Consider the following 60,948-nt stretch of genomic DNA (forward strand, 5'->3'; position numbering starts at 1 on the left):
TTGTCTGTTGGGTGTGATAGCTATACTTGTACCATCGGCAAAAAGTACCAGCTTTGCATCTTCGTGAATACAGAATGGCAAGTCATTAACATATATTAAGAACAGCAGAGGACCCATGACCGAACCTTGCGGCACCCCATTCTTGATTGTTCCCCAGTTTGAGAAATCACCAGTTTTTTGCAAACTATGTGAACTGATTTTTTCAACTTTCTGCACTCTTCCAGTTAGGTATGATTTAAACCATTTGAGCACTGTCCCATTTATACCACAGTACCTGAGCTTATCTAGAAGTATTCCATGACTTACACAATCAAAAGCCTTTGATAGATCACAAAAAGTCCCAACGGGTGACTATTCAGAGCATTTAATATTTCATTTGTGAAAGTTTATATAGCATTTTCCGTTGAAAAACCCTTCTGAAAACCAAACTGACATTTTGTCATAACTTTAGTTTTACAAAGGTGTGTAGCTACTCTAAAATACATTACTTTTTCAAGAATTTTACATAAAGCAGTCAGAAGAGAGATTGGGTGGTAGTTGTTGACATCAGACGTGTCCCCTTTTTTATGCAGTGGTTTAACAATGGCATACTTCAGTCTATCTGGGAAAATACCCTGCTTCAGAGAGCTATTACATATGTGGCTAAGAATCCCACTTATTTCTTGGGAACAAGCTTTTATTATCCTGCTGGAAATGCCATCAATTCTATGTGAGCTTTTATTCTTGAGAGAGTTTATTATCTTCCTAATTTCAGAAGGAGAGGTGGGTGGAATTTCAGTTGTACCAAATGGTGTGGGTAAGGCCTCTTCCATTAACTGCCTTGCTTCTTCTAACGAACATTTATATCCTATTTTCTCTGCATTTAAAAAAATTATTCAAAATGTTTTCAACTTCCGGCTTGTTGTTTATCAAGTTTCCATTCGCTTTGATGGTGATGCTGTCATCCTGTACTCTTGGTTGCCCTGTCTCCCTTGTAATAATATTCCAAATTTTTTGATTTTGTTATCAGAGGTATTAATCTCAGACATGATGCACATGCTTCTGGACTTTTTAATAACCTTTCTTAATGTAGCAAAGTAGTTTTTATAGTATTTGGCTGTTTCTGGGTCATTACTCTTTCTTGTTGTTAGATACAGTTCCCTTTTGTGGTTACAAGATATTTTTATTCCTTTAGTAAGCCAAGGTTTTTTGCATGGTTTCTTATAATTAGATTTAATTACTTTCTTGGGGAAACAGTTTTCAAATTCTTTTACAAGTGTATCATGAATTAGTTATATTTTAAATTAGCATCGGGTTCCTTGTACACCTCATACCAGTCCAACTGCTGAAGATTTTCTCTGAAATTTCTAATTGTTGAGTCATTAATTGAAAGCACGACAATGGAGGGTAGTTTTGAATTACTGAATGGAGCTACGTCATATGATGTAACTAGCTGAGCATCGTGATCAGAAAGGCCATTCTCAACAGGACAAGAATATATGTTTTTAAACCTATCTTGATCTATAAAAGTGTTATCTGTCAATGTGCTGCTGTCCTTTACTACCCGAGTTGGAAAATTAATGACAGATGTCAAACTGAAAGAACTGAGCAAGACTTCCAGGTCATTCTTCCTATTACACTCTTTCAGTGAATCAACATTGAAGTCCCCACAAATAATAATTTGCTTTCCCCTAACTGACAGATAGCACAACAAGGCATCCAAGTTTTCCAGGAATAAATGAAAGTTTCCTGAAGGGGTCCTATATACTGTTACAATTATACAAGAGCCCTCCATCAGTTTAAGTTGACAGGCACATGCTTCTATATGTTGCTCTAGACAAAACTTTTTTGTATCTAAGCTTTCTACACAGTGATAACTTTTGACGTATATGGCAACTCCACCTCTCACCTTACTGTCTCTGCTCATATATGCAGCTAGTTTATAACCACTGATATTTACCTTTTCCATATCAGACACAATGTGATGCTCAGACAGGCATAGTATATCTATTACAGTATCAGATTCAATGTCATCTAAACAAACCAGGAGCTCATCTACTTTATTCTTCAATCCTGGAATATTTTGGTGAAAAATGGTAACATTATTTTTTACTTTACTTTTGTGAGAATCTACTTTTTTCTTTAATCCACCCATATTTTGGTTAAATATGGTAACATCATTATTTACTTTCCTGTTGTGAGAATTTTGTGAGTTTTGGACCTCTTTAGCACCTGCCTGCCTGAACTTCTCATTGGACACTGATATCAGTCAAAAAAAAAGAGGTACATCCAAGAGTACTAGTGTTCCCCCTTATGGATTTCGCTAACAACACTGCCAGTTTACCCTTCCCTTTCCTACTGAGGTGTAGGCCACACCTTGTGAAATCCCCCCTATCAATAGCCTCGACAGGAACCAATCCAATGTCTGACACAGTGGCCGCCCTACGCAACTGATCCAACTCCGTATTTACCCTCCTGACAGATTGGTTCAACTGAGGCTGATCATGCTGCACGAAAGCAGGCACCAGCCCAACATTGGTATGGGTCATTGCCGAGGCTATTTTCACCAGGTCACACTCAATACTGTAGCCCTGATCCCTATCACTACTGTTTCCCACTCCACCCACTATCATCACATGACCCTGCTTTGTGAAACCCTTGCACAATGAAACTATATCTGCTACCACCTGGCTAAGACTTGCACTTGGCTTGAAAAAGTTTGTGACCTGGTACCTGTCATCTAATTTTTCCTGAAAAATCTGGTCCACACCTATGGCAGCGAGAACTTGTTTAAGATGAAGTTCCTACATTTCCTGGGTATGGAAGAAAAGGAGAGTGTCAACCAAGTAGGTATAGAAAAATGGGACTTTGAACAGAATACTGTCAATGACTGCCGCCATGTTTCAGCTGTGTTCTTGAGCCATATAGCATATATTAAAATTGTATAAACTGAAATATGCCATAATCATTTTTTTGCGTACGTTCTCTGCACTTATCCATATCTGGAGGTAGGCCAGTCTAAAATGATGAAAACTGAGGCATCAGCGAGACAGTGGGTTAAGTATGTTCAGTATAGGCTAACTCTCAATGATAGTGTGGGTGTTAAGAGCTCTATAGTCTTGTACAGTCTTAATGTCCCTTCTTTCTTGGGCAGCAACTTAATGGGAGAAGCCCACAAACTATCAGAAGGTATCACAATCCCAGCCTGTAACAGTTCATCAACAGCTGCATTGACAGTGTGAAACTCGTCTGGTGGTGATCTACGCAGCATGTGACAGACAGGAGGGCCCAGGATGGTTGTAATCTTGTGGAATTTTCCACTGTGAACAGCACACTGAGTAACCCCTGAAGTTGCACAGAGGGTGTAGGAACATTCAAAGTTTCAGTGGGGGCACAAGAGCAGGAAGCACATTACTGACCTTGGTCATAGGCGGAGGCTGGGTGCACTCACATGCTGCCAAGGAGGACGCTGTTGTCATGCTGAGATGGAGTGGAGATGGTGTGCCAGAGTTGTCTGGAATGGGTGCGAGCGAAAGTTGCTTTTGAGAACCATCCATGTTGTATTGTGTGGCACTGAGTTCTGTCGACAACTGGCAGACTGCACGACATATAGTGAGATTTTCATCCCATACAGGTTATGACTCCAGTCTCATGTCGAAATAATGCAGTTGAAGTTGTTGCAGTTCGATGAGGGATGCAGTATATTCCTGTAAGTGGAGACATGCAGAATGTGCCATGGCACCAGAGTTGTAACTGATGATACCAGTAATTGAGTAGCTGTTTTCCTGCCAGATCAGAGTACCACAGGCCAGGTCTGTAGACAGTGATGGAAGAGCCATTTGCCGCGTGGAGCTGTATGACAAGAACAGCACTCAATGCTGAACGTAGATTGGAAGGTGAGGTACTCATTTCAGACCCCATATTGATCAGTAAATATTCTTGACTGATGTGACTGAAGATGTAGAGTCTGTTACCATGTGGTGACGGTGGTGTGTAAGGCATTTTTTTGATGTGGCATGGAGTATGGTGACTTGAATGGTCTCCGCGATCCACTGCACCTACTGAAGACCTGCGTCGGTTTTTGGGTAACCACAGGGTGGGCAGCAGTTCTGCACAGTGTCATAGAACTGCATGTGGAACCAGCAATAATGTACCTGTACCACCGTGTCAGCCCACAGGGAATGGGTCACCATCCCGTGGTGGAGCTGACATCACATTCAGTGGCATTCGGGTGAGCTCGGTTTGTCTCAACTGTAGCGAGGCAGGGGGCACAGCAAGGCTAATGTGAGCTCTGTTCAGAGGCGTTGTTGTCTGCAGTATTTATACAATGTAAATTTTGTAAAACTGTCTGCCAATTTTAATTTGCAATCCTTCAAGTCATCTTCATGCAAAATCGTCACAAATTTGAGTTGAGGCAAGAATCTGACATCCCAGAGGGTCTAGAGTATGGCTCAGCATCAGTTTTAAATCCAGTATTGTGCATAACCAGCGCCGACAAAGCTATGAAGGTGTCCCATACCCCTGATGTTTGCATAAACAATTTGTTGTAAATGTTGCTCTGGTGTCCAGGAGACGTGTGGTTCGAGAAGAGCAGTTTTCATGGTGAGGTATGAGGGGCGTTTGAAAAGTCCGTGCAAAAATAAAAACTACTTATGTGTTTGGGGCAAACCTTTTTTAATTTTCGACAGTCTCCTTTTAGACTTATACACTTCGTCCAACGTTGTTCTAATTTGTTGATCCCTTATGAAAATAGGAATTGTCCAAGTCTGCAAAATAGCTATTAGTTGCTGCAATCACCTCCTTGTTTGAGTAAAATCTTTGTCCCACTAGCCATTTCTTCGAATTGGGGAACAAATAGTAGTCTAAGGGAGCCAAGTCTGGAGAATAGGGGGGGATGTGAAACGTGTTGGAATCCTATTTCCATTAATTTTGTGACCACAACTGCTGAGGTGCGTGCTGGTGCACTGTCGTGATAGAAAAGGACTTTTTTGCGGTTTTCAAATGCTCCAATAACGATGAATAATATGCACCTGTAATAGTTTTACCCTTTTCCAGATAGTCGACGAAGATTATCCCTTGCGAATCCCAAAAGACGGTCGCCATAACCTTTCTGGCTGAAGGAATGGTCTTCGCCTTTTTTGGTGCAGATTCTCCCTTGGTAACCCATTGTTTAGATTGTTCTTTGGTCTCAGGAGTATAGTAATGTATCCATGTTCCATCCACAGTGGCGAAATGATGCTTAGAGTCCTGAGGATTCTTTCTGAACAGCTGCAAACCATCCTTGCAACACTTCACACGATTCCGTTTTTGGACAAGCGTGAGCAATCACGGAACCCATCTTGCAGATAGCTTTCTTATGTCCAAATGTTTATGCAAAATATTACGTACCCATTCATTCGAGATGCCCACAGCACTAGCAATCTCACGCACCTTAACTCTTCTGTCATCCATCACCATATCATGGATTTTATTAATGATTTCTGGAGTCCTAACCTCCACAGGGCATCCAAAATGTTCAGCATCACTTGTGCCCATATGGCCACTCCCAAAATTTAGAAACCACTTATAAACTGTTCTAATCGTAGGTGCAGAGTCACCGTAATGTTTATCAAGCTTCTCTTTAGTCTCCCGAGACGTTTTTCCTTTCATAAGGTAATGTTTAATCACCACACAAAATTCTTTTTCGTTCATATTTTGACAGTCACTCGTCTTCCTTGATTCACATGAATGCCAAACACAAAGAAATACACAAATGTGGCCAAAACTTGGTGTGTGCTCTTTCCAAAGATGCTACTAACTAAACATGACCTTGATATGCGCCGGTGGTGCCATCTCTCGGACTTTTCAAACGTCCCCTGTATTTACTATCAGTTGGGGCAAAAGAATAACATCACTTATCTGCTAGTTCACCACGGTGACTAAGTAATGTGACGAATTTGGCACTGGCACTTGATATATCGCATGTAGCAAGGATGCTCTTGACAGTTGCGTACCAGGCAGTGGGCTGATCCAAGCAAAATGGTGGCAGTTTAGTTTGATCACTGTAATTGGCGATGGTGTTGTCAGTGACAGTCACAGTCGCATGCATGGTAGGAACGTCTGAAAATTGTCCAACAGCTGAACCACATGGTGCAGCACAAATGGTTTGAACGATTTAGAATGCAGTATGACACACACAAACAACAGCGAACACTCATGAATGTGGCCATTCAAGTAGCTGATGTACAGCATTTTGCTGGCCTGCATAAGGAGTATGTTCATTTTTGATAAATACAGGTTTCTGTGAATCAACTGTGAAACACAGCATACTTCCATATGGAAGATGCTCTCCTGCCTTGAGATCTGTGATGTAAGGCAGTTGCGCAATGGCTGCATTATTGATGCGTAGTATCCAAATTTGGAGACAAAGTTACACAAAAATTATGCACATGCGGTCACTGCAGTTCACCAACATAGAATCTTACCCATGGATAAGATAAAGGAGACAATTAGTAATGACATGATGCTGGTTAGAAAACTTTATTTACTACAGGGTGTAAATAGAAAAGTACGCCACACTGCTCACCAGCCATAAGACAAACTAAGTACAGCTTACAAAGATATGGTTGTTGAGTTCGCAGTCTATGATCAGAGAGTTTCCTCTCCATGGCATCCCCACAAATATAATTCGGACACAACTTCCATCTGTTTTATTTTCTTCATTTTCCATAAATTAAATGTCCATTGTAAGGTAAACAACGGACAGACTTCGTTCCAGACAAAACCAATTTACAGTCCCACAGCTCATGCCAACTCCCAGCTCACTCCTCTATGACTTGACTCCATACTGCTTGTTATACAAAAATCAGTAGCTGCAGAGATACATGTTACTACTTCTTGTCACATGTTTTCAGAATAAATCATACAAATGAATAATGGCAATAATTTTTAATTATAATCACAATTTCAAATTATATTGAAAATAAATCTTGCATCACTTTTACGTATTAGTTCTATTTATGAGAAATTATGAGAATAGTTTTGGTTTTTTGACTTACAATTTGGCTTATGTTGGATCATGTCATAAACTGAATATCAGTATTGCATTCTACAATACCAACAAGAAATAGGAGCTCTGACCAGTTCTATTGCATGTAGTACCTTCTGTTTGGGCAGTTTATTGTGCATAATTGTGGTCCTGCCTTGGAGGAATTGTGTGCGCTATGGAAGAACAATGACCAAGACAACTGCAATGATGCCACAAGAATAGTGGAAGGAATTTTGGCTGTTTCTGTTACTCAAGTGAGAGTGAATGTCAGTCAATTAATTTCAAATAAAATTTTACTGATACAGCCCATTTGTCAGAAAATATTGTACAAGATATTGGTCAATATATTGATGTTACAGGAGGCGGCCTTTACATCATTTCTTGGAAGATTGAGATATGTGACTGTCCTTTTCAGCTTCCAGCACAGAAGAAGTTGCAGGAGATGAAATTTATATAAACTAAGGCATACATGGTTATTCTGACTTGCAATTTAAACATAGGTCAGAATTATTAATCAATAATGACAGGAAATTTATTTTCGAGTATAGCACATCACATAACCTACAGATAGGTAGAACACCATATCTTGGTAACCCAGTCGAAAACCACAACATTTCTGTGCTGATGAAACAAGAATTTGATGATTTAAAGGAAATTAATAGTTTTTATGGGAGTAGTTAGCAAACAGATAGTTGTTGTCCTTCACTTCCCCCCCCCCCCCCCCCCCCCCTCATAAACGATCAACAATTTATCCAGATTTTACTATGTTTGCCAAATACTTGACCTTGAACAGTGCTGTTTGATGTGTGTATCAAACTGTGTGTGAGTGTCAGAAATTTTGACTGACAGAAAATTTGAGACGGCAAACATTGCTTGTGTTGATGTTTTGCTGCATATGTTTACTGAAAAATAGTTTATTACAATTTCTCACTGTATTGTTAGTCTCCACAACTATGGAAATTACGAGGAAGGACAAAAACAAAATAGCACTGGCAATTACCAAAAATGTTAGAGGTGTAACTTCCTTCCCAGCCACGTATTAGCGCACGAAGAGGTTAAGAAGCAAATCAATATTCTATGCACAATACACACATAGGAGCACAATAAAATTATAAAGAAAATGAAGATGGGTTCCTCCATGGACGATGTAGGCTATGTTTCCACATTATAGTATTGTGATGAACTGTCATTAGAGGACCACTTAGAAGAGAATAAATTTTCACTTGTACCTTCTATTTCAATGTGGAGGCAAAGTAACACTAAACAAGTTATTAAAAGGTTCACTGTCAATTCAGAGAAAGTTGATGTATCATCATGTTCCGAGCATAATATTTCCTTCCACACATTATCACCTGTCTGTTTCTCCCTCATTTTAAATCATTCCATGGACCAGTGTCTTGTTTTCCTACCTTCTCCTTCTTCTTCTTCCTCCTCCTCACCGAGCGAGGTGGCGCAGTGGTTAGACACTGGACTCGCATTCGGGAGGACGACGGTTCAATCCCGCGTCCGGCCATCCTGATTTAGGTTTTCCGTGATTTCCCTAAATCGCTCCAGGCAAATGCCGGGATTGTTCCTTTCAAAGGGCACGTCCGACTTCCTTCCCTGTCCTTCCCTAATCCGATGAGACCGATGACCTCGCTGTCTGTTCTTCTTCCCCAAAAACAACCAATCAACCTCCTCCTCCTCCTCCTCCTCCGCACAGTACCACAGCCAAATGTCAGTAATGCTTTATATGCATTTGTATCCATTCCCACAAATGTCAAAACATAGCAAACACGAACAGCATGTGCTTTGAAGGTGAGGTTAAATTGACAAACCTGCATGGTAAGTGTACAGCCATGTTTGGCAAATCCTTGGCTGCATAGGAATGAATGTGAAAAATAAGTGTGATCATTTATAAGAGCATTTAGGCTATGGCCACACTGGATGCACCTCACTGGTGCCTAAGTATCTTGCGACTCACCAGGTGACTCAAGTCAGTCACTTGACGCAATGCTAGGTAAATGGTCATGTTTGTTCTTTCTGTCACGTTACCTAGTGGCATCAAAGATTATACTACCTAATAAACATTGCTGATTATGAAATTTTGTTCCTTCTCTACCATGGATGATAAAGCATTAATCTTTACCATAAAGAAGACATGTCAAGTTGCAGACAAGCACAAATTAAGACACGTACAGCTTTTGCCCACAACCTACACACACACACACACACACTACACACTACACACACTACACACAAAAAGCAAGCACACCTTGCACACACATGGCCGCCAACTCCAGCATCTCAGGCCAGAATGGACCATCGTGTGGGATGCAAGCAGCATTCTGAAGGGTGTGGGGGAGGGAAAGGGGAAAGGATAGTAGTGTACAGGTGAGGAGAGAGACAGACGCTGTCTGGTGGAGTGTGCAGGGACTCAACAATCAACAGACATAGTGTCAGGAGGTTGTGGGACAGGGAGGTGCGGGGAAAAACGGGTCAAAACAGGGGAGGAGCAGGGAAAGACGGACTGATGCATTGGCAGAGGGCTGCGAATAAACAGCGTTGTAGATGAGAATGGGGAGGAGATGATAGGACAGAGGAGGTGGAAACTGTTGGGTGGAGGGCGTGGGGACGGTTTGTTACCATAGGTAGATGCTGGGATAATTATGGGAGTAGAGAAAATTTTCTAAGGATAACACTCATCTGCACAGTTCAGAGAAGCTGGAGGTGGAAGGAAGGATCCAGACTGAAATCAAGTGTGTTATGTTCAGCTGCATGTTGTGCCACAGGGTGGTTTCCCTTGTTCTTGGCCATAGTTTGCCAATGGGCGTTCATCCTGGTGGACAGCTGGTTGGTAGACATATCAACATAAAATGCTGTGCAATGATTGCAGCAGAGCTTGTAAATGACAAGGCTGCTTTCACTAGTGGTGCAGCCCCTGATGGGGGTAGGATAAACCTGTGACAAGACTGGAATACGAAGTGCTAGGTGAGTGGATTGGGCAGGTCTGACGGAATACCACTTTAGAAGGGGTGGAAAGTATCTTACGTAGGATGTCCCTCATTTCAGGGCATGATGATAGATAATCAAAGTCCTGGTGAAGGATGTGGCCCAGCTGTTCCAGTCTGGGTTGGTAATGGGTGATGAAGGGGACACTCCTTTGTGGCTGGTTCTTGGGGGTGGTGGGAGGACTGGGAATGTGGAGGGAAACGGCATGGGAGATCTGCTCACAGACTAGGTCTCTCTATGAAGGCCTTGGTGAGACCCTCAGTATATTAAGCGATGAAGTTTTTGTCATTGCAGATATGCCAACCCCATGTAGTCAGGCTATATGAGAGGGATTTTTTGATGACAGCTGTCAAAATGCAGGTACTGTTGGGGGCTGGTAGGTTTAATGTGGACAGTGGTGCAGATGGAGCCATTAGAGAGGTGGTCAACATCCGGGAAGGTAGCACGCTGGGTTGAGGAGGACTATGTGAAGCAGATGGGGGAGAAGGTATTGAGATTGTGATGGAACGAAGGTAGGGTGTCTTGGCCCTGAGTCCAGATCATGAAGATATCATCAACGAACCTGAACCAGACAACAAGGGGTTTGATGTTTTGGGAGGCTAAGTAGGTCTCCTTTAGATGACCCATAAAAACGTTGGCTTAGGAAGGTGCCATGTGGGTACCATGGATTTGTGTATATACCTTTCTTCCAAATGGGACATAGTTGTGGGTTAGGATAAGGTTAGTAAGGTGTAAGAGGAATGAGGTAGTGGGTCTGGAGTCTGAAGGAGGTTGGGAAAGGTGGTGTTCAATAGCAAAAAGACCATGGGCATGAGGGTGGTTGTCTATGGAGGTGGTGTCAACAGTGACTAGTAGGTAACCAGGAGGTAAAGAGGTGGGGATGACGGAGAGTCAGTGAAGGAAGCGGTTGGTGTCTTTAATGTGGGAGGCTACTTTATGGGCAACTGGTTGGAGATGTTGGTCAAAGAGGGCCAAAATTCTTTCAATGGGGGTGCAATACCCAACCACATTTGGGGTTCCAGGATTGTTGGGTTTGTGGATTTCGGGGAACATGTATATGGTTGGCGTGCAGGGTGTCATAGGGGTTAGGAGAGAAATGGATTCAGGGGAGAGGTTTCGTGAAGGGCCTAAGGCTTTAAGCAGTGACTGGAGTTTTTGTTGGACTTCTGGAATCAGATCACTCTGGCAGAGTTTACAGTGGAGGAATCTGATAACTGGTGGAGGCCTTCTGCCAGGTAGTCATTGCGATTCATAACAACAGTTGTGGAACCTTTGTCTGCATGTAGGATAATTATGTCAGAATTTGTTTTGATGTTGTGTATGGCTGTTCTTTCTTCTACTGGAAGGTTGGTGTTCTGATGAACGGATCTTGGGAAGGATGGTGAGGCTAACTTGTAAGGAATTCCTGGAAGGTGACCATCAAAAATGGTTCAAATGGCTCTGAGCACTATGCGACTTAACTTCTGAGGTCATCAGTCGCCTAGAATTTAGAACTAGTTAAACCTAACTAACCTAAGGACATCACACACATCCATGCCCGAGGCAGGATTCGAACCTGCGACCGTAGCGGTCGCTCGGCTCCAGACTGTAGCACCCAGAACCGCACGGCCACTCCGGCCGGCGAAGGTGACCATCAAGTGGTTAGGTGGGAGGGGAGTGAGGATCATGGCTGTTGGTGCTATGAACTGTAAGAGGCAGGGTTCAAAGTTGGAATTAGGGTGGTTCTGGCTGGAGGGATTGGCAGCAAATAAGTGTTTCCATTGCAGGGATTGGGAGGAGGAGAGTAGGTCTTTGGCAAGTCCAGTATGGTTAACCCTGTGTTGCTACTGTGTTCGTTTGCACCACTGTTGCTACAAGGGGTCTCACAGACCCAACCTGCATATCAGTCTGATTTGTCAAGGGCGGGGAGCACAAAAGGGCTTCACATTCACATGTGTTGTCTAGATGAAGTAAAGAAACACATTTTGCTTTGGGTTTGAGTAAATTGTTATCCTTTATTACTACATAGGCAAATTAGACAATGATTCTAGCATTTACATACCATACAGGACACAATGGTTACACAATGTGACTGTCATGTGTCATAGCAGATGAAGTAGAACAATGAAAGCTACGAAAACAAAACTCAGGTAAGAACAGATGAGTAGTAAACATGTACAAAAACGATGTAAGTAAACGGCGAGCCTCCACAATGTCTTCTGAACGTACTGTTTCCACATGTCATTTTACCACACCAGGCCACTACATGCATTCTTTACAAATTAAGCTTGAGAGTTTTTTGAGACACACAAATTTAGAGCATTTGTAACAAATATATTGTGTTTTGCTATCTTCACACCCATAGCACCATCCTCTCTTAGGCACCGAACTCTGGTTCACACTCCCATCATCCTGCTGTTCGACCCCTGCCAGTCTGTTGACAGATCTTCTGTGAGGTTGATTGATATGCTGACGTGTGTGCTACAAACGTATTTGTGTTGGGACAAACAATACCATCATTGCTGCTCTGGATCCTATAGCCCCAACAAGTACTTACTTACTTGCTATGGTCGGTCTGACAGACCCAAACACACTACAAGCACTCCTAGACAGTGGACTTCTGCCATCACTTGACGAGCAAATCGCACAGCTGTGTAAGGTAGGAAGCTACAAGGAACATTGCTCGTGTGCAGTGTTGTGAGCCTAACGAAAACGAATCGCTCACACAAGTCAGGGTCCGGGAGACCCACCAGTAGCAATGCAGGGTAGTGTAGTGGTGTGACAACATACTGTCCCCATGCCCTCCACCCAAGAGTTTCTATCCCCTCTGTCCTATCATCTCCTTCCATTCTCATCTCCAACCCTGTTCATTTGCAGCCTTCTCCCAGTCTTTCCCCACTCCTCTCCTTTTCCCCCCCACCTCCCTGCCCCACAACCTCCTGATGCTGTGCCTGTCTTTCAATTGTGCCTGCCTGCAACTTCACATGTATTCTTTATGGTAAGTAGCAATTGCCTTTTCCTACATTGTTGATATTCCTACTTGGAGTTTCCATCGTCTGAAAGCATTAATATTGTCAGTTTTCAAAATGGAATGTTTGTGGAATGCAGCGCATGATCTTTACGAAAGGATTATGGTTCTAAAGATGATGTGGGAAGGTGCTGGAATGCAAACTGATAGCTCTGGTATTTTTAATTTTGTGATAAATTTAATCCTGAATACATTCCATCTAATGACTATCATGTTCTATAATGTTTTGATGCAGACAGTTTATCTGCCAGGGCATCGAACCACTTCTGCTGATGCCAAGGTCCCATTGAACTAAAAGTTGGTGCAAAATCTGTGTCAGTATCTTCCTGAGTTGTGGAAGTTTGTGTATGCTCCATTCACAAAGTTATGGAGAATACATACTGGTTTTGTAATTATTAAGGCACTAGTTACATCACTCTCAATTGCTTTTTTGCAACTCTCTCCACTTTGATTACATTATGCCAAGCACACATTCAACAGTTCAGCGATCTCTCCAAAGATTGTAGTTGTACACTTGACATTCGCCTGCTTTATTTCTTTGTTGATAGTCCTCAGGGTCAACGTCCTGCATTGTTATACTGGCTGAAAAATGGGAGGTGGAAGTTGAACATTGACTACTGTAAATGATGTAGCCGACAGTTGCGTTTCACATTTCTTTACTTTCACTGTTCACACCCCTTCAATATTACACAGTTATATAGCCAGTTCACTATTGGTAAATGTTGAAAACCCTCATCAATAGGTTGCAGGAAAACATCAGCATACTGCTACAATAGTTTGCTGTTTAACATCCATCAGCAGTAAAAACCTAACAACATAGTTTATCTAAAAACAAAGATGATGTGACTTACCAAACGAAAGCGCTGGCACGTCGATAGACACACAAACAAACACAAACATACACACAAAATTCAAGCTTTCGCAACAAACTGTTGCCTCATCAGGAAAGAGGGAAGGAGAGGGAAAGACGAAAGGATGTGGGTTTTAAGGGAGAGGGTAAGGAGTCATTCCAATCCCGGGAGCGGAAAGACTTACCTTAGGGGGAAAAAAGGACGGGTATACACTCGCACACACACACATATCCATCCACACATATACAGACACAAGCAGACATATTTAAAGACAAAGAGTTTGGGCAGAGATGTCAGTCGAGGCGGAAGTGCAGAGGCAAAGATGTTGTTGAATGACAGGTGAGGTATGAGTGGCGGCAACTTGAAATTAGTGGAGATTGAGGCCTGGTGGATAACGGGAAGAGAGGATATATTGAAGAGCAAGTTCCCATCTCCGGAGTTCAGATAGGTTGGTGTTGGTGGGAAGTGTCCAGATAACTCGGACGGTGTAACACTGTGCCAAGATGTGCTGGCCGTGCACCAAGGCATGTTTAGCCACAGGGTGATCCTCATTACCAACAAACACTGTCTGCCTGTGTCCATTCATGTGAATGGACAGTTTGTTGCTGGTCATTCCCACATAGAAAGCTTCACAGTGTATGCAGGTCAGTTGGTAAATCACGTGGGTGCTTTCACACGTGGCTCTGCCTTTGATCGTGTACACCTTCCGGGTTACAGGACTGGAGTATGTGGTGGTGGGAGTGTGCATGGGACAGGTTTTACACCGGGGGCGGTTACAAGGGTAGGAGCCAGAGGGTAGGGAAGGTGGTTTGGGGACTTCATAGGGATGAACTAAGAGGTTACGAAGGTTAGGTGGACGGCGGAAAGACACTCTTGGTGGAGTGGGGAGGATTTCATGAAGGATGGATCTCATTTCAGGGCAGGATTTGAGGAAGTCATATCCCTGCTGGAGAGCCACATTCAGAGTCTGATCCAGTCCCGGAAAGTAGCCTGTCACAAGTGGGGCACTTTTGTGTTTCTTCTGCGGGAGGTTCTGGGTTTGAGAGGAGTTAACAGTTCTTGCAGAATAATACGGTACATGAGACACTGTTTCTCAAATAAATTTGACAGACACTGTCATTGTTTTAACACATGGCCTATTTGTGGTACACTAATTGCACTGTTAAGTTGATGCATTGTTTCCAGAATGAGATTTTCACTCTGCAGCGGAGTGTGCGCTGATAAGAAACTTCCTGGCAGATTAAAACTATGTGCCGGACCGAGACTCGAACTCGGGATCTTTGCCTTTTGCAGGCAAGTGCCCTACCATCTGAGCTACCAAAGCACAACTCACGCCCCATCCCCACAGCTTTACTTCTGCCAATACCTCGTCTCCTACCTTCCAAACTTTACAGAAGCTCAAGTTTCGGTCCGGCACACAGTTTTAATCTGCCAGGAAGTTTGATACATTGTTGTTACTTGAAACAGTTCATAATTCCCCTCTCAAAATCGACTGTAGATTGACTGTTACGCCATTTTTAAAAAAAAAATAAACCTGATAATTATTTTGGAATTAATCAAGGGTTGGCTTTGCTAATATGTTTTCAAATAGAGCTAAATAAGTACTTTACAAATCCTAGTAGTTCTTCTTCCAAATGTTTATAATTAGTACAGAATTTATATTTGTTTATAAGTCAACAATAGAATCTAAGTCACGAAACAGTTACTGATTTCACCCTATAACAAAGGGAATTAACAAGGGATGGTCAAAATAAATTAAGAAATTAATTACATACAGAAAACTAAGCACAAAATTAGACCTGATGCTGTATTCCTTAAGACGGAGAGCCAACCTTTCTCTTTTATGGAAATGCAGATTATACTCATGCATGTTAATGGTAAATAGTCAAAAATGAAAATAAAATGAATTGAAGGAAGCAGATGGAAAAACAAGAGAAGAAGTAAGTAGATCCCAGCTTGCTTCGTCATGCACTCTTTTCCTGTCATCAGAATTTCTCTCGGGAAAGGTTTTCATCAAGCAGTACAATAGGAGATAAACATCATCCCAATTAAAACAAGGGGAGTTGTGATATTTGTTCCCAGAATGAGTCATTCCACGGCGGCTATCTGATTTGGTGAAGACTGCCAGTCTCGCTAGCGGGATGAAAGCAGAGCTCACCATCTGCAGCATTGTCGACAGGACTGACTGCGGACCTTTGGTACAGAGCCGAGTGGAGGGTCTGAATCAGAGACTGAGACGGTTCTGCGACCGTGTGGGCTGCAGATTCCTCGACTTGCGCCATAGGGTGGTTGGGTTTCGGGTTCCGCTGGATAGGTCAGGAGTCCACTACACGCAGCAATCGGCTACACGGGTAGCAGGGGTTGTGTGGCGTGGACTGGGCGGTTTTTTAGGTTAGATGGCCCCTTGGGCAAGTACAGAAAGGGCAACAGCCTCAAAGGGTGCAGAGCAAAGTCCGGACATGCGGGGACCAAGCAGCAATCTGTATTGTAACTGTAAACTGTCGAAGCTGCATTGGTAAAGTACCGGAACTTCAAGCGCTGATAGAAAGCACCGAAGCTGAAATCGTTATAGGTACAGAAAGCTGGCTGAAGCCAGAGATAAATTCTGCCGAAATTTTTAAAAAGGCACACGCGGTGTTTAGAATGGATAGATTGCATGCGACCGGTGGTGGCGTGTTTGTCGCTGTTAGTAGTAGTTTATCCAGTAGTGAAGTAGAAGAGGATAGTTCCTGTGAATTATTATGGGTGGAGGTTACACTCAACAACCGAGCTAGGTTAATAATTGGCTCCTTTTACCGACCTCCCGACTCAGTAGCATTAGTGGCAGAACAACTGAGAGAAAATTTGGAATACATTTCACATAAATTTTCTCAGCATGTTATAGTCTTAGGTGGAGATTTCAATTTACCAGATATAGACTGGGACACTCAGATATTTGGGACGGGTGGTAGGGACAGAGCATCGAGTGACGTTATACTGAGTGCACTATCCGAAAATTACCTCGAGCAATTAAACAGACAACCAACTCGTGGAGATAACATCTTGGACCTACTGATAACAAACAGACCCGAACTTTTCGACTCTGTAAGTGCAGAACAGGGAATCAGTGATCATAAGGCCGTTGCAGCATCTCTGAATATGGAAGTTAATAGGAATATAAAAAAAAGGGAGGAAGGTTTATCTGTTTAGCAAGAGTAATAGAAGGCAGATTTCAGACTACCTAACAGATCAAAACGAAAATTTCTGTTCCGACACTGAGAATGTTGAGTGTTTATGGAAAAAGTTCAAGGCAATCGTAAAATGCATTTTAGACAGGTACGAGCCGAGTAAAACTGTGAGGGACGGTAAAAACCCACCGTGGTTCAAAAACAAAGTTAGGAAACTACTGCAAAAGTAAAGAGAGCTTCACTGCAAGTTTAAACACAGCCAAAACCTCTCAGACAAACAGAAGCTAAACAATGTCAAAGTTAGCGTAAGGAGGGCTATGCGTGAAGCGTTCAGTGAATTCGAAAGTAAAATTCTATGTACCGACTTGACAGAAAATCCTAGGAAGTTCTGGTCTTACGTTAAATCAGTAAGTGGCTCGAAACAGCATATCCAGACACTCCAGGATGATGATGGCATTGGAACAGAGGATGACACGCGTAAAGCTGAAATACTAAACACCTTTTTCCAAAGCTGTTTCACAGAGGAAGACCGCACTGCAGTTCCTTCTGTAAATCCTCGCACAAACGAAAAAATGGCTGACATCGAAATAAGTGTCCAAGGAATAAAAAAGCAACTGGAATCACTCAATAGAGGAAAGTCCACTGGACCTGACGGGATACCAATTCGATTCTACACAGAGTACGCGAGAGAACTTGCCCCCCTTCTAACAGCCGTGTACCGCAAGTCTCTAGAGGAGCGGAAGGTTCCAAATGATTGGAAAAGAGCACAGGTAGTCCCAGTCTTCAAGAAGGGTCGTTGAGCAGATGCGCAAAACTATAGACCTATATTTCTGACGTCGATCTGTTGTAGAATTTTAGAACATGTTTTTTGCTCGAGTATCATGTCGTTTTTGGAAACCCAGAATCTACACTGTAGGAATCAACATGGATTCCGGAAACAGCGATCGTGTGAGACCCAACTCGCTTTATTTGTTCATGAGACCCAGAAAATATTAGATACAGGCTCCCAGGTAGATGCATTTTCCTTGACTTCCGGAAGGCGTTCGATACAGTTCCGCACTGTCGCCTGATAAACAAAGTAAGAGCCTACGGAATATCAGGTCAGCTGTGTGGCTGGATTGAAGAATTTTTAGCAAACAGAACACAGCATGTTGTTATCAATGGAGAGATGTCTACATACGTTAAAGTAACCTCTGGTGTGCCACAGGGGAGTGTTATGGGACCATTACTTTTCACAATATATATAAATGACCTCGTAGATAGTGTCGGAAGTTCCATGCGGCTTTTTGCGAATGATGCTGTAGTATACAGAGAAGTTGCAGCATTAGAAAACTGTAGCGAAATGCAGGAAGATCTGCAGCGGATAGGCACTTGGTGCAGGGAGTGGCAACTGACCCTTAACATAGACAAATGTAATGTATTGCGAATACATAGAAAGAAGGATCCTTTACTGTATGATTACATGATAGCGGAACAAACACTGGTAGCAGTTACTTCTGTAAAATATCTGGGAGTATGCGTGCGGAACGATTTGAAGTGGAATGATCATATAAAATTAATTGTTGGTAAGGTGGGTACCAGGTTGAGATTCATTGGGAGAGTCCTTAGAAAATGTAGTCCATCAACAAAGGAGGTGGCTTACAAAACATTCGTTCGACCTATACTTGAGTATTGCTCATCAGTGTGGGATCCATACCAGATCGGGTTGGCGGAAGAGATAGAGAAGATCCAAAGAAGAGCGGCGCGTTTCGTCACAGGGTTATTTGGTAACCGTGATAGCGTTACGGAGATGTTTGGCAAACTCAAGTGGCAGACTCTGCAAGAGAGGCGCTCTGCATCGCGGTGTAGCTTGCTCGCCAGGTTTCGAGAGGGTGCGTTTCTGGATGAGGTATCGAATATATTGCTTCCCCCTACGTATACCTCCCGAGGAGATCACGAATGTAAAATTAGAGAGATTCGAGCGCGCACGGAGGCTTTCAGACAGTCGTTCTTCCCGTGAACCATATGCGACTGGAACAGAAAAGGGAGGTAATGACAGTGGCACGTAAAGTGCCCTCCGCCACACACCGTTGGGTGGCTTGCGGAGTATAAATGTAGATTTAGATGATTGAGGTGATCCCAGTCTAGTAGTTGAAACCATGTTGAATTTCAGAAGTTGCTCGAGTTACATTTTTGCCCTTCTGTGATAATGTCAGTGGCAACAAGTTCACAGTTCAACTTTACAACAGCTTCAAGTAAAATGGAGAAGTATTGTTTGTAGTTGTAATACAAACATCCACTGTCACGTGGACTTTTTACCTCCAGGTTTCCCATTTATTGCACTGATGCAGTTCGGAAAATTCCATTTCACAAAAAAGTAGCTGGAAAGCTTTAACCAATGCTTGGTGGTAGGGGCTGGCAATCTTCCAATGAGTCCAAGAATATTTGATATGTCTCCTTTAGTATGCCAGCCACTGCTGAACACCACCATAAAAGTTTAATAAAGTAATGAGTTTGTATATTATGCTGCCTGGAAATTTGTTTTCTTGATGTGCATGTGTTCTGGAGTGGATGGATGCAGCGTATCTGCAGGTCGGGATGATGACAGCAATCTTTACATTTCATGGTACAAGTGTTTAGGCAGTTTATTCTAAGTCATCAAATCCTGCCTTGTAGATATGGTGTGTATCATGGAAAAAAAGCTGCTGTGACAAGTGCAATGTCTCTAGAACAGCAGAAACTGTTTTGGATGTCATTTCTTTTACATCAGCTGTTATTCAAGTGAGAATGAAAGTCGGAAGATTAATATCAAATGAAATTTTATTGATACAGCTCATTTGTCTGGAAATATTATGTGAGGTGTTTGAGTATTGAAACAAATTGGTCACTATATTGATGTTAAAGAAGACTGCCTCTAAATCATTTCTTGGAAGACAGATTTATGACAGAACTACTTAGCTTCCAGCATGGAAGAAGTTGCATAAAGAAATTCAAATCTATGTCAACTATAACATACACGATTATTTTGACTTGGCAACTCAACATATAGGATGTCAGAATCATTAATCAACAGGGACTGGAAATTTATTTATAAATGTATCATGTCAAATAACCTACAGACTGGGCAGAGCACCTCACTGTTACAGTGGATGCCAAGTTGTCAAAAATACCCTACCTTTCAATGAAATTTGAATAAATAAATAAATAACAAAGCTTGTTTTTGTAGTCGTCTTTTATTTATAATTCTGTTCTATCAAAATGAAGTTATGGTATTTTGTCCAAAGCATGATTTGATGCAGTTCTCATCATTAATCTGCCCTGTGCACATCCTTTATCTCTCTGAATAACTAAATCAACCTACATTGATTTGAATCTGTACCTGTATTCAACACTTTCTCTTCCCTTACAATTTTTAACCCTACACACCCCTTTATTACCAAATTTATACCTTGATGCATCAAAATGTGTCCTATTAACAGTCCATTCTATTAGCTATGCCATAAATTTCTAATTCTCCCCATGCAATACAATTGCACCTCAATAGTTATTCAATCTACCCATCTAATTTTAGCATTCTTCTGTAGCATGACATTTCGAAAGCTTCTGTTCTATTATTGTGTTACAATACATTGCTCACTTTTCACTTTTGTAGACAGCTACTCTCCAGACAAATAGCTCCAGAAAGAAAGCTTCAGTTTATAACTGATGCTAACAAAACTCTCTTTCTCACAAATGAATTCCTTGATGGTGCTAGCCTGCAGTTTATATCCCCTCACCTTCAACCATCATGTTCATTTTGCTTCCCAAACAACAAAATGATGTGCTACTTTTCCCCTCATCAACCATGGACTTCGCTGTTGGTGGTGAGGTTTGCGTGCCTCAGCGATACAGATGGCCACACTGTAGGTGCAACCACAATGGAGGGTTATCTGTTGAGAGGCCAGACAAATCCATGGTTCTTGAAGTGGGCAGCAGCCTTTTCAGTAGTTGCAGGGGCAATAGTCTGGATGATTGACTGAGCAGGCCTTGTAACGTCAGCCAAAATGGCCTTGCTGTGCTGGTACCATGAACGGCTGCAACGGGAACTACATATGTAATTTCTCTCAAGGACATGCAGCACTACTGCATTGTTAAATGATGGCAGTGTTCTTTTGGGTAAAATATTCCTGACAAAAAATAGTCCCCCATTCGGATCTCTGGGTGGGATTACTCGGGAGGACGTTATCACGAGAAACAAAACTGGTTTCTACGGATTGAAGTGTGGAATGTCAAATCTCTTAATTGGGCAGGTAGGTTAGAAAATCTAAAAAGGGAAATGGATGGGTTAAAGTTAAATACAGCGGGAATTTGGGAAGTTTGGTGGCAGGAGAAATAGGACTTCTGGTAAGGTGAATACAGGGTTATAAATACAAAAGATAATAGGGGTGATGCAGGACTAGGTTTAAAAAGGAATAAAAAATAGTAACACAGATAAGCTACTATAAACAGTATAGTGAACGCATTATTGTAGGCAAGATGGACACAAAGCTCACACCCATCACAATAGTACAAGTTCGTATGCCAATTAGCTCCACGGACGATAAAGAGATTGAAGAAATAGATGATGAGATAAAAGAAATTAGTCAAATAGTTAAGGGAGACGAAAATTTAATGGTCATGGGGGACTGGAATTCAACAGTAGGAAGAGAAAGAGAAGGAAAAGTAGAAGATGGGTACAGACGGGAGGAAAGGAATGAAAGAGGAAGTCCCCTGGCAGGGGGAACAGGGGGAATTTAAGGTTCAAATGGCTCTGAGCACTATGGGACTTAACGTCTGAGGTCATCAGTCCCCTAGAACTTAGAACTACTTAAACCTAACTAACCTAAGGACAACACACACACACATCCATGCCCGAGGCAGGATTCGAACCTGCGATCGTAGCGGTCGCGCAGTTCTAGACTGAAGTGCCTAGCACCGCTCGGCTACATCGGCCAGTGGAATTTAAGGTGATTGGACCTGGATAGACAGAGAACCAGACATTGCTGACAGTTTTGTAGGGAGCATTAGGGAAGCAGTGGTTGAGAAGGGAGTGAGACACGGTTGTAGCCCATCCCCAATGTTATTAAATCTGTATATCGAGCAAGCAGTAAAGGAAACAAAAGAAAAATCCAGAGCAGGAATTAAAGTCCAGGGGGAAAAAATAAAAACTTTGAGATTTGGCGAGGAAATTGTAATTCTGGCAGAGACAGCAAAGGACTTGGTAGAACAGTTGAACAGAATGAACAGTGTCTTGAAAGGAGGATATAAGATGAACACCAAAAAAGTAAAGTTACGACAATGGAATGTAGTCAAATTAAATTAGGTGGTGCTGAGGGAATTAGAGTAGGAAATGATAAACTTAAAGTAGTAGGTGAGTTTTGCTATTTGGACAGCAAAATAACTGATGATGGCCAAAGTAGAGAGGATATCAAATGTAGACTGGCAATGGCAAGAAAAGTGCTTCTGAAGAAGTGAAATTTGTTAATATCAAGTATGGATTAAAGTGTTGGGAAGTCTTTCTGAAAGTATTTGTATGGAGTGTAGCTACGCATGGAACGAAAAGAGAGAATAGAAGCTTTCAAAATGGGGTGCTACAGAAGATTGCTAAAGATTGAATGGGTGGATCATATAACTAATGAGGAGGTACTGAACAGAATTGGGGAGAAGAGAAATGTGTGGCACAACCTGACCAGAAGGAGGGATTGGTTGGTAGGACACATTCTGAGGAATCAAGGGATCACCAATTTAGGACTGGAATGAAGTGGGAGATGATTTGGGGGGGGGGGGGGGGGGGGGGTAAAAATCATAGAGGAAGACCAAGGGATGAATGAAGAAAACAGATTCAGAGGGCTGTAAGTTGCAGTATTTACTCAAGGATGAAGAGTATTGCACAGGATACAGCAGCATGGAGAGCTGCAGCAAACCAGACTTTGGACTGAAGACTGAAACAACAACAACAAATTACTACTTTCAGTGTTATTTCCAAATCTAATTTCTCAGCATTTAATTTGCCTTTGTTTTACTTAGGTTGATATTCATCTTTTAACACATTTCCCAAGACATTATGCATCACATATAACTGCCCTTGCAAGTCCTTCGTCACCTTAGAAAATTGAAATTCTCAAAGTTTATTTATTTTATTTGAACTTTACTTTTATTTTCTTGTGGGTGAGATCTATCTTTCCCGTAATCAAACGTGCTACTACAGCCCTGCCTTGTCCACTAGCAATTCTTGCTTAGCCATTTTGTACTTCATCTGTCTCTTATTCTGGACACCTGTATTCACTTCTGCCTTTCTTTTTTTTTTTTTTTTTTTTTTTTCAAACAATAGAAAATACAGGATGGAATGTAACAACATTAGCTGCCTGAGACTGCAGTTGCATGTGTGTGTGTGTGGGGGGGGGGGGGGGGGGGGGGGGGGCATGTTGTACCTATTGTTGACGATGGCCAATGGCCAAAAGCTTTAATTGTGAAAATCTTTTTGTTGTGCCTATCTGCGACTCAGCATCTCTACATTTTTATATTTGCTCTACAAAAATATGCAGTTTAATGGCTGCAGCATATCCAATCTCGCACACACAATTTTTGATACAATTTTACGTCAGCAGATAACCTGTTACCTCTATCTAGAGTAAAATCTCTGCATTACTGTGGTAAAAGGAATTTTTGGTGAGGTAACTTGCAAGCTTTTGAGAAATGTGGATGCACAAATACTTCCAGCAGGTTCATTGGGTTGCCCCTTTCATCTAGGCTAACAGCTCTTTGGGCCTCAGTTTCATACGAGCCTACTGTTCACACTCCTAATTTTTTGTTTTAACCATGGGTGGATGAAATGGGGAGCGAAGAACCATGTTAATGCTGACATAGCAAAGAGTCTTTTTGTATATATGGAATAGCAGGTAACCATGGGTGGATGAAATGGGGAGCGAAGAACCCTGTTAATGCTGACATAGCAAAGAGTCTTTTGTATATATGGAATGGCAGGTCTCAATTGTGCAGACATTCTGAAGAGAGACAAATCCTTTATAACTCAGTGGAAAAGCAACTGTCCATCCCAGCAGGAAATGTGGACATTGCCAAATGTCTTTCATCCTCAAATACACAATTTGGGCAAATGTTTTCACACAACAAAGAAGTGTTGACAGATCAACAACATAATGTCTCAGAAGAGAACTTTGAAGTTACAGTAATTCTTTATTTTGAAAAACTCTTAAAGTGTATGATCGTAGGTATTTTTCTTTGTCATCATCTTCGTCCACACTTCATGTACCTCTCCTTTGGCCTCCCCAGTCTTCTTCAGCCTATTTGATTATAATTTCTGACTGTCAGGTAGTCTGCGATTATTCATTCCGTCAATATGTTAACTCTATTTTCTTCTGGTTGTCTTCCATTTTATTTACCAAGAGGCTGGTATAGCCTGAAGAGGTCAGAGCTTTAAAACCTAAGGAAACACCCCTGCGATCTCTTAGCATATCTGCCATGAAATCGAACTCCTATGTCCACAATGGTGAGCACTGCAGGGCCCCCAGGAAATACACTCTGAATGGTGTGAAGCTAACAGGACAGGGTGAAAGGCATGTTCTTGGTGCCTAAAAACTGGGCACTCCAGCTGAGTGGGAACAAGCAGATCTGGAGGCCACGAGGTGGTAGCCCCAGCCCCACCATCAAACTCACCTTGCACAGTGCCTGTGATACAGGCGGGATATTTTCTCAGAGCAAGTTCTCAAACAAGCCTCTGAATTTTACAAGAAGCATACAGTAAGAAACAGTGACCATGCAATGGAATTAAACAATTTAACTGATTACACTTTATATAAATGTTTCCTTTTTTAGTCAATAATGTGTAATGTTCATCTCAATAAACATAATGTAAAACTTCCTGGCAGATTAAAACTGTGTGCCCGACCGAGACTCGAACTCGGGACCTTTGCCTTTCGCGGGCAAGTGCTCTACCAACTGAGCTACCGAAGCACGACTCACGCCCGGTACTCACAGCTTCTGTAAAGTTTGGAAGGTAGGAGACGAGGTACTGGCAGAAGTAAAGCTGTGAGTACCGGGCGTGAGTCGTGCTTCGGTAGCTCAGTTGGTAGAGCACTTGCCCGCGAAAGGCAAAGGTCCCGAGTTCGAGTCTCGGTCGGGCACACAGTTTTAATCTGCCAGGAAGTTTCATATCAGCGCACACTCCGCTGCAGAGTGAAAATCTCATTCTGAAAACATAATGTAATTTTTTATTCGCAACATAACTCTCTAAAACAATGAAATAAGACAAAACTAAAGAACATGTCATTCTTGAAAAATAAGCCAGAAGAAAATAACACCAAAACTTGGCAAAATCTAACACAGAAATTGGCAATAAAAGAAAATGATTTTCTCCTGTCTCTACGTACAAGCATAGAAAAGTTGTAGAAATTGTGTGATCGAGGTATTGAATTGCAAATAAAGTAAATAAATAAAAATGTGGTATCTTTGTCAACTACTTTGAGAAAGAACTTGATTGGTCTGAGAGAACTTCATGGGTCTGAAACACTGAACATTTCTGTTAAAGAATGTAACATAAATTTGGATGAAATGATCATCAGGCAGATCATGTAGTTTCTTTTTTGAGAATTACAATACTTTTTTGTATACTTTGTGGCCATATACACATTTTACATGTGTATCAGTAACTTTCTAGGTCTCTTACCAAGATGCACTGTCTTGTGCAAACTTAAATACATGCATATATTGTACCTGTCTTGACGTTTCATAACATTTTTTTAAAAACTACATTGTTTTCAGCCACCACATAGGTGTACATGTTGGATAATATGGGATATTCATATCTACATGTTTCCGATGTTAATATGATGAAATCATTACAAAATTCTCAATATTTTCATTTAACCTAACATCTTTTATGAATTTCAAACATGTACATCTTTTTTGTGTAAAATGCAGTCATGGACAGAGATTTTACACAATTACTCATTAGATGCTGCTATCTTGTTCATGATGACCTATTTGGCAAACGTAAGTAACAAACTGACTGCTATCTGAATGCATTTATTTTGTAACATAACCAATAATTGATGGATAATATTTTTCTCCATTCTACTGCACCTATGAATTTTAATCTAAGTCCAGTGTGCCACAGCAAAATAGGTTTATTTTTCATGTTTTTAATTAATTTTTTGTTTTTACAAAGACTGCAACACCATTGCAATTACTTGCACGAACATAGGTATGGAGAATGTAGAGCTACATCAGTTAATCTCCATATTTCTCCACTGTTTAGAAAACTGTACATCCAAATTTATTACTGAAACTCAAAATATTACAAAAATACAAATCTGAAAAATTATCTATAGATGAAACAATACACACACTGTGAAGTTAAATATGTACAGAATGGATTAGTTCATGTAACATTATCAAAAGCACTGTATTCAAATGCACAGATACCTATATTGCCCATTCAATAAAATCTTGCTATCAATGATGGCTAATTGTGTGATCTGTTAAGTGAAACACACACAGTTTATGCCCATACACCCCTCATCATAAGATCATCGTCATCCTCATCATCACCTGCTGCACCCTCTGTAAATCTGTCCATATCTTCACCCGTTTCATAATCAGCTCCCACAGCACATGCAAGCAGCGCTTGCACATTACGTTGCTCCCCCGCTCCAAATATATATCCATTTGCTTTGTCCACAGCATTTTTTACTTTGAGAATACTCTGCCTGTCTCCAATATTCATGGGTATGAATGAAACCAAACTGAAATCTTCAACTAATGAAACTATTGCAGCATTTAATTTTTTGTATCTGAAACAAAAATAATTTCTAGTTGTTTGTTTACAAAATGACATAAATAAAAAAAAAAAATACAAGTACAATCATCTTAGCAACTACTAATAGTTATGTGCACAGATGTGACCCATATAGCAACAAGGTGTGCTAATAAAGTTATTAGTAATTGTTTACTGTACAACAAAATCTGGCATTACAATGAATTAGTAGTCCTCAGGACGATGGATCCAGGCATCCTGCAGCTCTTCAAATAAATTTTATGACGCAATCAAATAAACAAACTACTACTGAATTATTAATCATAGATGAATTCTTACTTTTTTGTGAATGGATCTTCATCCAAACAGTCCAGTAAATACTTGAGATCAAGGACATCTGTGTAAAAATCCAACCCAAAATGTAACTTGCTGCTGTACTTTGAAAGAAGGTCTACTTTTGACAGAACATTGATATGTGGCAATGCTAGTTGCAACATTGCTGACAAGGAGAGCAGCAATGCTGAGATAAACTTCCCTATGAAGACAGAAAGTGAGGAAAGTTTAATATTTCACTGGCACAAATGGTCCCAGTCTCTTTCTTTTATACACAAGTTTGTTCTGCTCACCTGGATCATTACAGTAATGACAGTCTACGAGATGGACAGCACATAGATGAACACCATATTTCTCTAGCTTTTCTGTAATATTTTTCATTGAATTATGATGAGTGTATAATTCAACCTGAAAATAAGAACACTGTATTCTTTACTGAAACCAGAACAAAAAATTTTGCTGACAGGTGACAATAATCCAGGTTCATAATGTACAGGGTGTTCCAAGAGAAATGGGCAGCATTCAGGAATATGACAGGAACGATCGTGAAGCCCACGTTTACTAGACTTTTTTTGCTTTACATAATAATTCCTGTCATATCCCTGAATACTAACCATTCCTCTTGGGGCATAGCGTATTTGCTGGCAGTTGCCTTCCATTCAATAATGCAATAGCATGCAAATACACAGTAGTATCTATTTTACATAATTTCTCATATTTTGAACCATTCGATAAACACATCCACGGCGATGTGATGAATATGAGTTATCGGATGTTATTAGTACATCAATCCCCAGAAAATGATACAAAAGAGGTAATGGTGATACAGCAGGTGGCATGTCATTGTGAGGAGGTTATGTCTGCAACCAAGTCCAAGAGCTTGCCACACCACCAAGTCGGGTCTCTGGATGGCGGTCTCAAAGGCCCTGTGGTTCCCTCTGAAATAGAGGGCTGCTGCTGAATATACTGAATTGATGGAGCTATGCCCCTAAAACATCTCCTCCAATAGGAGCTAGTCATGAATATACTGAACGAGTGACATGCATGGCCACCTCCTGTACTGGGAGAGGGGGAAGGGGGGTGTAGCTACCAAACATATTGAATAGATGGCTCTGGATGGGAACCCAGGTGACAAAACTGTTGCAGAATATGTCTATGGCATACTCCTACTCCCCTCTTACACTGAGAGCAAGGAAGGTAATGCTAAAATTACAAGGGAGAAAAATAAGAAGGTGTTCACTGGCATTTTTCTTTCATCTGGAGGAACAAAGGGTCCCCAGCTGTGGTCCTTGTACTGCATGAAAATAATAACTGATATGAGGCTGTAATAAAAATGGCAGTGAAAACAGAGTCGAAGACTGTGCAAAAAGATATGTGAAATGTAATAGGGCAAAGAGCCCCAGGGATATATGCTTCTACAACAGCTGTAGCTATCGTTTAATGCAATATTCTGACTCATAAATCAGATCTTGTCATAGAAGGCATTTTCTTATACTTTAACATAGTAGTGTTAACAGTATGTGTTATCTGCCATGATCTGTGTCAGGGATTGTGTTAGCAATAATTAATGCAATAAATGTAATAAATATCGGAATCTGACAAGAAGGTGTTAAACCACAACTTCACAGTAGCACCTAGGCTGGTCTTCCTGTTTGGAGATACTTTTATGTCTGAACCTACTGATTTTGTTGGGACATGTGTTATATCTACATCTGTATACACATTCTGCAAGCCACCCTGTGGTGCATGGTGGATGGTACTTTGTACCACTAATAGTCATGCTTATCTCCATGGGCCTTAGGTATGTCGGTGGCAGGAGGATCATTCTACAGTCAACTTCAAATGCTACATCTCTAAATTTTCTCAACAGCACTTTATGAAAAGAAATCCTTCCAGGGATTCACATTTGAGTTCACGGAATATCTCCAAGCACTCGCAGGCTGACTGAACCTACCAGTAACAAATTAAGCAGCCTGCCTCTGAACTGCTTCAATGTCTTCCTTTAATGTGACCTGGTGGTGATCCCAAACACACTAGCAGCATACAAAAGAATGGGTCTCACTAGTGTTCTATATGCAATCTCCTTTACAGAGGAACCACATTTCCTTAAAATTCTTCCAACAAATCTGCTGATCATTCACCTTCCCTACTGCCGTCCTTATGAGCTCACTTGATTTCCTATCACTTTGCAGTGATACACCTACATATTTAATCAATATGACTTTGTCAAGCAGCACACTGCTAATCCCGTATTTGAGAATTACAGGACTGTTTTCTCTACTCATATGAATTAACTTACATTTTTCTACATTTAGAGTAAGCTGCCACTCATCACATGAACTAGAAATTTTGTCTAGATCATCTTGTATCCTCATACAGGCACTCAATGACAATGCCTTCCCATACAGTGTCATCAGCAAACAGCGTGATTCCTGCTCACCCTGTTTGTCAATTCATTTATGTATCTAGAGAATAAGAGCAGTCACATCACTCTTCCCTAGCACACGCCTGACAGTGCTTTATTTGACTGTCCCTCGTAGTGTGCTTTCTTGAGCACCATATATATCCATTTACATCCATACTCTACAGACTACTGCATGGACACAAGCCTATCTGGGACTCTTGGCATACAGATCATCTCAATCTCTTCATGATGGATAGCACCGGTGCAATTATTTTTGGAAACTAGTCCTCTGTTTCAACTAATTTACCATTTTCTTCTCCTCCTCCCCTCCTCTCTCTGACGACGACAATGATGATGATGATAAATCAACATCAAGTATCTAAAAGTAGCATGTTCTAATACATGAAGAGGATGTAGATAACTGATAAAATATTACCTCAGAGTGAGTAGGTGTTTGAATTACCCTTCCACAGAAATTACATTAAAATGTTGGGTTGAATCTCCATATCTTTAACTATTATGATCTAAGTCAAAATTTATTGTGACTTTCGTAACTGTCTAAATAAGTTCTCCATATAATTCTTTGAGCTCTTGACAGAATTTGTGAACCATGTACGACCAAAAGATATCTTCTTATTTCTCCTCTTTAATAACTGTGTTTTTGGTGCGATAAACTAAAATTTATGTCATCAGACTACGCGAAGAATATAGTTTTGCTTCACCTGCTGCAAGTAATCCACTCAACTAGTGATGTGAACAGATGCATGGTAAAGATTCCAGGCAAAATTCAACACGACACCTAGTGAATGGCAACATGTGATGTGCCAGTAGCACTGCTGCAGCATAAACACGTTCAAATACAAGTCTATAAATCTGCAGCCAAGACCATCACAGAATCAACACAATCTTTGGCTGAAACCTTCCACTCTGCTCCAAATCAAAGGACCCCAATCTACTCTGGGAATGATGCTACTAACTGTGAGCTGTTTTTGCACCCCATGAATGAGGCCAGCAGTCTTCACCAACTCTGCCAGCTGCCTGTACAAACTGAGGATGGCCTAGAACCCAAGTGACAGACGTCATCGGTGACGATGAGAGCCACAACCTGCAGACAGCTGCACCCAACATGCTCAACAGTTGCAGGCAGGGCCTCCCCCACATCTCTGATGAGGCCCCCAGGCAGAAATACCGAGTGCACATTCGTTTGCCGATCCTCCCATTTATGCAGAAAGCAGTGGCACAGATGTCTTTTTCAGCTCTGGGGGCTGGAAGTGTACACAGTTCCTCCACAAAGGCTGCCTCGGTTGATTTATGATGACATTTCCTAGAAAGCCAACATCACTATATATTCAAAGGAAGACAAAGGGGGCTCCTGTTCTGTAACAGTTGTATAACTGCACTGAGATGTCATACACTAAGGGGAAAGCATTTTAGTGTTGCCTAGAGACTACTGAAAGATGTACTGCACACAAGAGGAGCTTTGGTGGAGGGAGTTCTGATGTAGGTCTAATATTTACTAGGAAGAGCACATTATTCAAAGAAACTATTACCGACATATGCAAACCCAAATTTTTCGCCACACTCTTGAGACATCCGTACAACAATACATACAAAAAGATGTAATGGTGTTAGCAGCTTTAACCCTTTAACTGCTCTGGACGTGTTAAGTCGTGCACCTGTCCCTGTGTGCTCTGAACATGTTTATGCGTGCCACTGGTCCCTCTACCTGGTACTGTGAATGTGTGTACGAGTAGTCACGTTCAGAGTACCGGGCAGAAGGACTTGCGGCATGCGTAAACAAGTCCAGAGCACACAGGGACAGGTACAAAGGCGCATGTGTTAACACGTCCAGAGCAGTTAAAGGGTTAATTCTGCAAGAAGGTGACAACATCCAATAAAGTTTCATTGTAATTGAGTTGGGTATTGGAGGTTGAGGGTAGCAAAGATGAAAGAGAAACAGACTGGTCCGCAGTCTGATCTTGCGCCACCTGTATGGTAGGTAAGCTGTCCATATTAATAGATGTATCTACCACTGGTAGGTTATCTGTATTATTACATATTTTCTAAATATGTATATTTCATTTGACCTCCCTCTGTTTTCCCTCATTTCTCTTCTCTTCAGGATGTTTGGAGTCTTGCAAGGGTTTCCAAGACCTTATTTCTGGGTTGATAATAAATTGGGCTGCCCAATGACCTAGTATTTGAGTTTCTTGTTTCATTTGAGTAGAGCTAATTTGATAGTCTACCAGTTTGCAAAAGAGAGTGTGTAATGGCAAGTTCTCCTCTCCTGTGATGCCAATCAGGATCCAAAGTCTCTTGCTGTACCAGCAGATGGGTATCTGCTGCTGACATATGGGCCTCGCAGGCTGTTTCTGGATCAAGGTAAGAGGTATGCCTATTATAGTGGTTGTGAAGCTTGGTGCGACTGGAACTGGAGAAAGCCATCCATATTTTTGATGTCCTCTAACATAAGTAAGGCAATCCAGTATTTGCTGAAAATTAGACCTGAACAATTTGGGCACTGGTGTGGTTGTCGACAGGGAAATGGCATTTGGGTGCTCATGACATTACTTCAGATAGGTCTTGAGGTACACCAGGTAGCCGTATGGCGAAATCGGTACAAAAGCCCACATGTGTGATTGAATCTACACAGTAATTCCACTTCTCTGTACTACAACTTTCATCTTCTCAGGAAGGGTGTTCCCTTATAACGTCAATATTAAAGTTGGTGTGACCATCCAGTTACACTTAGGTCTTTTCTGAATGCGGTGAACATAATGACATTTCCCAACGCTCTTAGTTTGCCTGGAATTTTTCATCTGTTTGGATTAGTAAATCTCGGTGAAAAAGAGATCTTCTGGGTCCTGTTTGGACTTATGTTGGGAGTGATTTTAATTCTCCCTATGGTAAAACAAGCATAGGCTTGTAACTGTATTTCAGTGGCTGCCTTAATCATTATATGGGGTGTATCATAATTAATGGTGTAAATGCATACAGTTGAAACTACACAATACTAGAAGCAAAAATGTCTCAGTAAACATAGGGTCGAAAATGCATACCTTAAGAGCTACGAGCACTTTTTCTCTGCAAGCTCTTTGCTTTCCATATTTTGGGAAGCGACAATATGGACCAAAACAAGAAAAAAAGTCCAATAAACATGTGCTCTAAAATGCATATCTTGAAAGTTATGAGCATTTGTTCATTAGAAGAGTTATGTTTCAAAGTAGTGAAGTTAAAAAAGTGCTCATAGCTCTTAACGTATGCATTTTAGAGCATATGTTTACTGGAAATTTTTTTTCTTGTTTTGGTCCATATTGCCACTTCCCAAAATATGGAAAGCAAAGAGCTTGCAGTAGAACAGATTTGTTTCACAGTATCGAAGATGAAAAATTGCTCGTAACTCTTAAGGTGTGCATTTTTGACCCTACGTTTACCGAGACTTTTGTGTTTCTAGTATCGTGTACTTTCAACTGTATGGGTTTACACCATTAATTATGATACACTCTGTGGATTCACCTCTCATTTCTTCAAGAGAAGCAACCTTTCCAAATTTAACTTCTATCTACTCATCAAAGAAGTGTGGTTTGCTCTCTGTGAGAGTAAGTCCACCTACTTTGGTAAATTGCTCAAACCCCGTTTCCCAGCTTGTCCTCCTTCTGAAGGTAAGTAATTAATCTTTGATTCCTGTCTGCAGAGATGGCCAAACCAGTTCAACCACTTTTGTGAGATAAGTTTCATATATTCCATGTGCAAAATATTTCCCATGGTACCACTTACTCTGCTCGAGGGCTCACCCTCTTGATCTTGCATCCTGTTGAAGCAGGGTTGGTTGGTTGGTTTGGGGTATAAATGGACCAAACTACAGGGTCGTAAGTCCCTTTTTCCTAATGCAAGCAATGCACAAGGTACAAAAACACCCAAAGTATTCTGAGAAAGTAAAAGGGGGAAAAGGAATAGGGAACCACACCTAAAAATAAAACGAATGGATCGAACAAAAAAACAGGGAAAACAAACACCAGAAGGAAAAGCAGAAGGTGGTATTAAAACCATAGAGTAGATGGTCTGGGCTGGCTGATCACAATAGTAAAAAGAGGATGAGCCAGCCAATCTGCAACACATTACAATGACCACCGCAAAAAGACAAGGCGAGTTGAACACATGTAGGGAAAGATGACCACCAAGACAAACAAATGCAAAGAAATTGCAACAGAGTTAAAATGGAGGGAGGGTGGCGGCCTCGGAGAGAAGGCTATATGCTCACCCTTATATGCTATGGTAAAAAACCCCGTCGTGAATAAAACATAAAACTAAATCTGCTGTTGAGGCATTGTCACTCAACACCGAAGGTACGGTGCTGAGAAAGTTAAAAGTCTGCCGCAGAGGGGCTAAAAGTGGGCAGTCCAGCAACATGTGGATGACAGTCATATGTGAGCCACAGTGACATCGAGGTGGGTCCTCGAGACAGAGGTGGTAGCCATGTGTTAGCCACGTATGGTCCATGTGGAGCTGGCAAAGAAACACAAGAGTCACTGCAAGAGGTCCGTATAGAGGACTTTCACACATTCGTAGTGTCCTTAATGACACACAGTTTGTTGTGCATACTGAGATTAAGCCATTCCATCTCCCAAAGCTAAAAAACACTGTGGCGTAATAATGATCACAGGTCAGTTACGGGGATGCTGATCTCCAGAAGCGGTTTCCGTGTTGCTTGTTTGGCCAGCCCGTCGACAAGTTCATTTCCTGGTATTCCGATGTGGCCTGGGGTCCACACAACACCACACAATGAGTGGACCACTCCAGGGCATAGATCGACTCCTGGACAGTCGCCACCAAAGGATGGTGGTGTTCGACAGCTTGAGGCTGCTCAAGGAGTCTGTACAGAGAAGAAACGACTTGACAGGGCATGAGCGGATGTGGTCAAGAGCATGAGAAATGGCCGCCAGCTCTGCAGTGAAATCACTGCAGCCATCTGGCAAGAAGTGCTGTTAAATACCGTATTTACTCAAATCTAAGCCGCACTTTTTTTCGGATTTTTGAAATCCAAAAAACCGCCTGCGGCTTAGAATCGAGTGCAACGTAACAGGAAGTTCTGAAAAATGTTGGTAGGTGCCACCACAACTAACTTCTGCTGTCGAATATATGTAGCACTACACAGGCATGCTTTGCAGTCACAAAGATAAATACTGGCGCCAAAACCTCTGCGCCAGTAAATAAATTTTTTAAAAAAAGGTGGAAAACGAGCTTTTTTCTCCGCCCCGAGTTTCGACCACTGCATTTTCATACATTATCCAACGAAGTAAATACAAATTCCGTATTGTTCATCTTCGAATGTAGCAGTCTTTCAATGTACTACGAAAATCCGACTGGCAAGACTGTTCGGGATGTTTGTCAATATGGCCAACTCTACGTTCTGAATTTTTTCCTACCCGTGAGAAGATATGGTTGCTAATAGTAACTTTTATGAATTGTGAATCACATGCAGTATTCTCTTCATCATAAGAATAATACGAATATAAACATTTTGCCATGTATTGTTTCGTGTTTGCTGCTATCTCATTTAAATCCTGTCTGCCTAATAAACTACGAAACCAGGTGAGACAACAGCAAACGCGGAAGAATGTACATATCATGTCATGTTCATATTCATATTATTCTTATGCCTAATAGTGATACGGTCAGAAATAAAGCACGGCATTTTTCTAGATTTTTAAACCTAAGATGACTCTAATTTCTGTGCAGAATGTTATGTACTAAAGAGGCGTGTGCAAAGATTTTCAAACGGAGAAAAATTTTCACTAAACTCTCGTTCAGAAGATCATCTACCATACGCAGTCTATTATCTGGTTCTTGTTGATCCTCTCTTAAAAAAAAAGCGGCTGTAGCACGCACAAAAGTAAACCATGCCGCGAGCGGCGACAGGCCGTAAACACTCATTATCAGAATGCGGCAAACAATGCATGACACAGTACAATAATGCGTTTTCAGCTCAGAGTGATGTAAACACCTATAACAAAGAGAACAGCACTTATCAGATCAAAGAAAAATAAGCAATCAATTCAAACCAGACGAAGCACGTGAAAAAGGAAGGGTACCCGTATAAATATGGACGGAGCGCCTGACGCATAGCAATGGCTACCTGGTAAAGCGTAACTGCTAAACTTACGACTCAAACCACACTACTGTAGCTGTATCGTCATTCATTCGACCTAAATTGTGTCTCATATTACAATGAACCAACTTTGTTTCTGCCCTTGAATTTCGAGTCTCAAATTTCAGGTGTGGCTTAGATTCGAGTGCGGTTTAGATTCGAGTAAATACGGTATGTCCTCCATGAACACACGTGAAGCCAACGTGACCATCAGCCATCAAGCCGTCGGTATAAACCACTTCATGGTCCTGGTACACATCAAGAACCGAGAGGCAGTGACAGCGGAGAGCAGCAGGGTTAACTGAGTCCTTAGGACCATGTGAAAGGTCCAGGTGAAGCTTCAGCCTAGGTGTACACCATGGAGGTGTATGTGAATGGACCTCGAGTATAGGTGGTAAAGGCTAGGACTCCACTTCAGACAAAAGAGATCAGATGCAAACTGCAATCGTAAGCCCCGACCTGGGCCTCCAATGCAGGAGATGAACTGCTGTGGGTGGGAAAAGGAGATGGTAATTCGGATGCTCAGGAGAACTACAAATGTGTGCAACATAACTGGCGAGCAGTTGTGCACGCCTAACCTTCAACGGAGGGACTCCGGACTCCACCAGGACACTGGTCACCGGACACATCCTAAAGGCTCCTGTTGCCAGTCAAATGCCACAGTGGTGCACCAGGTTGAGTAAATGCAATGCTGAGGGCACAGACAAACCATAAACCAGACAAACCATAAACCAGACTCCCATAGTCAAGGCAGGACTGAACAAGGGCTCTGAAGAGCTGCAGCAGCATAGAGCGATCTGCACCCCAGTTGGTGTTGCTCATGCAGCAGAGGGCACTGAGGTGCTGCCACTACTTCTGCTTCAGCCGACGAAGATGAGGAAGCCACGTCTATCAGGCGAAATCCAGTCCTAAGACTTGGTATGTCTCCACTACCATGAGCGGATCGTTATGAGGCGTGTTTTTTAAGTAAATACTGTTTTGCCACACCGCAGCCGCAGTGCTGCAGTCGGCATTCTGTGCATGCGCACTGGGTACCTACATCTGTTGTCTACGCACTGACACCATTACAGTCTTATTCTTCGTTGGTTACGTTGTGTACTGAGTGTTTAAGATGCCTCCAATAATTGTGAGTCCCGCCGACTGTGAAGTACAGGCTGTTATAAGATTTCGTAGTGATAAAGGCCTAAAAGCGATCAATATTCATGAGATCTGTGCAGTTTACGGAGAAAACATTACGAGTGATGGAATGGTAAGAAAGTGGGTGAGAGCATTTAAAGATGGCCGCCCAAATGTGCATGATGAACAACGGAGTGGGCGTCCTTCGGTCATTAATGAAAGTTTGGTGCAGGAAGTGGACAATAAGGTGAGAGAAAACAGATGCTTTACGATTTTCTCCTTGTGGGATGACTTTCCTAATGTTTCTCATAGTGTTTTGTATGGCATTGTGACCGAGCACTTGAATTATCGAAAATTGGGCGCATGTTGGGTACCAAAAAGGTTGACGGATGGGCAAAAACACAAACATTTAGACCGTGCATTGACTTTCCTTGAGCGATACCACGACAGTGATGATTTCTTAAGCCAAATTGTTACGGGCAATGAAACATGGGTGGCCTACGTCACACCAGAATCAAAGCAACAGTCCGTGGAATGGCGGCATTCAGATTCACTCAGAAAAATGAAGTTCAAGCAAACAATTTCTGCCCAGAAAATCATGTGCACAGTTTTTTGGGACAGAAAAGGAGTATTGCTTGTGGAATTTCTGCCTCGTAATGAGACAATCAATGCAGCAGCTTACTGTAAGACATTGCACAATCTGCACCATTCAATTCAGAACAAAAGACATGGCAAGTTGAGCAAAGGCACCGTTTTGCAGCAAGACAATGCCCGTCTGCATGTGGCGAATCAGACCAAAGATCTCATCACATCTTTTTGATGGGAAACTCTAGATTATCCTCCGTACAGCCTCAATCTTGCGCCCAGTGACTACCATCTATTCCTGCACTTGAAGAAACATCTGGGCGGTCAGCGTCTTCAAGATGATGACAAAGTCAAAACAGTGCTGATGCAGTGGTTAACAAGTCAGGCGGCAGACTTCTATGAGGAGGGTATTCAAAAACTGGTACAACGTTATGACAAGTGCCTCAATATTGACGGAAATTATGTAGAAAAGTAGATTAAGGTACAGGCTTTCATGTAAAAATAAAATTATTGAGATACGTCTTTTTAATTTCAAAACTGTGCTTAATTAAAAAACACGCCTTGTACTTAGGTAAGGTTCTGGTTCCGGACAAATGGCACCACTCCGACAGAAGTGCATGACACACGACTTCACGGGGGGCTAGAGTCCATGACTGCACCTTGTGGATGGCTCCCTGTAGGCACTGCTCAGCAACACCAGTACTGGAGGAGCAGTACAAAATGTAGAACTCGTCTGGGTACAGAGATGGTGAGACGGACGGCCCGACAGCTGCTGCTAGACCGTTAATGGCCACTTAGAGATACACTCAATACAGAGCCCTGTGGGACCCCATTCTCCTGGATATGGGGGCAACTATGGGAGGCACCAACTTGGACATGGAAAGTATGGAGCGATAGGAAATTTTGGATAAAAATTGGGAGTGGCAAGGATATGATGTCATCAGGTCATGCCTCAAAGCTTTTTGTAAATCAAAAAAGACGGTAACCAGGTGTTGGCGTCTGAAAAAGGCTGTTCGGATGGCAGACTCAACAGAAACTAGATTATCACTGGTAGAGCAACCCTGGAGAAAACCACCCTGGCATGGAGCCAGTAGCCTAGGTGACTCCAGGACCCAACACAACCGCCAACTTATCATATGTTCTAACAGATTACAAAGCACGTTGGTGAGGTTGATGGGCCGATAGCTATCCACATCAAGCACGTATTTGCCAGGTTTGAACACTGCAATGATGGTGCTCTCTCACCATTGCAATGGAAAGTTGCCATTGCACCAGATCTGGCTGAAGATGATGAAGAGATGTCGCTTGTAGTCAGGCGAGAGATGTTTGATCATCTGACTGTGGATCTGATCTGGCCCAGGAGCGGGGCAATGTGCAAGGACACTGAGGAGCTCCCACTCCATAAATGGAGCATTATAGGGATCACTGTGATGTTCAGTGAAGGAGAGGGCTTTCCTTTCCATTAACCATTTGAGGGTGGGGGATAATTCTCTGATGCAGAGGCTTGAGCATAGTGCTCGGCAATTGTGTACGTGTCAGTAGGTAACACACATCATTGATGTTAATGCCAGTGACACCCTTTGGGGTCTGGTACCCACAAACATGTCTGATCTGACGTATGGTACCCAATGGCCAAGACGTATCTCTCCCAACATTCCTGTTTCTGTCTTTTTATGAGCTGTCGAACACGGGCACGGAGCTGTTTAAAAGCTATTAGTGCTCTAAGGGTGCCACTTATGTCGCTGTAGAGCTCACCAATGCCCTTTAATGGCCTCAGCAATTTCCGGTGACCACCAAGTTACTGACTACTGCCAGGGGCACCATAAAGAACAAGGGATCGTGTTTTCAACCGCAGAAATGATCGTTCTAGAGACCCGCTCAACTACCACATCGATGGTACTATGTGGGGGAGATTCAAAGGTGACAGCAGAGGTGAAAGCTTCCCAGTCTGCCATGTTTAAAGCCCATCTTGGCAGACGTCTTGGGGAATGGTGCGGGGGGAGTGACAGGAAGATGGGAAAGTGGTCACTACCACACAAGTCATCGTGGGCTCTCCAGTGGACAGATGGGAGAAATTCTGGGCTGCAGAGGGATAAATAAATGGCCAAGTGAGTGCCATGAGCCACACTGAAATGTGTGGGGGCCCCAATATTTAAGAGGCAGAGGTTGAGTTGAAACAGGAAAGTTTCAACATCTCTATCTTGGCCAGTAAGCATGGTGCCACCACACAAGAGGACATGGATGTTAAAATCCCCCAAAAGTAGGAAAGGTTTAGGGAGTTGATGAATCAGTGCACCCAATGCGTTCAGGGGTACTGCACCATCTGGAGGAAGATATACGTTCATGCATCGTCCTTATCCTGACAGCCACAGCTTCAAGAGGGGTTTGAATGGGCACAGGTCCACTGCATACCGAGTTCAGGACATAGACACAAACTTCACCTGACACTCGATTATAGTTGCTACGGTTCTTGTAATTATCCCCTATATCCGCAAAGGGCAGGGGTCCGCATTGCCGGGAACCAGGTTTCCTGGAGTGCAATGCAGAAAGCAGGTGTAAAGCTTAACAGTTGCTGTAGCTCAGCCAGGCGATGGAAAAAACCACAGCAATTCCACTAGAGGATGACGTTAATGTGAGGCTGGGTAGGCATGAAGCAAGCAAGGAGGCAGGTTACACCTCAGGGTCACCTGCTGCCACCGACTGAGTATTTGTACCCATTCCTATTGTGGATGAGGTGTCAGTGAGATCCAGGTACTCAGGGGTGCTAAGATCTTCACCTCATCCTCAAGTGCAGAACTGGTAGGGAGAGGTGGTGTTGGGGCCACCAGAACCGGAGGGTCCTTTTTCTTAGCAGGCTTTTTTGTTTGCTTGCCCTCTCGCTTCTCTTTAGGGACTTGCTGGGAGGACTTCTCTGAAGTCACTTCTGGCACAGAGGAAGACTGTGAAGCTCTTCGTCCAGCAGCTTTTGGCTCCTTTAGCCAGTGGCGAGTGTCCGCTGTGGCATTAGTGGAGACTTTAGGAGAGAGGGCCCGAAGGGACCCCTTCCACACAAGAGGAGCTGGAGGAGGCCGTTGCTTCCCTGCCTGGGGAGAGGGGACCAATGTCCCGAGCGTTTGGGGGGCAGGGGAGGGGGGGGGGGGCTTGCTCCCGAAGTAGGTACTTTGGGAGCCATGGAAGGAGATTTTCCCCTCTACCATCAAGGGGGCAGATGTATTTGGAGGCCTGGACAGACCACTGTTTGCGGCACAGTGTGTGGTACGACTGGTACTTATGAGCAGCACATGTGGACGTCAACCGAAAGGGGTGTAATCATTCAAATTTACGTTTAGCCTCTTGATAAGTCAACCAATCCAGAGTCTTGTACGCCATGATTTTCCACTCCTTTTGAAGTACTGTGCAGTCTGGTGAGCAGGGGGAGTACTGCTCTACACAGTTGATACAAGTGGGTTGATACAAGTGGGAGGAGGCACACAGGGAGTATCTGGATGTAGTGGACGTTCGCAGTCTCGATTTGTGGCGTTTGAAGTACCTGAATTACCAGCACTTACAGTACCGCATAGGGGGAGGGACGTATGGTTCAACGTCACAGCGCTAAACCATCACCTTGACCTTTTCAGGTAATGAATCACTCTCAAAGGCCAAGATGAAGGAACCGGTAGCAACCATTTTGTCTTTGGGTCCCCTGTAAACACGCCAGATGAAATGAACACCCCCACCATTCTAGTGGTGCGGAGCTTGTTGTCAGACTGCAAGAGGAGGTCGTGATGGAAAATAATCTCCTGGGCCATGTTGAGGTTTTTATGGGGAGTGACGGAAACACGAATATCACCCAGCCAGTCACAAGTGAAACACCAGGGATTGGGCTGGGGATGCTGTCTGAATCAAGATTGCACTGCTTCTCATCTTGGACAGCGCTGTCACTTCCCCAAACGTATCCTCAAGATGTTCAACAAAAAACAGGTTTCGTAGGCAGAAAGGAATCCCCGTCCATTCTGCTATAGACTAAATACTGAGGCAAATACGGCTCTCTTCTTTCTGTAGCCCTACGTTCCTCCCATGGTGTAGTGAAGGAGGGAAACAATTTAAGGTCATACCTGTCAGCAGTGTACTCAATCTTGCCAGTCTTAGAGACTGCTGGTGCCATACGATCACCAGCAAGAGATGACTTAGTCCACTTCTTGAGGGTCATCTGCCCTGATGCCACCCACTCCAATCAGGGGCTTTCCCCATAGGCGCCACCCAGCCACAGCAAACACCACCTGGTATGATGGCCACTGCTGGGAGTCCTGATGCCCCAGGAAGACAGGCATCTACTCTTGGCTTACATTGGGAGTTTACAGCTCCGGCATCAGCAGTGTGATCCCTGTGTTGCCAGGAGGCTACCACCAAATGGGTACATGACAGATCCACCACAATGGACTGGCTACCATGCTGGATATTTTGAGCAGAGAAATCCAATACTGTCATGGAAGTGAAAGAGAACAGGAAACAACTGAAGAAGATGACATACCCCGGAAAAGGATCCTCGCCCAAATAGTTGAATTGCAGGTGGAGATGCAAAGCCATGACAAGAGATCCAGGAGATCAAATCTAAGGACACTATGGATAACTCATGCACCACGTAAGGCGTCCTCCCCCATATGGCCCACACTTCTATAGATTTTGGAAAGTGGCAGGTCAAACCATAAAATGGGGCCTGAACTTGCAGGGCCGAGAAGTGTGAGACTCCTTTTAGTCGCACCTTACAACAGGGTGTATACATGGACAAGGAAAAAAAATTCCCAGATTTCCCGGTTGAAAATACACTTTTTCCTCGTTAAGTGACAGTATACTTTTCTTCGGCACTATAAAACTTCTCAATTTTTTGATTGTTTATGATTTTATACACTGACGTAGAATTACCCGGCACTTTAGAAAATGAAACTCAGGGGAAAAAACACATTTCGGGAAGATCTTCGATGTGCAGCAACATGTACGCTGCATATTTTCGTGCTACGAAAGCATAAATTCGAATTCCACCCAACACTGCATGTTACTTTCCGAAGCATTGAAATTGAGATTGCGACGCACTTTCATGAGCCAGCCATAGCTCATGCCACATGATCTCGCCAGCTGATGACAGCACAGGACACGTGATGTAGTCAGCCAATAGCAGAATCACTCTTAAGTAGCGCGAACACACAAATAAGGAAAGTTAATGATTTAAATTAATATACATATTGTTGCTACAAGAAAAGCAAAGCTTTCACATATAATATTGGTCTTGAAGATTAATAAGCTGCAAGAGAAGCTAAGCTTCCACATATAATATTGGTCTCTTTTACGCGTGTTACACTTTAACATACATCACATAAATGTGCCAGTAAAATTTTTAATAACGACGTAAATGTCTGATCTTCTGGGCTAGAAATTCTTCTAGATGGTCATACCCAAAGAGTTGATTTTTAAATGAGAGTCAAACGCTCTGTGATTTAAGACATTCGTCGTACATTCTCGCACATAGTTCATCTTGCATAAAAGGAAATTAACTTTCAAAGTAACACTTTTCAAACCACCATTCGCGATATTTTCCTGTGACCTGTTAGAAATAGGTTCGGTTCAGCAGTTGTCAGAGAGCGCCAAGTAACAGGTGTCACTGCACTTGCGCAGCTAAAATGACGCAGAAAGGCCATATGTTCATACGTGTACAACATTAAAAGATCTTGCATTAAAACGAATCTAACGTAAACAGCTGTCACGCCACGCCCATCGGAGGCAATTTGTTGTTAAGAAGCATTGCATAGTCTTCCTAAAGCCTTTGACACACTTTGCTGTTGGCAGACGGTTGTATGAGCACTGTGTTTTGTTGTATACAGCGCATTTCCTTTGCGACTTAAGTTTTATTTTCAGTTTTTTTCTTTCTTTTTTTCTATCCTCTCGTTCATGTTTTGTTCCTGAAGTATTATTCTGCAGAAGCAGGATACAGTAATATTCTTTGTTAGAGTATTTGTTCTTACCAGTCAAAATCCCAAAAATTTAACTGAAAACTAAAACAATGAAAAATTTCTGGAATTCCAAAAGAATTCCCAGGTTTTTCTCGGTTTTCTCCCGGATGAAAAAATTCCCGGGTTTTTCCCGGATCTCCCGACTGTCCCGGGTCGTATACACCCTGTACAACAGGCGGGGATACCTCGGGCCTATTCTAACCACCAGACCCGCAGGGGGAATGAACAGCTGACAGGTGTTTTACTTATGCCTCAATATTCCCTTTAACGATGGCATCTCCGCTTGAAGACTGTTTTTGCTTTCAGAAAGTGAAAACCAGCTACTACCTTTTGTCAAACAACTTAACAGTAATGGGGAAGTTGTATGAATCACGGATATGCACGGTTGATCCAAGAGCTGTTACCTAACCACATCATAAAAGCTGCAGTAAATGTCCATATAACAAGGAACACTGTGTTATCTTATGCCATGGATCTTCTAAGGTGGCCTTTGAGTCTTACTCAAAGTGAGAACAATGTATTTAGAACCTAAGAAATTGAGAGCAGTGTAGTTAGAACCTAAGGAATAGCAACAGGTCAATGTCAAGACACTGGTGTCATTAGTGAGTGTGTGTGTGTGTGTGTGTGTGTGTGAGAGAGAGAGAGAGAGAGAGAGAGAGAGAGAGAGAGAGAGAGAGAGAACGGGACCATTGCAACACAGCAGGAGGACAGAAAGCGTTGCAATGGCTCAAGACCACACTTCACGATGTACATACCCGCAAAAGTCTCTTGAGTCCCCACTCTCTCCTGTGTAGAACAGCAAATAGAGCATCCTAAGGACGTCCAGAGCTTGTTGTCTAGTGGCTAGTGTTGTGGCCTCTGTATCACGGGGTCTCGGTTTCGATTTCTGGCTGGGTTGGGGATTTTCTCTGCCTGGGGACTGGGTATTTGTGTTGTGCCTGTGTTGTCTTCATCATTTCACCACCACCACTTGTGACAGTGGCTAGATCGGATTGACTAAAAATTGGACTGTATAAAAATTGGGACCTTGTACGGGCACTGATGACTGCGCAGTTAAGTGAGCCACAAACCAAACATCATCCTAAGGATTGATATAACCAATAATTTTAAATTTATTAATTGCTGATCTTACGCAATAGAAGCAATAATTTTTTATGAGAAAATACAGCACTAAGCTGAAAATGATTTGTTTAAAAAACAACTACATAAATTACATTTCAGTACAACAATCAATGGTGTGCACTGAAACACAGTGTGATTAATGAAGCATTAAAAGTAGAATCATGGGACGACTTCGTCCCAGGGTAGAAACACTTGTCTTCAAACCATAGCAGATAGACGATATAATGCAAAGGTATCAGTGAAGTAACCTAATTTAGATCTCAAGTTCCATGGGGCCTTGTGAACCACAGCTCTTCAGTCCTGGAAAGACTCGCTACACAGAAAAACAATAACAAAGTTTATAAAAAAAAAACAGAAAAATAAAAAGAACATGAAAACACGTAACCTGTATCAGTATATATAGATTAGTAGCACTGCTTATAGAGATGTAAGGAACTCTTGTAAAGAACAAAAAGATTAAGCTACTATAGCTGAAGTCATGAACAGTGACAGTCAAGTTTAGGCTTGTTCTGTGCACCTACGTCATGCCCTGTCCAATAGTCAATGAGGTTCAGTAGTGTTCTCAAAGCTCTGCTGCGAATGTCATAGCCACTGCAAGCATTAAACATGATTGTAGTGAGTTAATTTTTATTCCATTTATTTCCAGTTGTAATCGCTGGTGGTGGTGGTAAGAGAGAAAATCTACGTAATCCAGTGAGATACACAATTTGGAGAATACAGGCTTTCTTCAAGCACAAAGCATGTGCATGGACGTACCATAACTGTAGCTTGGAACATGTAACACGGTGCCCCAACCTGTGTGAACAGGATTCGGTCGTGAGCTGACAATAGAAAGACCTTCCAACTTTGATCAGAAAATTAGAGTTCATTACTTTCCCACTTTGCTGAAAACTTACTGAAAACTGATTCTGCTAACCTGGGCACAACTTCCGTACAGTGGAACTGACTTTTGTGATGAGTTTTCCCTGTTTTCCAAAACTAAAATCAATGATTTCAGAGCCTCATATTAATTTGCTGTGAAGTGTTTTAACCTTATTGTGATAAGTACCTGTTACAGTTACCTTAACTTACCCAGAAAAATAAATATTTTGGAGGAGGGGGTGTACGGCGACACCACCTTGTAAAGCTCATTTAAGAAATCAATAGTCTACACTCCTAAATTTTTTTTTATGAATTACCTACCTGCCCAGGACAGTCAAATAAAATGTAAGAATCTCTCAAGCGGCACACATGCTCTAGTAACCAATCAACATTTTTCTCCAAAAATTCCATACAAAACATCAGTCCTCCATTGGGTCCTAGGTGCAGATTAGTCATCACATCATCCACGGTAACTAACTCTGATACATCAGCTGCTGCTTCATAAATCAGGGAATCGTTAGCTGGATCTAAAGATAAAGGAATTTTACTATATACTTGTTTGGCATACTATTATGTCAAGGCACAGACTTCGATATTCATTTCAAATTCTTAAAGAAGTTTTGAGTGAAATTACCTATATTTATAATTGAAACTTTCCTCCCAATACTCTTAAGGAAATGGCCCATTGTCTGACAGTATGTTGTCTTTCCACTCCCTGGAGGCCCTATAACAAGTTGTCCAAAAATCGCAGCCATGTTTCCTAAAACTAAAAAACAACATTTTATTTTTAATGATGCCTGAAACAAAAAACACATTATTTAAATACAGCACGGTCACAATGACATAATTACGATGAAAACAAGATTTTAAATTTTGTTAGAATGAGAATGGAACATTTCCGCTTCAGTAAGGTACGTTATCTTCCTACAGAAACAGTAAGTAACTAACAGAGTATGAAGAACAAGTTAGGAATTAACTGTTTTTTATAACAACACCAGATGACAACTTTGTACTGATAAAAGCATTTTTTAAGTTGTTAAGCCATTTGTGAACAATGGCATGCATATAAATTCATCATCACTGCCGTTTTGCGTAGTAATCCTCTTTTACAGTGGACTGGACAATTAAGAGCTTAAACGCTTCCTAAGACAGGAGATAGCAGCAAATATTTTTCTCTAAAAATCTGTCTGTATTAATGATTTGTGTTCTGCAAGATGTCTATCCATGCCTTCTCATAGCTGATAAAGCTATGATTTCTTGTGGATTACATTATACTTTGTTAATTGTCTGTGAAATCATTGATAATTATGCTATACCTATAGAGATTAACTGAAACATTTTATATCATTTTATGTTTGTCAACCATACTGATTACAAAAGGATGTGGAATACTGCTAAACCTATCTTTTACTTTAGTGGCATTTCACCTAGAGAGTACAGAAATATTTTCTTGGGAAATTGTATACAGGGTGCTCCATTGATAGTGACCGAGCCAAATATCTCATGAAATAAGCATCAAACGAAAAAACTACAAAGAACGAAACTCTTCTAGCTTGAAGGGGAAAAACAGATGGCGCTACAGTTGGCCCGCTAGATGGCGCTGCCATAGGTCAAATGGATATCAACTGCATTTTTAAAAACAGGAACCCCCATTTTTTATTACATACTCATAAAGAAATATGAATGTTTTAGTTGGACAACTTTTTTCACTTTGTGATAGATGGCGCTGTAATAGTCACAAATGTATAAGTACGTGGTATCGCATAACATTCCGCCAGTCCGGATGGTATCTGCTTCATGATACATTACCCGTGTTAAAATGGACCATTTACCAATTGTGGAAAAGGTTGATATCGTGTTGATGTATGACTATTGTGATCTAAATGCAAAACGGCCGTGTGCTATGTATGCTGCTCGGTATCCTGGACGACATCATCCAAGTGTCCGGACCGTTCGCCGAATAGTTACATTATTTAAGGAAACAGGAAGTGTTCAGCCACATGTGAAATGTCAACCACGACCTGCAACAAATGATGATGCCCAAGTAGGTGTTTTAGATGCTGTTGCGGCTAATCCGCACATCAGTAGCAGACAAATTGCGCGAGAATCGGGAATCTCAAAAACGTCCGTGTTGAGAATGCTACATCAACGTCGATTGCACCCGTACCATATTTCTATGCACCAGGAATTGCATGGCGATGACTTTGAATGTCGTGTACAGTTCTGCCACTGGGCACAAGAGAAATTACGGGATGATGACAGATTTTTTGCACGCGTTCTATTTAGCGACGAAGCGTCATTCACCAACAGCGGTAACGTAAACCGGCATAATATGCACTATTGGGCAACGGTAAATTCACGATGACTGCGACAAGTGGAACATTAGCGATCTTGGCGGGTTGATGTATGGTGTGGCACTATGGGAGGACGGATAATTGGCCCGCATTTTATCGATGGCAATCTAAATGGTGCAATGTATGCCAATTTCCTACGTAATGTTCTATCGATGTTACTACAAGATGTTTCGCTGCATGACAGAATGGCGACGTACTTCCAACATGATGGATGTCCGGCACATAGCTCGTGTGCAGTTGAAGCGGTATTGAATAGCATATTTCATGACAGGTGGATTGGTCATCGAAGCACCACACCATGGCCCGTACATTCACCGGATCTGACGTCCCCGGATTTCTTTTTGTGGGGAAAGTTGAAGGATATTTGCTATCATGCTCCACCGACAATGCCTGACAACACGCGTCAGCGCATTGTCAATGCATGTGCGAACATTACGGAAGGTGAACAACTCGCTGTTGAGAGGAATGTTGTTACACGTATTGCAAAATGCATTGACGTTGACGGACATCATTTTGAGCATTTATTGCATTAATGTGGTATTTACAGGTAATCAAGCTGTAACAGCATGTGTTCTCAGAAGTGATAAGTTCACAAAGTTACATGTATCACATTGGAACAACTGAAATAAAATGTTCAAACGTACCTACGTTCTGTATTTTAATTTAAAAAACCTACCTGTTACCAACTGTTCGTCTAAAATTTTGAGCCATATGTTTGTGAGTATAACAGCACCATCTATCAAAGAGCGAAAAAAATGGTCCAGCTAAAACATTCATATTTCTTTACATACTACACAAATTGTAATAAAAATGGGGGTTCCTATTTAAAAAAACGCAGTTGATATCCGTTTGACCTATGGCAGCGCCATCTAGCGGGCCACCATAGCGCCATCTGGTTTCCCTCTTCAAGCTAGACAAGTTTTGTTCTTTGTAGTTTTTTGTTTGACACTTATTTCGTGAGATATTTGGCCCGGTCATGATCAATGGACCACCCTGTATATCCCCGAGTGGTGTGGTATCCTGATGCTCATAGAATCCTAGAAATCTCACAACATATTAGTAGGGTATTATTGTCAACATAGGGTGATCTAACTAATCTGACCTGAGATATTTCTATGATTCCTGTCCAGCATAACATCTGCAATTCATTTGGGAATTCAGTATCCACCTCCCTCTCCCCAAGATCTAAATCAAATCTGAAAGTGTTTCCAGATATTCTACTAACTGATGACTGTTCCAGTAACTGTTTCTATCCGAGCATTTTGTATGAGAGAAGCAACAGTTACACACCACCTCCCTTGCCCAATATTAATTGCTCCAAATTAGTTGCACAAACTCTGGGCAGTTGTGCCAACCCAGGGGTGTAAAAAAAGCCATTTCTTCAACATATTGGTACTGACTTTGGCAGGCAACTTAGCAATTTACTCTGAATGTTGTACCCTTTCAGAAATACTTGTGTTCAAAAATCGGTGGCCACTATCCAGGAGACAGAAGCTACAGGAGGGTCAAAGGTACCCATGTCTGACTTTTATTAAGAAGATGTGGAGTACAAGTATGGTAGCACACAAAGACCAAATTAAATTTTGTGGAAACAATTCAATACACAATTCTATTTTCTCCTATACATAAATGTTTAGTTCATAGAGCTATGAAATAGCATTTCCTACCATCCACACTCAAAATAAGTTCTGTATACTCTATGAGACTAGAATACCTAAAAGATAAGATATTTGTGGATAAATAGCTTAGGTTATGGTTTCCAGAACCAATTTTTACTCTGTAGTAGAGTGTATGCAGTTTTCAAAACTTTTTGGCATGTTAAAACTGTGTTCTGGACTGGGACTTTAATTCAGAATCTTACTTTTTACAGGCAGAGCTCTTACTGACTGAGCTATTCAGGCACAATGACCCACCCTCAGAGCTTTGCGTCCATCACACCTTCCGGAATCTCCTTTCTTGCAGGAGTGCAAATCCCTCAAACTACGCAAGAGAACTTCTGTGATGTTTGGAAGGCAAAATAGAGGTACTGGTGGAAGCAAAGCTGTAAGGGCGAGTCATAAGTTGCGCCTTTATAGCTGAGCCTACAAGAGCATTGGCCATGAACAGCAAGATTCCAGGGTCTTTAGGTCCCAGGTTAGCACACAGTTTTAATCTGCCAGGGAGACTCAATTTGATGCGCACATTGCTGCAGTGTTAAAAAATTCATTCTGGTGACTATTTTTGCTCTCACATTTATAGCTTCATTAATATTCCCCTTCCCTCCCCCAAGCATCACTCATAACAAAAAATTTGAAGTAACAACAACAAAAATTAAAATACTCAAGTTTATTAAGAAAAAAATACATCTAACTAAAATTAAAAAGGAGAGAAGAATAAGAGACAAATGCCAAGCTGCAGTGCTGGTACAATGTAGTCAGCTGGGACTATGTAGAATCTTGTTTGTGTGTACCAACTGCTCAATGCCTCAACTACACAGTGACTGTTTACTCCTACCATTATTCAAAAAATGTGATTCTCAGATACTAGCACTGTGTTTACTTTTCTACATTAATTTCTATTCTTTTTTTAATGTGTGGAAGTAATTTTTACATCTGGAAACTTAACATGAATCTTCTCACAATCAAAATAAGCAACATACGAAAATTAATTTTTTGCTATTACACATTTTTCATAGTAATCAAAGTATCAATATTGGATTAGTTTTTGCATTAATTTTCTGGAACTGTTCCAGCATTATATGATTATGTACACTGTGAAATGTAACCACCCTGTCTCCCCCCCCCCCGCCCCCCCCCACCCTTCCCCACTGTGAGATATAGTTAGAATAAAACATTCTATTACGGGTAAGGACAGAAAGATGGCATCACATAATACAGAGTAAAACTACAGTAGATTTCATTACACCATTCCACAAATACAATTTAGTATTACCTGCACCATCTGAACTGTTGTCCAAATCTCACACTACATTAAAAATGACAATGCGCAATTATAAAGTACACTTACGCAAGCCACAGTGTCACCAGATTTTGTTCTTCAGTATGATTTCTCTAAGAAGTTTCACAGTTTTCACATCATAATTTTTCAAAGATACAGAAAAAAGCACTGGCTTAGGCATACATGTGTGCTCTGCAATATGGCGACACATCAATTCCCAGTCTTCATTTTCACAACCCTGAATGGTCCTGGAAAATATAATTATTCACCCTTAATGAATTTTGTAAGTGAAAGTACTTAACAGTAACCAGATGCACTTAGTAGCTACATAACAAAATTGTTGTTGTGATCTTCAGCCCAAAGACTGTTTGGTGCAAATATCCACGCCAGTCTATCACATTCAAGCCTCTTCATCTCTGTATAACTAGTGCAACCTATACACATTTTAACCTGCTTGCTGTACTCAAGACATGGTCTCAACACACAATTTTTATGATACACATTTCCCTACATTAACAAATTTATTAGGGTTTCATGTACTCTGGGAATGCAATGGCCCTAATTTACCTCTTTGCTTTCAGTTTTTCACCACAGTACCATCATAACAAGATCAAGGTGGCTAATGTTACAAGGCCAGATCAGTCAATCATTCCAGACTGTGGCCCCTGTAACATGTGTAAAAGCAGCTGCCCCTCTTCACGAACCATACGTTATTCTGGTCTCTACACAGATGCCCCTCTGATGTGGTTGCACCTATGGTACAGTTATTGAATTCATTCAGGCACACATGCTACACACCCACAGCACAGTCAAAGGTCAGTGTTTCTTAGCACAATAAGCATGCCTAGAAATAGACTGAAGAAACATAAAAAGCCAAATCCATTTAGCTGCTAGATACTGGATTTACACCCGTAAGTAGCTACTACCATGGAGCTATGATGTAGTGTCACAAATATTGACATTAACACTGATGGTTTTCCATAGGAGCAATGTCTGGTAAATTTACAGATTTTTATTGCAATGCATTCATGTTCGCTTTATTTCTAAATATGCACAATTTTCTCTCTTTCTGTTACATGTGGACTTTACATGATATCGTGACAACGTGACATCATACTTCTCTGTTTATGAAGAGCTTTGCAGTGTCGGTCAGCACAGTACATCACACTGTCAAGAGCCTCGATGTACTTTATTGTAATAATAAAATAACTGAAAAACAGTGGACCTTAACATAATGAAAACGGGCTGCCTTCATTAAGATTTGGTTGGTAGCAGACATGGTATATTCACAGTGATAATATTTGTATCATATACAGCCAGAGATGTGTTAATCAACATAACAAACATTCAGTGAACTATGATGTGCACAATTTAGCGTTTTTATTTCCAGAACATTAAACAGCTCATACCTTTGAACCTGAAATTGATGGAATGCCAAAGAACTTAAAATATTAAATACAATGACTACAAATATTATTCACAATAGGTACTGCAGAACTTCCAGTATACCATCACTGACTGACAGTAATCTGTGGCTTAATAATTATCAGGTTTCATTCTACAAATGAAATGATTAATCTTTAATGAGTTTCCTCATCTCTACATAGAACTGTCAGTTGAACCTGCATGTATACAAGAAAACTACTTCAATAATTTAGGAGTGTTAATATTTGCACGAAAAAAAAAAAATGAATAAAATTACTGCAAAGATAGTTCCACGCATGCAATGTTTCAATGAGTTTCCAAGAAGTCCAAAGACCATGCAATAAGCACCAAAACAAAATTCAAGAGCAAAATCACAGTGAAAATGCGGGAAAGAAGGTAACACTTTAACATCGTGCATCAGTACTGACTGGCCCAAGGTCAGGCAGGAAATTGGCACTGTAGAGTTCAAGATACTATACCATCATCCACTTCAAATTGTGAGGTTTCTCTTATTTCAGACACTATTTATTTTGCTCTTTAAGCAGTGATATAGATTGCTACAGCAACGTGTAAGAAGTCAGTTCACACAGTTGGAACACAGGCAGTGTATGCCATATGATGCTGAAAATATACCAATCGGATGGGGAGCCCAGGCAAGTCATGAGAATGGATTTAACTTGGTGATCTTAAAGAGAGGGTAGCTACTGATATTTCGGCTTGAGCTAAGACTTTTTCTACTAGTGACATAATAAATACTAGGGGGGAGCCTAAGCATCATTAGAGTTTGTTCCATAATTCCACTATGCAGAACACTATTTATATCAAGAAACAAATGACAATAATATTGTGCCAACAATGCATTAATCATTCTGAGATCGTACAAGTGCTAGAGATTTCTGGTGTGCATTAGGACACACTTCAGCTCTGACATGTGTTAAACTGCTCTCCACGATCTTTGAGATTAATTATATCAAATTGAATAATTGTAAATTTTTTACAATGTTTGTTCATAAATGCATCTTAATGGTATCCCAGAACATTATTTAAAGCAGATTAGCTACCAGCTCATCTGATCATAGCCACATAGTTATGTGTTTAGCTTGGGGAATCTGTGAGTGTGACCTTGGTTAAGTTGAAACTGGTGTACGGGTAACATTCCTTAGCAAGAATACAAGTTTTTCACTTGCACAAATCATTTTTGGAAGGTTGAAAACATGTTGACGTCGAATCTCACTCAGGGAGACCAACTTCAGAAAGTGATGAAATTGTCAAACATGTGTGCTCTTGCAAGATCACAACAATGTTACCAAAAATGATGGGTGACCTGTTAAACACTTTCACCATACATCACATTGCATATGCAAAACTTTCGTGCCAAAATGGTGCCAAAAAACTTCACAAATGAGCATAAGGACAATCTAAGAAACATGCGCGTTTATCATCTCCAGGATTGCCAATGACCATGAATGGTTCAGTCACGTGATCACAGACTCGTGGATTTCTGAGTATGATCCCGATACAAAGCAGCACAGTTAGGTGTGGCATACGGAGACAACTTGATAGGAAAAATGTTGAATCAGCAAATCAAAGATCGAAACAGTGCCAATTTGCTTTTTTGTCGGTAGGAGTATCGTGCATAAAGAATTTATTCCTCCTGGTCTAACTGTCAATCAACTGTTTTACAAAGATATCCTTAGGAAAAGTTTGAAAGGAGTGACACCAGACTGCAGACAAGTGGATGCTACATCATGACAATGCCAAGTCACAGAGCCACTTCAATTACTGAATTTTTGACCTCAAAATACATTCCTGTTGTTCCACAGGCTCCCCCCCCCCCCCCCCCCCCTCCCTCTCCTCCAGTTCAACTGATCTGAGTCCTTGTGACTTTTTTCTTTTCTCACAATGGAAAAATGTCTCATAGAGACATCATTTCTGGACTATGGAGAACATTCAAAAGAATGTGATCAACAAGTTATAAAGGTCCTGCCAGCTTAAGCCTTTCTGCACTGCTACCAAGACCGGTAACAACACTCCACCGGTGTATACCTGCAGAAGGGAACTATTTTGAATGGGACAATACCGTCGTTTGAAAAAAATAAAAACTTTGGCACATAAAAAATCAGTCACATGAATTTTCTTATGCTCCCTGTAAGTCTGCAAGAGTACGGCACAGGGCAGGTAGGAGACCATTTTAAGTGCTGATTGACAACAGTAACCCAGGGAAGAATTAATTTTAATTTTGCAAACTTGAGAGGGCAGAAATGAACAGTTTTACTACACATTGCCCACACCACTTTTTATGGACTCATGGCTGGACTGAGAAATAGTTGTGGAGGTTAACTGCGTGGAGGGTCTTGCAAAACATTTTCAAAGTATGCTGTTCACAACCTGAAGGTTGGTTTGTGCACCACAGCAGGCCTACTTTACTTTACTACTTACTACTTGCTTAAAAAAAAAAAAAAAAAAAAAACTGGTGAAAAAAAAGTCCGAGAGAGAATCCGTACAGTAACCTTAAAGAAATACCTGAAAGGTATGCCACAATGTGTATGGAGTTCTTTACTCCATATTAAAGTATATTTGGCACTTCTTATGAAAATTACTGCCTACAGTATTCAAAGTGATCATCTTTGATTTAACTTGGTCCATAGGACGTTAAGTAATTAGCAATTTATAAAATCTGCACAGTGTGGCAGGAAAGTTAGTGATCTTCCTCAACTTTTAAGTTTTTAAAGTGGGGCAAATCATGCACAAACCACATGAAACCACACAAAAACTGTCAACCACTTAAAAATAACTGTAAAACTGAAATGGACACGCTCAGTGAATATATATGCACGTCAGAAAACAAAGGAAATCAAGGACACAAAAAGAAATAAGCTCTCAAATTTAATTAAGCATTGTGTTCCAATTAAACTAATCCCTTTGGAACAGCAAAATCTCTAAATGTAACACCAGTGGAGGCAACAAAGCTACATATTACACGTATCATGAGTTAACATCAGAAGCATTTAAAGGTTAAAGTTAATATCAGGGATGACTTTACACCAAGGTTAAATACACCACAGGCAGCACTGTGCATTCATGTCAACTATTTTCATTTTGGTACGATCAATCTTCTGAAGTTTGGAATTGATGTCCTCAACATGCCACAATAACTTCACATTTATGTAAAGAATATCTTATGCTTTCTTTTTTGAAAGCAGTGTACTCTATGTTTTTCTGAATGTTTAAAACAGATTTCTATTTTGGCAGATATTGTGGGAGAACCAAATATTTAAGTTTTCCCTTCCAATCTAGAACACTTTTTTTTACCCACATGCCAAAAAATTGGGTACAATTCTACAGCATAACAAACCTATCGAAGCTGAAGATTCTATTTCCATTGGGCATTTCATGGTTTACAAAAAAGTTATGATATTGTCCATAGCCTCATCTTACTGGGATTCTGTTGCCAAAGCAGTTGAAATACAACTGAAACTGGCCAACCGAGACAATAGCTTCCATCTTGATGATTTGCGGAAACCTCTTGTTTCTCATCTTCCCTCTAAAAGTAATTTCATTATGAATCTTTACTGCTTGACAATTTTAATGGCATATCACCTAATTGATGAACACTGTGGATCTACAGCCTGCTCAAGCAGTTATATGTTTGTGTAAAATCAGTGCTTGCAAATATTTATGATCGATGCAAAATTTTAACTGCGACTGCCAGTTTAGTGCTGGCTGTGTAATATGTGACAAGCATATATTACTGCACAGCACTGATTTGAATCACATGGTTTCAGCATCTGTGTACAAAGGAACACATCTGGAGACTCAGAAGATAGATGTCTGGAAATAGGCAAGACAGTTGAGTACCAGATGGGAAAGATGTGCAGTATCAATCAATTTGTACACGGTCAGGTTGTGCATGCCCAATGCAAGAGACTCTTCACCTGCGAGCTAAGTTTAGTTTAGTTATTTGTGTATATACTGCAATCTCTTGCTGTGATGTGGACCAAGTCAGCTTTAATTTCAAGGACCGTTTTCGCAAAACTCAAAAATCCCATTTTTCTTTCAAAATGCATTTTTAACGTATTTTGGTACTTTAATATGAGCCTCACACAATGGATAATAGAAAATTTGACAAAACTTAATATTTGCCATTGTAAAAGGTGCTTGAATGCAGCAAATTTTCACATAAGTAGACATCTCCATTTTTCAAGATTCCACAAAACTAAACTAATCCTTCTTGTATAATGTATGGTTGAAACTTTGAACATAAAATTTAAAATTTAAAAGTTAAATTTAATAGCCTTTACGCTCATCTGCAATAACTGCCAGGTAATCACACAGCATCATACAGCTTAAATGACTGTTACACAACAATGCATATTGTCCTGCATGATTCTTTTTTCTTGTTCAACCACTGTTTTGGAAACTGGAACACTCATGCTGGAACATTATTAGGATGTCAAAAGATTCAGAATGTTCTTAAACAGATCAGGAAGCAAAAAGTGGAAGAAAAAGCAAGAGTCGTCAATGGCAAAAGAGTAAGAAGTGCACGACTACACACTCAAATGAAGATCTGAATATAGACTGTGCCCATACTGGAAAAAAAAGAAAAAAATAATTATTGTAAAGCAGGATGTTGGTGTTTCAATGATCTTGGTCATTTTGGAGACATCCTGTATGCAAGTAAGACAGAAGCTGAACAGGAGGATTTATTACTATGATACATGAGAGAGATTTTGCATAGAAGACACAGAAGGAAGGAAGGCGATGAAAGTAAACAAAGGTATGTTTCAATCTGATACTACATAAAAGGAGGAGGCTGAGATATTCCTCTACGTGCCCCAACTTTCAGAAAAGTGACAGATAAGTCTGATTTTATTTATAGTCTGAATTAAAAGTTTGTAGAATGCAAATAACTGAACAGGTTACATTTATTTCATACTTATTTTTCCAGGAGTGTCTGGTGACAATCCCAGATGTACTGCCAAAAGATACAAGCTGGAGGGTGTACTACCTAAGGAAAATAGATGTGGACGAGCTCACAAGCTGCAGAAAATAGATGAAGAAGAGCACAATTAATTAAGAAGGACACACTTAAGTATAAATGCAGATCATCTTATTAGTCTATAAATAACGTTTAGCATTTGTATCTTTAGCAGACTTAAATCTTAAAAATGCATGAAAGCTACAAAACTTCTCAAACTAAACAAGAGTTGTTGGGCCACTCTCTTTTGAGCTATAAAAAGTTATTCTACAATTTTTTCCACCTGGGCTTTGGAAATCCTGATAGTTGCTCAGATTGTTTACTTTGTTGTAGAGTTAAAAGTAGATCTCTAATCAAAAATAATATAAGAACCAATTATAGGTTGCATAACACAAAAGCAAAAAGATTTTTCAATATTTTACATGAAAATAAAAACATCACTGAAACAGTCTGTTTTGACTGCTGGTGGGACCAACCCTTATCCCAAAGTGTTTATTGGAGAAGTATTTTATTCCAGACAGCACTAGCTGGATAACTGTATGATCTTAAAATACAAAGGAAAGCACACAAAGCAGTTAACCAGATATAGCTTGAGACTGACTCAGAATGGGGGGAAAATGAAATTGCATCTTCTGAGAGAGACTATTTAAATTCTTTACCTCTACATCTACACCCACATTCTGCAAACCATCACAAAGTGCATCACAGAGGGTATGTCCCATTGTACCAGTTATTAGGATTTCTTCCCATTCCATTCATGTATGGAGCACAGAAAGAATGATTGATTGACTGCCTCTTTGCATGCTGTAATTATTCTGATCCCTGTGTAAGCGATATGTAGGGGGTTGTAATATATTCCTAGAGTCATCATTTAAAGCAGTTACTTGAAACTTTGTTAGTAAACTTACTCAGGATGGTTAACGTCTATTCTCAAGAGTCCACCAGTTTAGTTTCTTCATCATCACTGTAACTCTCTCCCAAGCGTCAAACAAACCTGTGACCATTCGTGACGCCCTTCTCTGTGTACGTTCAATATCCCCTGTTAGTCCTACCTGGTACAGGTCCAACACAATTGGCCAGTATTCTAGAATGGGTTGCATAAATGACTTGTAAGAAATCCCCTTTGTAGACTGACTGCACTTCACCAGTATTCCACCAATAAACCAAAGTTTACCAGCTGCTTCATCCATATCTGAGCCTATGTGATCATTCCTTTTCATACCTCTACAAAGTGTTACACCAATTTCATCTGTGACTCATTGATATTATAGTCATAAGATACTGTTTTTTCTTTTTTTTTTTAAGTACACACTTTTACATTTCTGAACATTTATGTATGTCAAGTTGCCATTCACTGCACCACGTTGAAATATTATCATGATCTGACTTTGAATATGTCTGCTTGTGTCTTTATATGTGTGGATGTGTGTGTGTGTGTGTGTGTGTGTGTGTGTGTGTGTGTGTATGTGTATGTGCGCGCGTGCGCGCGCGAGTGTATACCTGTCCTTTTTTCCCCCTAAGGTAAGTCTTTCCGCTCCCGGGATTGGAATGACTCCTTACCCTCTCCCTTAAAACCCACATCCTTTCGTCTTTCCCTCTCCTTCCCTCTTTCCTGAAGAAGCAACCGTTTGTTGTGAAAGCTAGAATTTTGTGTGTATGTTTGTGTGTCTATCGACGTGCCAGCGCTTTCATCTGGTAAGTCACATCATCTTTGTTTTTAGATATATTTTTTCCACGTGGAATGTTTCCCTCTATTATATGAATATTTATTCAGCTTCTTTCAGACAGACTTCATTTTAGATAACTGCATCATCTGCAAAAAGCCCGATTTTCTTCTTAATATGATCTTCAAGGTCATTAATATACAACATGAACAGCAAGGATCCCAACACACTTTCTTGGGGCACACCCCGATGTTACTTCTACACCGGACGATGACTCTCCATCCAAGATAACATGCTGTACCCTCCCTACCAAAAAGCCCTCAATCCAGTCACAATTTTCACTTGATATCCTGTATAGTATTATGACAATAAGTGTAGGTGTGGTACCGAGCCTTTAGAGCAAGATATAATGAAAGAAGGTGCAGATAATCTTAGTCTCAGATTATTATTTTATTCTTTTGACTACCAAAACAAATACTACACAAAGATGGCAATGCCTATGAGTTACAAAGGTATTTAAAGGTACTGAGCATTATTTCTCAATATGTGGGTGTAGCTATTTCCCTCCTGACAGTGTTTTTGACCTTACTGAAAAATAACTAAGAAAACATGAAACAATCGCTCTGCCCTCAGAAATTAAGACATGTAAGGAAAATTGGGGAGGTTAAAGTTTTGGATAAAGATTGGTATAGTCACAATAAGAAATCAATTTCCAAATGTGTAATGAAAGCCAAACTACTTTTTAAGGTATTTGAGGCAGAGTACTGCATTATGTAGAAAGACGGATGACCAGGACAATACACCTTTTTCAAAATACTTATTTTGCTTCACTGGTAGATGTTGATGTGCTCCAATAATGTTTGAAGCACCTCAACTGCCATCAGAGAAGTAAAAATAAATCTAATGACGTGAAGAAATTGGTGTCTTTTTTTTAAAATGATTCACAGGAAAGTAAAGAGTTCTACGTTGTACAAGGGAATGCCAATAATACTGAAGACAAAATTCTATATTATAAAGAACTTTTAAATCAAAGAATACCATGTTTCAGTATTGTTCTGGGCTTCACACAGTATTAAACCTAAAAATTGTGTTAAAATACGTACTATTGCTTTAGCTGTCATTTAAGCTTCTCACTGTGAGTTTTATGATGTGTGAAACAGATTTTGTTACTGTGAAACTTTTGTTCATGTGACTTAAAAAAATATATATATATACATTGTAAACTTCCTACGCTGATACTGTCTACAAAAAGTAATATACCCACTGAATTTAAATGCTTAGAATGTACATTTATAACACCTGGCATGTTGTTGGTGTTGTTGTTGTGGTCTTCAGTCCTGAGACTGGTTTGATGCAGCTCTCCATGCTACCCTATCCTGTGCAAGTTTCTTCATCTCCCAGTACCTACTGCAACCTACATCCTTCTGAATCTGCTTAGTGTATTCATCTCTTGGTCTCCCTCTATGATTCTTACCCTCCACGCTGCCCTCCAATGCTAAATTTGTGATCCCTTGATGCCTCAGAACATGTCCTACCAACCGATCCCTTCTTCTAGTCAAGTTGTGCCACAAACTTCTCTTCTCCCCAATTCTATTCAATACCTCCTCATTAGTTATGTGATCTACCCACCTTATCTTCAGCATTCTTCTGTAGCACCACATTTCGAAAGCTTCTATTCTCTTCTTGTCCATACTAGTTATCGTCCATGTTTCACTTCCATACATAGCGACACTCCATACAAATACTTTCAGAAAGGACTTCCTGACACTTAAATCTATACTCGACGTTAACAAATTTCTCTTCTTCAGAAACGATTTCCTTGCCATTGCCAGTCTACATTTTATATCCTCTCTACTTCGACCATCATCAGTTATTTTACTCCCTAAATAGCAAAACTCCTTTACTACTTTAAGTGTCTCATTTCCTAATCTAATTCCCTCAGCATCACCCGATTTAATTTGACTACATTCCATTATCCTCGTTTTGCTTCTGTTGATGTTCATCTTATATCCTCCTTTCAAGACACTGTCCATTCCATTCAACTGCTCTTCCAAGTCCTTTGCTGTCTCTGACAGAATTACAATGTCATCAGCGAACCTCAAAGTTTTTACTTCTTCTCCATGAATTTTAATAACTACTCCGAATTTTTCTTTTGTTTCCTTTACTGCTTGCTCAATATACAGATTGAATAACATCGGGGAGAGGCTACAACCCTGTCTCACTCCTTTCCCAACCACTGCTTCCCT

General features: G+C 41.1%; 1 protein-coding gene across 1 annotated transcript; it reads right to left on the minus strand.

Moving 5' to 3' along the window:
- Positions 1-26,137: 26,137 nt before the first annotated feature.
- LOC124615968 (GPN-loop GTPase 2-like) lies at positions 26,138-50,845 on the minus strand. Its single transcript, XM_047144169.1, has 6 exons — positions 50,705-50,845; positions 45,979-46,110; positions 45,666-45,871; positions 27,418-27,532; positions 27,131-27,326; positions 26,138-26,828 (listed from the first exon to the last, which is right to left on the minus strand). Exons 2-6 carry the CDS (start codon positions 46,097-46,099, stop codon positions 26,537-26,539), a joined length of 930 nt encoding a protein of 309 aa, XP_047000125.1. The 5' UTR covers positions 46,100-46,110; positions 50,705-50,845; the 3' UTR covers positions 26,138-26,536.
- Between the last annotated feature and the right edge of the window lie 10,103 nt (positions 50,846-60,948).

This window comes from Schistocerca americana, chromosome 5, assembly GCF_021461395.2.
Source record: "Schistocerca americana isolate TAMUIC-IGC-003095 chromosome 5, iqSchAmer2.1, whole genome shotgun sequence".
NCBI classification, from domain to species: Eukaryota; Metazoa; Arthropoda; class Insecta; order Orthoptera; family Acrididae; genus Schistocerca; species Schistocerca americana.

Excerpts from the sequence above, each read along its gene's own strand:
- LOC124615968 (XM_047144169.1), bottom strand. The coding sequence starts at position 46,099 with ATGGCTGCGATTTTTGGACAACTTGTTATAGGGCCTCCAGGGAGTGGA. Across the intron at positions 45,872-45,978 it reads AGTTTCAATTATAAATATAG|ATCCAGCTAACGATTCCCTG; the intron begins GTAATTTCACTC and ends CTTTATCTTTAG. Across the intron at positions 27,533-45,665 it reads TATTTGACTGTCCTGGGCAG|GTTGAATTATACACTCATCA; the intron begins GTAGGTAATTCA and ends TCTTATTTTCAG.